At 40.9% G+C, this 72,089-nt stretch overlaps 1 long non-coding RNA gene across 1 annotated transcript; it reads right to left on the bottom strand.

Annotated features, from left to right (window-relative positions):
- Positions 1 to 22,242: 22,242 nt before the first annotated feature.
- On the bottom strand, positions 22,243 to 63,052 carry LOC133240677 (uncharacterized). Its single transcript, XR_009734294.1, has 3 exons — positions 62,979 to 63,052; positions 55,552 to 55,603; positions 22,243 to 22,462 (listed from the first exon to the last, which is right to left on the bottom strand). It is a non-coding gene; the product is annotated as an uncharacterized LOC133240677 (long non-coding RNA).
- Positions 63,053 to 72,089: the final 9,037 nt, after the last annotated feature.

The raw sequence follows: 72,089 nt of genomic DNA, 5'->3' as shown, positions 1-72,089 counted from the left end.
TTACTGTTTCACATATTCAGAATTAATGCAGATACTGCCTCTTATACATACTGTTTTGGTCTATTGGTAAAATACCATAAACTTTTACAAAAAGAAAAGATGTCACATTCTCCACTGGTCTACTGCTTTTGCATTTTTATATGAGTACAGTGTAGAATTCAACAACCAGTAAACTGTCTGGAAAACATAAAGATTATGCAAGAGGCCAAGAAGAAACATGATCAAAATGATGAGTTTCCTTCCTGCCCTCAGGCCGGCTGAATTCTGTGGAAGCGGCTGCAGTTACTCATTTTTGTTTTGCTTTTCACTGGTCAGGTTTTCATGCTTTTTTTTGCTTTCTGAAATAAATTCATCAGATAAGAGAAATAGTTAGAAGGCATAACTTTAAAGAATGTATGGAGTTTAGAATAACATTTTCATTTGGATCAAATTCTTTGAGAAAAGGTTAAAGATCCACAAGCTCATAAATGAAAAAAGATATAAGTAAAATCTATTTATCTCAGAATTGTCACTAATGTTTTTGAGGGAAAAAAGGGTTTAAAAATTTAGCTTCTAATCGATGTGAAGAAGTATCAGCTCACCTTTCTCATTTTCAGTCTTATGTACAAACACATAAATATGAAAATTCAACCTTCATCTCATTGTTAATGTGATTTAATTCTCTTCTATGACTCAGATGGTAAAGAATCTGTCCACAATGTAGGAGACCCGGGTTCAATCCCTGGGTCGGGAAGATCTCCTGGAGAATGGAATGGTGACCCATTCCAGTATTCTTGCCTTGGGAATTCCATGGGCAGAGGAGCTTGGCAGCCTGTAGTCCATGGGGTTGCAAAGAGCCAAACACAACTGAGGGACTAACACACTTTCATCTCATTCTTAATGTGATTTAATTCTCTGCTATCCTTATAACAGCATAACTGTGGTTAGTAAATAACTATTCCTTCTCATTCTATACATGTACTGGAAGATTTACTTTCATCAAAAAGACAAAACATAAACCAAACCGTAATATAATACTTGTTGTTCAATAAGATTTTGATACAGAGAAACAGAAGGGAAAATATCTTTTAAATGCAGATATAATTTCTAACTTTTTCTAAATAAAGCTATTTACTTGTGGCCCAATTTTGGTTATTTGAGTATCTTCCATTTACACTATATTAGACTAATTCAAAATGCTATTTTAAAGTCTAACCCAACTTTTCATTTAAAATAGCATTTACTTGCTCTGTAGTGCCAAGTGATAATCCCTCAAACATTCAACAAAACATAAGACAGCATCACGTGGACTCATCATGTCCACCAAACCCTTCCCTTCCTGGTGCACAACCTGGTGTTTTATTTTGAAGGGAGAAACGAGCAAAGAGGGAAGAGCTTGGCTTGTTACGCTTGGCTGTGGGCTGACAGCTGCTGGTAGCCCCTGTGCAGCCTGAGCCCCTGGTCTGAGCAAAGAACAACGCTGCACCTGCACTCCCTGTGCTAGGCCCCAAGGGTGCTCATGGGATTACAACAGCTGTGCTGTGACCCATGTATGATGAGGAGAGTGAAAGATGGCCCCCAACTCCACCAGCAGCCCCCCACATATATGCACCCCCTCAGTGGACCCATCTTGATGGTTAGGCTTTGAATGCTGAACACCGAGATTCTTTTAGCCTCTGGTACCTGATTACAGGCAGAAGGAAAAGGAGATTCTCTAAGTTGGAAGCTCACTATTTGTTCAAACTTAAGAGGAAGATGATTAAAATGTTATTAGGTGGATTTGTATATTCTGAGAAAAGAGTGTTTAAAAGCCAGAGAAAACCACAAATCAAAAAACAGAATAAATACTTACAATTCCAGAGTCATGTCTTGGTTTTATTTTATAGAGTGACTTTCCCTTTTTCTGCCTACACACCTCTTCAGCTTCTTTTACTCTGGATGGGGAGAAAACACATGATGTAAACAAAGACTTACAAAGATCACTACAGTCCATCTATAGTAGGTGAGCAAGTATCATGAAGGATTTGATTTATTAGAGAAAAATAATACCACATACACAGGAATGTTACCTGATACTTGATTTAAAAACATAATAGAGCCAGAGGTGAATTCATCCAGTGGCTCTTAACTTGGAATCAAAGAAGGTCGAATGGAATAGGACACAAGCACGTTTATATTTTTAGGCATACTAAAGGAGTCTTACACACAGGAAAATAAAGAAATATCCCTCATATTCAGGTGAGGTGCTGAGATTGGCTCCATTACATAAAAGGGGATGGCACTACCGTATAAATCAGAAGCATTAGTGAAATAAGCAGCATCATATAAGAACTCACATGTTTATTTAAAATGATCTCAGATTCAGTTTCCACATTATGTTTCCCCAGGCATGGAAATCTATACAATGAATACTTGGGACCGTTTTTTCTTTTTTAATTGAGCGTCATCAAGCATGGGGACCAGTCATTTGAAAACAGAAAATAGAGACTGAGCAGTAATGTTTGAACTCATCTAGGATTTCCTTTTAAACACATGCTCCAAGGAAAACAGTATTGAATTTACCAGAGGAACAGTTAAAAGAGGACATCACTGGAAGGGAGGTTGCACAGCAGGTCGCCCTGCTGTCTGATGCTGGGGTAGCATCTGCTCGCTTGGCCTCGTCCCTCGGGGAGGACAAGGGCTCAAGAACGCAGAAGAGTATCACTACTAGGACTGCCCAGAGCTGCTGCAAACATCCAGAAAGCTTCACTTTAAGAGTCCTTTAGAGGGCTTCCCTGGTGACCCAGGGGCCGCTCCCAGTGCAGGGGCCCGGGTTCCATCTCTGGGCAGTGAGCTAGATCCCGTACACTGCAAGGAAGAGTCTGCATGCCATAGGTAAGATCCCATGTGCAGCAACTAAGACCTAGTCCAGCTAAAAAAAAAAAGGCACTAAAAGTTCTTATAAAATGCTATACAGTGTTATAAATGACTGCTTCTACTAAGCAAATAGTAAGGAATATGTGTGTTAGTTGCTCAGTTGTGTCCGACTCTTTGTGACTCCATGGACTACAGTCTTCCAAGTTCCTCTCTCCATGGAATTCTCTAGGCAAGAATACTGGATTAGGTTGCCATTCCCTTCTCCAGGGGATCTTCTCAACCCAGGGATTGAACCCAGGTCTCCTGCATTGCAGACAGATTCTTTACCGCCTGAGCCACCAGGGAAGCCCAAGAAATATGTAGACTGGAATTCTATTAATAAAAACAGGTGCCATTAGAAAGAAAATAACCTACTAGGTTAATTTATTTTCATTATTGTGATTCTCCTTGGGAATTAAAAAGAGTGCTTCTGAGAAACTGACAAAGCTGTGATTTATCTTAATAAAAGACTTCTTATGGAGATCTTGAAACCTGTTTCCTGAAAGAAATGAGTTATAAATGTATTTCTTAAGCCTGATGGCAAAGTTTCTAATGACAGATTTCATCTCCTATGCAGCTGAATGAATCCCTGTTTTTAAACAACAGAATGAAACAATTCGTTGAGTGCAGCAGCTATGAGGTTACTGTTACAGCTCAGAGTAAGGCACGATGGATCAAACTAATTCTTTTTGCTTTTTTTCCCTACAGTTAGTGAAAATCCAGTAAATCCTCTCTTAAATTTACTTAGAACTCTTTAAGGCATTTTGTAATATTAAAAAAAAATGTACTTCACAAGTATTTAGACCACCAAAGCATCTTAATTTTCTTACTATCTTATTTTCTAAGTATCACAGAAAGCCCAGTCTAATACAAACATTTTAAGTTTTACACAGAAAACAAGTGTGGCCATTCCTACAGCAGGAGAACTAGAGAGTGTGGTCAGGATGCCTGAGTCGGTGCAGGGCTGAAGGCCCTGAAACCCAGGCAAGAGTCACAGGTGTGCACAGATGCCAAGGATGTTGCCCCAGCTCAGGATTCAGGGCAGTTGTGCCCCGAGGGCTTTCAAAGAGAAATCTTAGTTTTCCATACTTCCCTTAGAAGGGGAAATGGGGCTGAGAACAAGGACTCTGTACGGAATAACCTGGGAGTGCTGCAGGGGACCCTGTTGCCCTAGGACTCCCCACCGAGGCCAGAGCTTCCTCCACCCTACTGGTTCAGGCTCTGGATATGAATGTGACTGATGGGGCAAGTGGTTCCTGTGTCCCTAGACTCTTGGCTGCACACACGGCTGAGCTAGGAGCTGGGCCCTGGGCACCAGACAGCAGAGAGGATTCTCAAAGTCAGGTGCAGAGGAATTTCGGAAAAGCAGCTCCCGGGCCAGGTGGCTCTGTTCCAGGTTAGTCTCCCTGGGATGTACTTGCTTGGAAGCAGGAGATGTGGGCACTTGTGGGCAGCTCTGCGAGAAGGCCTATCTATCCTAAGCCTCCTAGCAAATGCTGCTCCCAAATGCCAGTTCTCTTTCAACAAAACTCTGACAATGACAAGACTTTCCCCCCACACTTTAGGCAGGAAAAAAGAACGTGTCCCTGGAGGTGAGCTGGCAGAAGTAAGAGGAAAAATACTGAGGGAAGCGGGGATGGAGAGGCCCCAGTCCCCTCCTGCTCAGGCCTTCCTCCAGGCACTGGAGATAGACCACGAGCTCCAAGTGCGAGCCTGCTGATAACCCCCATCCCTTCTGCCTCACCCCTCAGTCAATGATTCCTAAAATTTCTTAAACTGAGTAGGAAAGAGAAGTTCATTACATAACTAGGTACTAAGTGAAAAGGCACAGTGGTGATAACATTTCAAATAACAAACAAAAATGACCTACAGGTCCAATTTGGAAAGGAGAAGGGGATAGGACCTCCTTCACAAAGGGATTCCCTGATAGCTCAGTTGGTAAATAATCCGCCTGCAATGCAGGAGAACATGGTTTGATTCCTGGGTCGAGAAGATCCCCTGGAGAAGGGAAAGGCTACCCACTCCACTATTCTGGCCTGGAAAATTCCATGGACTAGTTCCTGGGTCTCAAGGAGTCTGACAGGACTGAGTGACTTTCACTTCACTTCACAAATGGAGAAAGCAGCCTGCTGAGCAGGGAAGAAGCTGGGGTTTGGCACTTGAGTTTAACTTCCAGTGAGGATGGGGATGGGGGTCTGTGGATGGTGCGCAGAGGTATAAGTCTTGGAACATTTATGAAGATGATTTCTTTCTAATATGGCTGTTGTGCCCTTGATTAAGTGAAAAGTGAAAGTGAAGTCACTCAGTCGTACTGGACTCTTTGTGACCCCACGGACTGTAGCCTATCAGGATTCTCTGTCCATGGGATTTTCCAGGGAAGAGTGCCTGGAGTGGATTGCTATTTACCTTCTCCAGGGGATCGTCCCAACCCAGGAATCGAACCCGGGTCTCTCGCATTGCGGGCAGATGCTTTACTGTCTGAGCTACCAGAAAAGTCACAATTAAGAATATTCCTTAATCAAGACTTTACCTTGTTAGTCTCCCAACAGAAACAAAGGCCATAGATACACTGCTGTTGTTGTTCAATTGAAAGGGAAGGGAGCCACTCCTCTAACACCGAGCAGTAATAATCCAGTCTAAGTGAGTGTCCCAGGAGCCCGGTTCGAGCATCAGGTCGGGAGCAGAAAAGAGTCTTCCACCCACGGGCTGAGAGCAGTGCTCTCCTTCCCCACCAGCTTAGCAGAGTCACCTGGACTGTTCGGTCTAAAAAATAATGCTAGCTTTCCTTCTTTCTAGTCTCTCCACTTTTTGTGATGCTGTTTTTTCAAAACCACTGGAAGTGATGAGAGAAGAGTTTTCAGTATCACATGGCTTGTTTTTGTTCATATTATCTTTGTTTAGATTGCTGACTAGAAGTTGCAGTTCTTAGAATTAGCCTACCAAAGATGTCATCTGAAAAAATTTTACTTCCTTTTATAGTTCTCTATTGGCAGCCTATTAATTTCAGTGAAAATATTTTAATCCGAAAGAGCGGGGAGGGGCTCTGGACGGAGGCTGGGTTGGGGCGGGGGTGGGACTCCAGGAGTCAAGCAGGTATAGACGCCTAGTGGACTGAGTCCTGGCTCGGCCTGTCCTTCTTTATAACTGCAATGATCACACACCCATACACCCACAAACATCCTGAAAATACAGTGAAAACAATCAACCACAATATTTCTTATGACTACAGGTGAAAAGAACTTAAGTGTTGTCAGGGACATATTTCTGAATTTGAGTTGGATTTCTGAACTTTAACGCTGACAGTCTGACTCAGCGAGAAAAGCAACCATATCTGCGTGTCCAGGGGTGATGACGCAGTTAGAACAGCTCACAGCGACTTCGACTCTTCTGACCAGACTTCACAGGAGCCCCAGAACTCTGCGGGACAGGTCTGTGGGACCTGCCTTAGGAGGCCGGGCTGGCAGAAGGCACCTCTGTGCAGCCCGCACCACACGCGCCACTCAGTGTGCAGAGCACAAGAGGAGTCTGCCACTTAGTCAACAAGACCCGCTCAACTTAAGATTCCATGACAGTTAGATATATATGTTTTGTGCTTATGCTCTGAAAGCTGCAAATATATTCTTCTCACGAGTATAAGGCCAATAAGCAGAGATGATGTACATGAGCATTTCCTGAAACTGTTATTGTGGAGAAGAGGTGAGTCCAAAGAGATGGATCATTTCTTCATAAGAAAACACATTCAAGTTGTCAAGTTAATCCCCTAGATTCAGGATCTCTTTGATAACTGTCCAATGTCCTATAAATGTAGGACATTATATGGATGAGCTACCGCAGGAAGAAATAGCTGTTTCTTAAGGTTTGGAAAGGCTGTAGATAAGGAAAGATGGGTCCAGAGGACAAGGCTGTGCATTTACTTCAAGGCAAAGGAAACAAAAATATCACACACACACACTCACACACACACTCACATACATCTCAGAATAACCTCCTGAGGTACATATTGTTGTCACCCAACTTTAACCATGAAGAAACTGAAACTTAAAATGGTCAAATTACTCACTCATGGTCAGAGTGAGTGGCAGATCCAGCCAGACACAGACAACACCTCCTTAGTCCAAGCTGTAAGCCTCTCTCTGAATGGCCTCCTCACAAGGCAAATGCACAGGACGATGAAAAACACCGCCACCAAAGTCTTCCTCTAGTTATTAACATGAACATAGTTATTTACACTTATGCATTTATATTTACCATATATTTACATTCATTATAGTAATTTATATTTATTATTTGCTTTTATTTCTGTTTATTTAGAAGTATTTGATTCTGAAAGGCTGAATCTCCTAGAACTCTGAATATATAAAATGTGGCAGGTTAAAATAGTTTTTGATAAAAGAAAGTACCTAGAAAAATGGTTGCGTGTGTTTTACCAGATTCTGGAGATTCCAGGTTCAATCTCTGGGTCTCCCACATTGCAGGCAGATTCTTTACTGTCTGAGCCACTAGGGAAGCCTGATCCTGGAGAGGAGTAGTCTAACCAGACAAATTCTGAACCCTATTCAAGGAAACATATTAATGGAAACACAATGAGCTACAGTGTTCATTTTTGAAAAAGGAAAGCATATAAGATCATCCAGAGAAAACAAAACTACAACCACATTTTCTTGATTCTAATATATGGGAAGAATTCTTGATGTGGCTGTCTATAAAAGGGATGTGAACTGTAGTTAGTAAAAAGGCAAAAATACAGAAGACAGAAACTTTTCTATTAGGCTTTTTGTTTGTTTACACAAATCTTCACTATAAATAGACTAATTTTTAAGCTTTAACTCAGTGAAGGCATTTGTGAGGAGAGGCAAGTCAGCACACACTTGGAGTGTGTGGTGTCCTTGCTTTTCGGTGATGTAACCTGACAGAGGGCTACAACTCTGAAAAACCTACAAGGACAGTGAGCACATATTTCCCCTGTTATCTCAGATCATAGTGGTCTTACACAAATGGCAGCCAGTAGGTGCTCAGAGTCTCTGACAAGTGTTGAAAATGCTGACATTCTGTGCTGCTGAACATGGGAGGTGCATCTATTTTAGAGACTAGATGATTAAACAGTAAGGTTCACACTCCATTGTGTAAATAACACCCTGAATTATATTCTGTCAAACCAGATCATCTTCTCCTGTTCTTCCATAAGAAATTTACTGTGGTCTCAGAAAGTTCAGAAATCTGGAAGATGCCATTTAGAACTTTTAAAAATGCTTGGATGATACATTTTAAACATTCACTGAAAATAGGAATATTTGTATTCATAAACATGTTGGGACTTTAAAGCCCGATAACATAGTTTTCATGGTTAATTTAAAATCTCCTGGGACTTCCCTGGTGATCCAGTGGTTAAGAATCTGCCTGTCAACACAGGGGACATGGGTTGGATCCTTGGTTTGGGAAGATACCACATGCCAATGAGCAACTAAGCCCATGCACCACAACTACTGAGCCCACAGGCTCTAGAGCCTGCGAGCTACAGCTGCTGAAGCCTGCACACCCTGGAGCCTGTGCTCTGCAACGAGAAGCCACTGCAATGAGAAGCCCGGGTACCACGGAAGAGTTGCCCCCGCTCACTACAACTAGAGAAAGACTGAGCACAGTAACCAAGACCCAGGCCGAGGTGGATGAAACTGGAGCCTATTATACAGAGTGAAGTAAGCCAGAAGGAAAAACACCAATACAGTATACTAACGCATATATATGGAATTTAGAAAGATGGTAACAATAACCCTGTGTAAGAGACAGCAAAAGAGACACTGATGTATAGAACAGTCTTATGGACTCTGTTGCAGAGGGAGAGGGTGGGAAGATTTGGGAGAATGGCATTGAAACATGTATAATATCATGTATGAAACGAGTTGCCAGTCCAGGTTCGATGCACGATACTGGATGCTTGGGCCTGGTGCACTGGGACAACCCAGAGGAATAGTATGGGGAGGGAGGAGGGAGGAGGGTTCAGGATGGGGAACACATGTATACCTGTGGCGGATTCATTTTGATGTTTGGCAAAACTAATACAATTTGTAAAGTTTAAAAAAAAAAAAAAGAAAAGAAAATTAAAAAAAAATAAACAAAAACAAACCTCTCATTAAAAAAAAAAAAAAGAGCTTGCTTTTCTCATGGCTTTTGTAATGTCGTTGTTCAGTCGCTCAGTCATGCCCAACTCTTTATGACCCCATGGACTACAGCATGCCAGGCTTCCCTGTTCTTTACCATCTCCCAGAGTTTGCTCAAATTCATGTCCATTGAGTCAGGGATGCCATCCAGCCATCTCATCCTCTGTCATCTGCTTCTCCTGTCTTCAATCTTCCCCACCATCAGGGTCTTTTCCAATGAGTTGGCTCTTCTCATCAGGTGGCCAAAGTATTGGAGCTTCAGCTTCAACATCAGTCCTTCCAATGAATATTCTGGGTTGATTTCCTTTAGGATTGACTGCTTTGATCTCCTTGTGTTCAAGGAACTCTCAAGAGTCTTCCCTAGCACCATAGTTTGAAAGCATTAATTCTTTCATGCTCAGCCTTCTTTATGGTCCAACTCTCACATCCATACATGACTACTGAAAAAACCATAGCTTTGACTATACGGACTTTTGTCGGCAAAGTGATATCTCTGCCTAGGTTTGTCATAGCTTTTCTTCCAATGAGCAAGCATCTTTTAATTTCATGGCTGCAGTCACCATCTGCATTGATTTTGGAGCCCAAGAAAATTGGAATTCTCCAGGCAAGAATACTGGAGTGAGTAGCTACTCCCTTCTCCAGGTGATCTTCCCAACCCAGGGATGGAACCCAGGTCTCCTGCATTGCATGAAGATTATTTACTGTTTGAGCCACCAGGGAAGCCCCCAAGGACTATTAGAAATAGGCACAGACTATAAACATAGAGAGTTTATCACGTTTCCTCCCGTGACACTCAAAAGAGAGTACAGCAGAGCTATTTATACCACAGTGGTTTGGAATTATGTGCGAGAAAGATGTAGGCAATACAAGGCAGGAGCACATCTAGGAAATATACATATTAAGGGAGGACAAAACCACAGTTTTTTCCTCTACTGGATTATTCCTTTCAGGCTAAAAATATGCTGTTGATTCCTCCATAAAAAAAAAAAAAAATCCTTCACTCCTTCCCCCTCCAGCAAGACCTTCTTTCTCTGCTGACCTCCGAGTGTACTGGCTCCTCCAGAAAGCCACCCATCATCCTCTTCTCCTGCACCCATCTAACCAGGCGTCTGTCACTGACTACCTAATGGTGCCTGCCTTTGTGAAGACACCGATTCCTCCTGCTCCAGCAAGCACCACAGCATGCCACATGGCTCTGGTTTACCCGCTTCTTCTGGAGCCTCTTCCACATGGTCCACCAGGCTCCATGATCTGGCCCAGTACCCCTCTGTGCAGTCGTCTTCCACCTCTTTCCTCCTGCTCACTCTGTTCAGGATGCTCACTGTATCTGCCTCCCTCAGGCTTTGCACTTGCCACTCTCCCTGGCTGGAATGTTCTATCTCCATAGCCCCTGCTTTATTCCTTCACTTCCTTCAAGTCCCTGCTCACCCATCACTTCTCACAGAACACTGTCTGACAGGCCCACATACACTGCCGTAACTCCTTCAACTCTCTCTTCGCTTTGCCCTGAGCCCCCAAAGGATAGGGCAGGCTTCTTTCCTCACCGAGCACTAACACAGGACACCTTCATTCCCCTCTGAGCCTTAGTTTTCATGTTGTCAAGTGTAACCTCTGGACAACACGATGGCTCATGCTGGGAGAGTGCCACCTGCCCTTTGAGTAAATGCAGAGTGGCCAGGGCTTGGTGGGGGAGGAGGGGAGAAAGCTGGTGGATTATCCAGAGAATGTCAACATTGCTGAGTAAGATAAAATGGCAGATGAAACTGATTAAAGTTTTCAAACTTAGAAAGATACTCAAAGTATCGGGGATCCTGGATGTTTTATTACTGATTTTAATAAACAAACAAACAAAAAAAAACTCCCAGAAGCAAAATAAATCAAAATAGAATGAAATAAAATAAAATGCTCATGGGCTTCACATAAGACAACATTCAGAAAGAGCAAGCATGAGTTGGTGCAGTCACCATGGAGAACAGTATGGAGATTCCTCAGAAAAACAGAGGTACCAGAAGATCCAGCAATCCCACTCCTGGGCACAGATTCAGAGAAAACTGTAATTCAAAAATACATGCACCCCAATGTGCACCCCAACAGCAGCACTACTTACAATAGTCGAGACATGGAAACAACCTAAATGCCCACAGACAGATGAATGGGGAAAGAAGATGTGCTACATATATATTCAATACAATGGAGTTTTGCCATTCTCTAGGTCCATCTCGGAGAAGGAAATGGCACCCCACTCCAGTACTCTTGCCTGGAAAATCCCATGGACGGAGGAACCTGGTAGGCTGCAGTCCATGGGGTCGCTGAGAGCCAGACATGACTGAGTGACTTCACTTTCACTTTTCACTTTCGTGCATTGGAGAAGGAAATGGCAACCCACTTCAGTGTTCTTGCCTGGAGAATCCCAGGGATGGGGGAGCCTGGTAGGCTGCCATCCATGGGGTCACACAGAGTCAGACACGACTGAAGTGACTTAGCAGCAGCAGCAGCAGGTCCATCTAGGAACAGGGATGGGTGAATCCAGGGATGGGTGAATCCCTACCAAGTGAAGTAAGTCAGATGGAGAAAGACAAATATCATATGATATCAGTTATATGTGGAATCTAAAATAAGACTCAAATGAACTTATATATGAAACAGAAATAGATTTACATAGAGAACAGACTTGTGGTTGCCAAGAAGGAGGGGGCTGGAGGAGGGATGGAGTGGGAGGTTGGGACTAGCAGATGCAAACTATTATATATAGAATGGAAAAACAAGGTCTTACCATATAGCACAGAGAACTGTATAACACTGAGAATATATATCTCAGGATATATATTCAATATCCTGAGATAAATCATAATGGATATATGTATGACTGAATTACTTTGCTGTACAGCAGAAATTAGTACATTATAAATCAGCTATACTTCAATTAAAAATTAAAAAATTAAAAAAGAGGAAGCAGAAAAAAAAATCCAAATTTGAGTTTGATATGGAATTATAATATGCAGATAAGAAATATTACGCATGTATAATAACTTTGATGATGGTGATGACAACCATGATGCTAATGATCTAAAGGTCCTTTTAAGGAGGAAAAAATTATAAACAAGAGCTTTCCACAGAAACTAAGGGGAGCCTAGACTGGAGGGCACTTATTTGCCACGATGGCTGTTCATTGGACAGCTGAATAGACTAGCAGTGCCCTTGTCCAAGGCCGTGCTGTGCTCCCACGGCCAGTCCCACAGCACCAGGATGGCCAGTCCTCACTGCGGGCCCCCTGATAGGAAGCACCATGAAAAGGTCTGTCCTTGCCCCAGGAAACGTCTGCTTTCTTCTCAAGGGCTCAGGCTTCCTCTCCTGACCTAGCAGTTGCCCGTGGTTCACGTTTCTAAGCCTGTTTGAGATAAGTAGAAGCAAAGATCTTGAGCAGCGACCTGGTCGGGGCCCATGGGGAGGGGTCCTAAGTGGAGATTCAGAGGCCAGGCAAAGGCCCAGTGGGCGGGAGATGGGGACATTCTGGTGAGAGGGTGGAGGCCCAACGAAACAGAAGTGAGAGATGGGGCTTTACCCCAGGGCCAAGGCGAACATATTTCTTCCCCCTTTTATTTATTGTAACCATTATCATTGCCACTCTTTGTTCCTAAGGATTTTTTTCTATTTGAACAGAGGTAATTTATTTTTTTTCAATTAAAATAATTTTTTCTTTTATTATTATTATTTTTTTACAGTCATGTCACAATTTTTTTTTTACTTTACAATATTGTATTGGTTTTACCATACATCAACATGAATCCGCCACGAGTGTACACGTGTTCCCCATTCTGAACCCCCCTCCCACCTCCCTCCCCATACCATCCCTCTGGGATTCCTTCTCCATTAGAACTACAGATTGAGAAAACTTAGACAATCTGACTCCTCTCATGGAGATTATGTCTGAAAAAAGTTTATTTGGAATAGATGGTTCATTTCAGATCACATACACACATATTACCTATTTTGTGAATGTGTGTGTTTTAAGATTTCCTGAATCTAAAGTTTATACAGAGAAATACTGCTCATTTCATCCCTACAGAGTCATTATTTAAATAGGTGGAGATCTTTTAAATTTTGGAATAAACTCTGCTACTTGTTTTCCTACAAATTTGTGCCAGCAGATGTATCTCTTAAATTTTGATTTAGCTCATTTAGTCATATTAGTAGTTGAAAGACTTGGTTTCCTTGAGTATATCTCCTGAGCACAGGGGGAAATGGCCAGGAGTGGACCAGGCAGGAAGGAAAGTAACCAACATACAATTTCAAAACTGTGACCAGCCTGAACAGATTGCTGAGGACAGGTGGGATGTTCAGTTGTGGCCCACGATTAGGCCTAGTGGCTAATGTGAGAAATTCTATTTACTTGCTTTTTTAAAAAAATAGCTTTATTAAGATATCATTAACATATTATTAAATGTCCACTTAAAGTGGACAGCTCATGGGACTGAACAGGGAATTCCCTGGTAGTCTAAGGGTTAGGACTCAGTGGTGTCACTACTGAGGGATTGTCAAGGATGAGGGGACTAAGACCCCACAAGCCACATGATGTGGCCAAAAAGCAAACAAATAACAAAACAAACCAAACAACAGAAAAACCCATACCCCACACCCCACAAGGCTGTGCAGCTGTCTATTCTTAGAACATTCCACCCACCAAAGGAATCTTGTCAGAGGTTAATTCCCATTCCTTTCTGTCCCCAGCCCTCAACAAGGGCTAATCTACTTCCAGATCCTATATAAATACTTGCCAATTTTGGGTGTTTCATATAAATCAAATCACACCAGATAGTCTTCTGTGACCATCTTCTTTCGCTTAGCACAGCATTTTGAAGGCTTACCCATGTTACAGCACATATCAGTGCTTGATGTCTTTTCATCATTGAGTGCTATTCCATTGTAAGGATGTGCTGTGTTTTGTCTATCCATTCATCTGCTGAAGGACATTTGAGTTTGTTTCCAGCGTTCAGATGTTATGAGAAACACTGCTGTGTGTCCTCTTCCACGGATTCCAGGAGGGAGCTGTGGACCTCATGGCAACTCTAGGCTGACCTTTTAAAAAATATTTTGGCCATGTCCTTCCAGGATGTGAGTCACAGACATTCAAAATTGAGTTTGATGTCTTATAACAGTTGCTTCTTAAGTGTTAATCAGACTTCAGCAGGCAAAACCAGTGAGTTAACTGCTCTTTGTCAAATAGAATGACCCAGCATGGCTGCGTCTAATGCTGCCTTCAGCTTCAAATCTGTTGTAGAGACTTACACCTGCGTCTTGGAGACGATCCTGCCCACCCCCTTCTCTCACAACTAGCTTCTGAGTACCCATTACTGACCCCGTGATCCCAAACTTTTTAAAATTTATTTTTAATTGGAGGATAATTGCTTTACAATGTTGTGTTGGTTTCTGCCATAAACAATGTCAATCAGCTATAAGCATACACATGTCCCCTCCCTCTTGAACTTCTCTCCCACCCACTACTCCATCCCACCTCTCTAGGTTGTCACAGAGCACTGGACTGAGCTCCCTGTGTTATATAGCAACTTCCCACTAGCTAGCTATTTTACATATGATTTACATACATATGTTTCAATGCTACTCTCTCAACGCTTTCCATTTCTCTCAGCTCCCCACTGCTCTGCCATGTCTGACTGTGCAGTGCCAAGCAGACAGGAAGAAGGATGTTTGGCCAGTGGGCTCCTCTGCTTGGAGGGCTCAGAGCCAGTCAGGAAGATGTCACAAGGGGTGACTGGCAGGGCCCCTGAATTCTTAACATTTTTCACTATCTAAAAAATCCAGGCTCCAGTGAAGTCCACACAAACCTAAGAATTTAGTTTTAGACAAATCTGGCCCTCCTCTTCCCACAGGTTATAACCATCACATTGAGAGGCTCCTAAAGAAATTGAAAATGACTCCCCAAATAATATCTTGCTGGTAAAGGAATAGCTTACTTTAGGAATTATTTTCAGTTCACTGTTGTTTAGTCACTAAGTCGTGTCCAATTCTTTTGCGATCCCATGGACTGTAGACTGCCAGGCTCCTCTACCCATGGAATTTCCCAGACACTGATACTGGATTGGGTTGCCATGTCCTCCTCCAGGGTATCTTCCCAACCCAGGGATTGAAACTGTGTCTCCTGCCTTGACAGGGCGGCTCTTTACCACTGAGCCGCCAAGGAGGCCCATTTTCAGCTCTTATAAACTCCATAATGTTATTTCTAATGAGTAATTTTTAAATATCTTTACTCTATGTACCATATTTTGATCCAAATATGTTTTACTACAAACTTTGCTAATACATCAAAAAAACTTTTAAGCAAATGCTGAAGAGAAATTAATAATTGCTCAGATACCTTCATAAGTCTCTACAAACTCACCAGAAATGTTTAAATCCTTTTTCAAAGCAAAAAATGTTTGTGGACAAGCTCGAACCAAAACCTTTCAGGGTGAGATTTTTTCATTTTTGAACATGAGGCTTTGAGAAAGGATTTTCCCAAAATTTAAAAACATCTCTTGAAACATGATAAGATAAAGAAGCAAGTGCAGTGACTTTTTCCCATCTAACCTTTGCCTTAGAGTTTTACATCATTTTTGGAGAATTAAGTTTTAGAAAATAAATTTTCTGATATCCACAGTCTCAGATTTTTTCTTAGCCATGGCTTTTTGTAAATCATTTTAGAAGAAAGAAAGGGGGAAGTTTGCTTTCCTGATCTCTAAAATCTGGTTAACATAAGCTTGTCACGATGCAGCTGAGACAGACTTTTCTGACCTCCAAAGTTACTCCAGTCAGGAACTCAAGATAACGTGTGTGCAGAGGGTCCACTTCCTGTCACCTCTTGCTGCCTCTCCTGGTCCAGAGCATCACACCTTTCACCTGGGCCACCTTAGTTACTCCCAACTCGTTTCTCAATACCATGGTCCCCCATCTCCTACACACTTGGCCCAACCGTCTCTTCTGTGCAAGAATCGCATCAGGTCATTCCCTTTCAAAAGCCCTGCGAGAACTTCTACTGTACCCACGATAGAAGTCAGTCTGTTTGCAAGACTGCAAGGGCCTGAATGGTCAGGCCCCTGCCTGTTCCCTCAGATTCATCTCATGACCTGGAGAGCAGTCAGTCTTTTCTGTCAGGCTCCGTGACCTTCCCACACCTCTGCCAGCCAGGCTCACCATCCTGGCCCTCACCAGCCTCAAATTCTTTAGGTATTAGCATAAGTGTTGCCTCTTCAGAAAGGCCTCCTCTGACCACATTTTCTAAATGAAACTCTTCTGTTTTTCATTCTGCAAAATTGGTTCACTCTTTACTTTCCTCATAGTGATAATTTCAACCTATAATTTAAAAATGTGTGTGTTCACTTTTTTATTGTCTGCCTCTCTCACTAGAGGGTAAGATATACCTGGGCAGGAAATTTGCCAAGCACACAGTAGGATGTAAATATTTGCTGAATTAATAAATTCATGAATTTAATTGCCTATTATATCTTAATGCATATGAATTACTCCTTTAATGCGTGTACGTCATATTCCTTACACATTCCCAGGCTCCACTGGCCACTGTTCTGTCTTGTCATTTTCCAGCCAAGGCATCTGCTACAGGGATCAGAACTAGGAGGAAGGTTTCATTATGGGTCGTTTCTCTAGGAACTGACACCTGAATTAAAGGGGTAAGTGGTTGACCAACTTCACGTACTGCTCCATATGACAGTGCTGAGTGGAGGTCCAAGAGGCAGCTCCACTTAGGTGTCCAACGAACACATGATTACAGAACAGTAAGTCTGTCTCTTTAGCTCAAGTTTATTTTTCATTGCTTTGAAAATGCTTGCTTCCTTCTACTCTGATGACATCCCATTTCAATCTGAACACACAGCTCATACGCATACAAATGATGGAAAAAGGACTGTCAGCACTGCACGAGGCACCTTCAGTTTAATGTGCGATACCCTAAGGCGGGGAACACAGACATTTTCCTCCAACCACAGACCCGTGGGGCTGAGACCAGATCCAACTGCCCCTCGCCTGCGCAGAGGGAGGAGTAGCTGCCCTTTCTCCTGGTTCCTCAGAGTAAATTAAACAAGCAAATTAAGTTAGACAGCACTTTAAGCACAACCCTTACTAATGCCATCACTGATTAATTAAAATGTCTCAAGCTGACTACAAATGAAATGGTGACAGGCCTCCCTGCATGATGGGGCTTGAGGCCTGGCTCCTGGAGATTGGTCTCCTCGTCTAGGACACTCTCACCCCCAGGACCACCTGGTACACTCCTAATCAGATCTGCGTCAACAGAATTCTGGAGGAACTGATCCCCCTTGTTGCTTCCCCCGCCCGTCACACTGTACCAGGGCTAGGCGGTCAGCTCCGGAGAGACAGGGTCGCCATCAAATGACCGAGGGTCTCCTAGGCCTGGAAACTCAACATGGAAGGAGACGATGACCACACGTCACATAACTGGACTCTGCCTAAAAACCAAGTCCAGCTATAACAGAGCATTTGCCGGCAATGAAGCTGTCTTGGGCACAACTGTCTCCCCCAGGACTATGGTGGTCATCCATCATGGTGGTTTTCCATCACTGTGGAAAGGCATGTGTTGACAGAGGGGATATATTATACACACACACACACACACGCTTATAGCTGATTCACTTTGCTGTGTAGCAGAAACTAACACAACACTGCACAGTAACTATACTCCAATACACATTTTTTTAAATACAAAAAAAAAAAAAAAGGAAGGAAAAGCACCAGTGCCTCCAGCACCCTGTCTAAGTCACCTAGCTCCTATCCCCCGAGCCCCCTTAGCCTCCCGAGTGGTCGGTGCTGCTGACGGCCCCCTGGGGATGAGATGGGTCCCCTGGGTCCTTACATATGGACAATGTGCTTGGGCAGCATTCATGTCAGTTTGTCCCCATCTTCTGGATAGAGTCAAGCTGATATTTAAAAAAAATTATTTTTCATATTTTGTGTTGCTCAATAATAATGAGTCCAGATTTCTTTGGAGATGGACCTCTAATTAATAAGTGTACAAGCCTAGTTCCACATACATGAAAAAAAATTTTTTCTGACTCAAGACAATACCAACTCGTCAGCTGTCTAAAGCATCAAGAGGAGCAGAGCATGATTTAAAACCAAGAAAGGACAGGTCACTTCAGCATCTTCAAACAAAAGTTCATCCTTGGACTCAGAATCAAGACATTTTACCAACCAAGAAGGCAACTGCATCACTTTAATGCCTTGCATTTACAGATATGTTCTTAACATGCCTTGTCAGAATGTCACATGACCTTGTGGGTCATCATAATCAGGAGGTCATTTGTATTAAATAATGCACAACAGCCACTGAATATTAAGCATGGAGACACTGCCCTACATACTCTAATAACCTTGTTCAGTTATCGTCTCTCTGCAGGACAGCTATTACTGTCTCCACTTTGCTAACTCTGAAGCCATGCCTGTCTAGAGCTCAAGCCAGCAAGCGTGTGTGCATGCTAAGTCACTTTAGTCATGTCCGACTCTTTAAGACCCCTTGGACTGTAGCCCACCAGGCTCCTGTCCAAGGGATTCTTCAGGCAAGAATACTGGAGTGGGTTCCCATGCCCTTTTCCATGGGACCTAGCCAACCCAGGGATCAAACCTAAGTCTCTTACATCTCCTGCCTTGGAGGTAGATTCTTTACCACTAGCACTTACCTGGGAAGCCAATAAAAACTCTGGTCTGGAAAAGCTTGTGTTTCCCACACCCCATTGATTAGAAAGACAGCAGACCTTTTCCCCATAGACTAGAAACTCACCATTTCAAGAAATATATCTATTAAATCATATAAGTCATCAGAAAAAGCCAAAAATACATTACTACCACTCCATATTCAAACAACAATTAGTAATGATTTTTATAGAGTATTTACAACCTTAAACTATTATTCAATGTAAACATTACAAATTAGAGCAAGGAAAACTTGATCAGAAAGGAAAATTTCAACCATGACATTACAACATCTTTAGAGTTCAAGACATGCTAAGACATTCTGGTAATCACATAGGTTATTTTTAAAGGCTTAATAAATTCGGGCTGGTAGAGCATCATTTACTTGCCCCTCCCCAACTCCAGTGACATTGCCAAGAAGGGGGTTGTCACTCACGGCAATCCTCCGCTCTGGCTGCAGGACTGCTGAACCAATCACAGTCCCTGCAGAACCAACCTCTGGCCACTGGCTGATCCAAAGATGAACACGACTCCTCTGGAATTCCTCTCTGGGATTTCTCTAGAAGCTCGAGAATATCCCCTCCTCCTAGGTTGGGAGAATGTGAGCCAGGGCCAGACTGATGGCCAGGGGTCCACTCTTAAAGAAACAGCCTGGCCTGGAAATTGTGCTAAAGCACAGAGCGATTGGAGGGAGGGAGTTGAAAGGCAAGAGAAGGTGAGAGTGCAGATGAGAGAGAAAGAGAGGAGAAGAGGGAGCACAGGAGGAGGAGAGGACACTGAAAAGACAGGTGGAGGGTGGCAGGTACAGACACATGTGATCAACGCCCCCACCCAACCCCAGGCTGCGGTTGGCATTTCTGCAGTGAGGCACCCACAGACACCTTCCACCCTGTCCTGCAGAGGGCTAAGGCGCTCTCTCACCTGCCATGGCTCCTCCTCAGTCCTGTGTTCAGAGCAAACGAGCCGTGTGCACTGGACAGCTCCTGTCACCTGCCCGTTAACATCACTACGAGATGAAATGAAGTCACCTCCAGCGAGCCAAAAAGCCCACTGGATTTTTTTAAGCACAGGAGAAGTATTAAAAGAGGATCGGGTTGATTGTATGAGATATTCAGCGAGCATGTCCAATGCCTAAAATCTCATAAATGGTGGACTGTTGTCCACAGAGTTTCCTGGAAACCCAGCTCCATCTCAGGGACAAGGCCTTCGCCATTCCTGAAGGTGAATGACTTGCTCCAGGCCAACATCATCTCCATGGGAGCCGCTCAGCACTTCTGGGCAGGCCACGTGGTGAAGAGAGCTTGGATGAGAGACCCCCTGTGATCTCCTGCCAGGACCTTAGCTGAGAATCCCTTGCTCACTTACGTGCCCTCAGGCCCTCTCCACTCCTGCTGTCTGTGCCTACCTCTCGCCACTTCCACTCTGTCAGTATTGAGGTAGGAGATAGCCGGCCTCTGGGCCAGACACCTGGTATTTGTCAAGTGGAGTAAAATTCAAGCTTTGTTCTCACCCAGACACTCCAAGGACAAAGCCAGTGGTAAAAGCTGAGTTCTGCTAAAGCAAAGAGAAAAGGCGCCCACTCCTGAGGTCAAGGAAGACTTCCCTGTCTGCACATGTTCAGGAAGTCTTCTTTGGGGTTGAAAAGGGAAGGGACCCCACCCCATAATAAGTGTGGACTCGCACCCACAGGCCTCTATGGAGGGACACATCTTAGAAGAAACTTGCACACACATCTTTGGGAAGGTGTGTGGACCAGTCAGGTGTGAAGAAAGATACAAGGTAATTGGCCAAAGGTAAACAAAGGCCTAGAAGGGCTGTCCTATATACGTGATTTAAACACGTCCAGACGGTGTTCCTCCTCACTCACTCCGCACTCCTCTGCAGGTGTGTATCTCTGCCCTCCTTCTGAGCTGGATGAACAAACTGGTTTCCTGTGTGCTCTCCCATATGCTGTGCTATGTATCTAATCATAAACGTTGGACCTGTTTTTACAGTTTTTGCCTCCTTGAAACAGTCTTGCTTACAAACAGGGGCAAGAGCCCGGGCCACTTTTGCTTCTCGCCTCTAGTCCCTGGTGGTCTAGCGGCTAGGACTCTTGGTTTTCATCCAGGTTGCCCAGGTTTAATTCCGGGCAGGGAACTAGGATCTCTCCCTCTGAGATCAGTATCATCCCAGCTCCTGTGCAAAGTGAAACACTGATCTTTCTATATTGTTTCCCAGTGTGACTAAGCCCCAGGCCCTTCCCAGGCTCAGGTCAGAGCTGAAAGGAGGCATGCGTGGGAGCAGTGAGCACCAGGGAGGGAGGCTGTCTGCGACATGCCAAAGTCATTCCTCACCATTTTCCAAACTGAGCAAGCCTTGCTCGGTGAAAAGCTGGAAACATCCATGTCTGAACGGTGGTCCAGATAGGCCCATGTTCACTCAGTTCTCTCTCCTGCCTCACCAACCTGGACTCCTGGCAAATGTCCTTTACAGTAACCTGGGTGATGCATCTTGAGGTAGAACAAGTTCACTATCTCCAAATAGATGTTTACAGTGTTTCCCTTCCATTCAGACCGCTCTCTTTTCCATCCACTCGTCATCGAGGCAGACTTCCTGCTCTGATGGAGTCGCGGGCTCTAGGTACGTAATTCTATTAGTGAGAACGGTCCACTTGCTCAGCAAGTGTCAGCAATTAATCTCACCTGATTTTAAGACCGATTGAAATCTACTTACAAGTGAAAACTAGGTGAGCCAGCATGGTTTTGTATATAAGCAAAATGAAGATGAGAAGAAAAAAAATTGTGGAACTTTGTACTATGATCAATAAAGTTCCTTAAGAGGTACGTTTTCTAAAGCAAAGTCCTTGTTACGGTCAGGATGTGGGAAGTGCACTAATAGGCTCAGGATTAGGGTTTGGTTTCCCTTTCATTCTCCCTTCAGACCCCACAATTTGGGGACACGCTTCCCAACTTGGTAACAATGCACTTGTGTAAGCTTCATAATCAAGGGACAGGACTCTATTCCATGTACTTAAGAAGTGAAATTTCCCTTCATTTCTGAAGATATACTTAAGGAAATGTGATACAATATGATAAGAGTCTTGAAAATATCTCTTACAAATATTGATCATCTTTTTCTTGGTGACACCTGGGAGAAATTTTGATATGAATGGTGAAATGTGCGACAATATCCCATGAATTGAGCAAAAGTTAAACCAAACTGATTCATCTTACCTTATTAAGGTTTTTTTGGAAATGAGTGGGCCTGTCATCTCAGCAGGGCTCTTTCACTCCTCTTCTTGCCTGCCTGCTTCTGTGTGGTTTCCTCACCACATAATCTGGTCTACCAGACAGTGGTCCTGGCAAACCATCACCCCAGCTGCCCTTTGCAGCATCACAGCCACTGTGCTGACTCTTCTTACTTGAACTCCAAGTACTGCCCAACCTCAGCACCCTCTTAGACTGGAAACCCCAGGGTGAGGACCTAATTTTTCATTCAGGCTGTGAAAGTTGGCAACCCCTAACAGGTCACACCTGAGAAAACACCAGCTTTAAAATGCCATTGTGTAAATGAAAAACACCTACCTTTCTCATAGAATGAGTTTGTTCTCGTTCTTCCAAAAGTCTTTAAAGTGAGAGCTGAATTCATGCCAGATACCGAAGAAAACGTTTGGGGACACTTCCTTCTCTCCAATTTTTGGTCTCATGGAGAAATAGGCTGTAGTCTCCAAAAAGCTGTGAAAGCACACACACACACACACACACACACACACACACACAAGTGTAAAAGCTATAATTACTTTCCAATATGGGGTATTCTTTCTCCGTCCAAAGGCTGATTTCATTCAGGCAGTTACTATTACCAAGAGGACTCAAATCCTCAGGCACCAACAGGAGTTCTCTTAAGGTTTCGTGTTTGAGTTTTTGAACACAGATGTTAGCAGCAGATAAGAGTCCTCCATATACTGCTAACTATTTAATCACTATGCATCTGACCTATGTCAGAAATGAACCTGTAATCAAGTTGGGACATACGGGAAGTTTATGTATACCTTTTTCTAGACTCTAAACAAATGAAACATCAGCCCTCTGCCCCTAAACTAACTACGCATACTGTATATGTTAGTCTAATACGTGTACATGTTATACAATATGTGTATTGTTCTGCTTCTATACTATCTGACTTCCTATATTGCTGATGGGGAAAAATCAACAGCCCTGGGAGATACTGACAGAGGCTCCCCTGAAGATCACGGTAACACAGCTGAGTGGGTATGAGCAGGGCGGCCAGCATCCTGACAGTGGCAGCAGTGCCCATCTCCAGGGCCATCAAGGCCGCTTCATATTACACATACACGATGCTCAGAAGAGTTTCAAGGGGTTGACAGCACACAACTAGTAAATGGTAGATTTATGCTGCATCTTGACGTGGACCTCCCCGACTCCAGAAGTGTGCACTGTGTAAGCCATCCAGTCTATGGTATTTTGTGATAACACTCAGAACTAAGGCAAATGATCTAGATTTTTAAATACATACATTTCAGGGGGCAAAGTCTATTATAAACACTTAAAAGACACTGTCTAAGTATAATGGCTTGAATTTCTTTATATCTTGCTCCAAACTGTAAGAAAATAAAATCATTTATTACATATATGAACTAATTGGAGTTTTGAAAAGAACCTGGGTATTTGATGAGATTAGAGATTATTATTATTGTTGGGGATGAAACTGCCGGTGGTTATTTTTTAAAGGGGATCTTTTAGAGACACATAGTAAAATATACATGAATGACATTATACCTGTTGAAGACTTGCTTCAAAAACAGTGGGGGAGGGGGCAAGTGGGCAGGGGTATAGATGAAACCAACTCAGGTACTGCTGAAACTGGGTGATGAATGCATGATGATCACTGTACATTCTGTTTACTGCCTCTGAATCACAGTTAAGTTCTTCACCTGCATGGTGTTTAATTTACCTACCCCTGCTTCCTTTAGCAAAGTATCAAATCATTGTCTTCTATTTCTGGCATCCCAGATGTCTTATTATTGGATTTTCCTCCAGATTCTAAGAGCATATGCAGATTTCTGCATCTATAAATAATATTCTTTCAGCCATGCAGACTCATTGTAAGACACCATTATTTATATACAAATGTTATTTGTATTCAATGATCCCATGTCCTCACTCATTTTAAAATCTGGCTTCATAGACCACCATTCCACTACTTTTCTCTCAAGAGTCTCTGATCTAAACATATAATTTTTAGCAATTTTCCCTCTCATGACCTAACGTAATGGAACCATTACTGTCTTGTTTACGTGAACTTGAAAGTGAGAAATTATTAACAGCTTTCTTTTGCTCCTTTAGGTTAAACTGGTAAAAACTGAATTAAATATATTCCATTTTCCCCTTACAAAAGTCTCAGGAGTTTACAGGAGACAGTTGACATAATGGTCACCTATTTCATGGCCTAACTTTGTATTAATTTTAGATTAAAAAAAAAGTTGAAAAGATAATATAGAGAATTCCAATATAGCCTCCATTCAGCTTCTCCTAATATTAATATCTCACACAACCACTAAGAGATAACACTGAAAATGAAAGGATTCTCTTGTTAGGAGCCATTGCAAACTATCTGCTGAGTAAAGTGAGTGAAACTGTATAGATGAGTAGGGAGGACAGGTAAGGGTGGTCACCCCACTGGGCTGCTGGCCTGCTGACCCTAAGAGACACATACAAAAAGACACACAAAGGTATATATATTTAATTGAAGTATATTATTGTGCTAATTTTAGGTATATATCATAGTGACCCAGTTATTTTTTCAGATTCTTTTCCATTATTCAGTTCTGTTCAGTTCAGTCACTCAGTCGTGTCTAACTCTTTGCGACCCCATGAATCGCAGCACGCCAGGTATACATCATAGTGATCCAGTTATTTTTTCAGACTCTTTTCCATTATAGGTTATTACAAAATACTCACTATAATTTCTAAAATACTGACTATAACGTAGGTCCTTGTTGCTAATCTATTTTATGCACAGTGGTTATGTCTGCTAATCCAAAACTTCTAATTACTTATATTACATGAAAGTAAGATCATAAGAGTATTTGCGTTACTCTGCCTGACTGATTTCAATAGGTGTAATGTTCTCTAGTCATGTCTAGCTCTTTGAAACATGGACTGCAGCACGCCAGGCTCCTGTTATTTACCATCTCCTGGAGTTTCCTCAAATTCATGCCCATTGAATCGATGATGCCATCCAACCATCTCATCCTCTGTCACCCCCTTCTCCTCCTGCCTTCAAACTTTCCCAGCATCAGTGTCTTTTCCAATGAGTTGGCTCTTAAAATCAAGTAGACAAAGCATTGGAGTTTCAGCTTCAGCGTCAGTCCTTCCAATGAATATTCAAGATTGGTTTCCTTTAGGATTGACTCGTTTGATGTCCCTGCTGTCCAAGGCACTCTTAAGAGTCTTCTCCAGCACCACAGTTCAAAAGCATCAATTCTTTGGCACTCAGTCTTCTTTATGGCCCAACTCTCACATCCATACTTCCGATGATTACTGGAAAAATCATAACTTTGGCTACACAGGCCTTTGTCAGCAAAGTGATGTCTCTGCTTTTTAATATGGTATCTAGGTTTGTCACATCTTTTCTCCCAAGGAGCAAGCATCCTTTAATTTCGTGGCTGCAGTCACCATCCACAGAGATTCTGGAGCCCAAGAAGATAAAGTCTGTCACTGTTTCCACTTTCCACTATTTTCCCATCTATTTGCTACTGTTTCCACTTTTCCCCCATCTATCAGGTGAAATAATGAGCTGGATAAAGCACAAGCTGGAATCAAGACTGCTAGGAGAAATATCAATAACCTCAGATATGCAGATGACACCACCATTATAGCAGAAAGCAAAGAGGAACTACAGAGCCTCTTAATGAAGGTGAAAGAGGAGAATGAAAAAGCTGGCTTAAAACTCAGCATTCAAAAAACTAAATCATGGCCTCCAGTCCCATCACTTCATTGCAAATAGATGTGGAAACAATGGAACAGTGAAAGACTTTATTTTCTTGGGCTCCAAAATCACTGCAAGATGGTGACTGCAGCCATGAAATTAAAAAATGCTTGCTCCTTGGAAGGAAAGCTTTGACAAACCTATTGTGATAATCGCTCGGTGGTGTCCAACTCTTGGCGACTCCATGGACTGTAGCCCACCAGGCTTCTCTGTCCATGGAATTCTCCAGGCAAGAATACTGGAGTGAGTTGTCATGCCCTTCTCCAGGGGATCTTCCTGACCTAGGGAATTGAACCGGGGTCTCCAGCATTGCAAGCAGATTCTTTATCAGTGACAAACATAGACAGAGTATTAAAAAGCTGAGACGTTATTTTGCTGACAAAGGTCTGTACAGTCAAGCTACGGTTTTTCCAGTAATCATGTGTGGATGTGAGAGTTGGACCATAAAGAAGACTGAGTGTCAAAAAACTGATGGTTTTGAACTGTGCTGTTTGAGGAGACTCTTGAGAGTCCCTTGTACTGTAAGGAGATCAAACCAGTCAATCCTAAAGGAAACCAATCCTGTATATTCATTGGAAGAACTGATGTTGAAACTGAAGCTCCAATATTTTGGCCACCTGAGGTGAAGAGATGACTCATTAGAAAAGACCCTGATGCTGGGAAAGATTGAAGGCAGGAGAGGAAGGGGATGACAAATGATGGGATAGTAAGATGGCATCACTGACTCAATGGACATGAGTTTGAGCAAGCTCCAGGAGATGGTGAAGGGCAGGGAAGCCTAGAGTGCTGCAGTCCATGGGGTCACAAAGAGTCGGACAGGACTGAACAACATTTGCCATGAGGTGATGGGACCGGATGCCATGATCCTAGTTTTTTGAATGTTGAGTTTTAAGTCAACTTTTTCATTCTCATCTTTTACCCTCATCAAGAGGCTCTTGAGTTCCTCTTCACTTTCTGCCATGGGTGGTGTCATCCGCACATCTGTGGTTATTGACATTTCTCCCGGCAATCTTAGTTTCAGCTTGATCTTCATCTAGCCTGGGATTTTGCATGATTGTTCTGCATAAAAGTTAAATAAGCAGAGTGACAAATATAGCTTTGATGTACTCCTTTCCCAATGTTTAATCAGTTTGTTGTTCCATGTCTAGTTCTAGCTATTGCTTCTTGACTTGCATACAGGTTACTCAGGTAAGTTGTTCTGGTAACCCCACCCCTTTAAGAATATCCCAGTTTGTTGTGATCCACACAAAGACTTTAGCACAGTGAATGAACCAGAAGTAGATGTTTTTCTGGAATTCTCTTGCTTTTTCTATGATCCAGTGGATGTTGGCAATGTGATCTCTGGTTCCTCTGCCTTTTAAAAATCCAGCTTGAACATCTGGAAGTTTTCAGTTCACATACTGTTGAAGCTTAGCTTGAAGGATTTTGAGCATAACCTTGCTAGCATGTGAAATGAGTGCAGTAGTTTGAACCTTCTTTGGCAGTGCCCTTCGTTGGGATTGGAATGAAAACTGACTATTTCCAGTCCTGTGGCCACTGCTGAGTTTTTTCTTTCATATTGAGTGCAGTACAGCATTATCTTTTAGGATTTGAAGTCATACAGTAACCCTATTTTTAGTTTTCCAAGGAACTACTGTAATGTTTCCCATAGAAGCTGCACTAGTTTACATTCCCACCAACAGTGTAGGAGGGTTCTCTTTTCTCTATAATTTCTCCAGCATTTAGTATTTGTTGACTTTTTAAAAATGGCCATTTTGACAGGTGTGAGGAGATACTTCACTGTAGTTTTGATTTATGTCTCTCTAATAATTAGCCACACTGAGCATTTTTCATGTGCTGTTGACCACCTGTAAGTCTTCTTTGGAGAAATGTCTGTTTGTGTTTTCTGCCTACTTCTTGGCTAGGTTGTTTGTTTCTTTAATACTGAGTTATATGAGCTATTTTTATATTTTCCATGATAGCATCCTGTTGGTTACATTATTTGAAGATACTTTCTCTCCTTCTGTAGGTAGCCTTTCCATTTAAAAAAATTTTTTTATGTTTTTCTTTGCTGTGTGAAAGCTTTTAAATTTGATTAGGCCTCATTTATTTTATTTTTAAAAATATTTATTTATTCCTGGCTATGCTGCCTTTTTTAAAAATTTTATTTTATTTTTAAACTTTACAATATTGTATTAGTTTTGCCAAATATCAAAATGAATCTTGCACAGGTATACCTGTGTTCCCCATCCTGAACCCTCCTCCCTCCTCCGTCCCCATACCCTTCCTCTGGGTCGTCCCAGTGCTCCAGCCCCAAGCATCCAGTATCGTGCATCGAACCTGGACTGGCGACTCATTTCATACATGATAGTATACATGTTTCAATGCCATTCTCCCAAATCTCCCCACCCTCTCCCTCTCCCACAGAGTCCATAAGACTGTTCCATACATCAGTGTCTCTTTTGCTGTCTCGTACACAGGGTTATTGTTAGCATATTTCTAAATTCCATATATATGCGTTAGTATACTGTATTGGTATTTTTCCTTCTGGCTTACTTCACTCTGTATAATAGGTTCCAGTTTCATCCATCTCATTAGAACTGATTCAAATGTATTCTTTTTAATGGCTGAGTAATACTCCATTGTGTATATGTACCACAGCTTTCTTATCCATTCATCTGCTGATGGGCATCTAGGTTGCTTCCGTGTCCTGGCTATTGTAAACAGTGCTGCGATGAACACTGGGGTACACGTGTCTCTTTCCCCTCTGGTTTCCTCGGTGTGTATGCCCAGCAGTGTGCTGCCTCTTTGTTGCTGTACTCAGGCTTTCTCTAGTGGTGGCAAATGGGGACCACTCTCCCGATGGGGTGCATGGGTTTTTCATTGTGGCGGCTTCTCTTTGTGGAGAATGGACTCTAGAGCATGGGCTCAGTAGTTGTGGTGCAGGAGCCTACTCGTTCCATGGCAGGTGGGATCTCCCCAGACCAGGGATCAAACCCATGTCCCCTGCATCGGCAGGTGAATTCTTAACTACTGGACCACCAGGAAAGCCCGGGTCTCATTTATTTTTTATTTGTCATTTTTATTTAGTTAATTAATTTTATTTTTATTTTAAAACTTTTAATTATTTTATTTATTTTGAATTTTTTATTTTAAAATTTAATTATTATTTTCATTTTATTTAATAAACTATTAAAAAAATTTTATTTGGCTGTGCTGGGTCTCAGCTGTAGCACACAGGATCTAGTTGCAGCATGTGGGATCTAGTTCCCTGACCACAGATCAAACCTGGGACCTCTGCATTGGGAAGTCAGAGTCTTAACTACTGGACCACTAGGAAGTCCTGGTCTCATTTATTTTTGCTTTTATATCCTTTGCCTTAGAAGACTGATCTAAGAAAATGTTGCCGTGATTTATGTCTGAGAATGTTTTGCCTATGTTCTCTTCTAGGAGTTTTATGATGTCATGTCTTATATTTCAGTCTTTGAACAATTTTATTTTTGTATGTGGTGTGAGGAAGTGTTCTAAAAAACACAAATTAGTAATGTAAATAATGAAAGAAGGATTGTGACTACTAATTCCATGGACATTTAAAGAAATGCTATGAATAATTCTTTAACAAAAATTTTGATAACTTAGATAAAATAAGTCAAATCTTGGAAAGACACTAACTACCAGAAATCTCACAATAGAAATAATCTGAAAATATGTACATTTATTAAAGAAATTAATTCAATAATTTATAACCTTCCAGAAAACAAACACATGGCCTAGGTGATTTCCCTAGAGAATTCTATCACATCCTTATAGGGGAAAAGAAAAATGAATCTCTCTCAGAAGGTAGCAGCAGAAGAAAGAGTTCCTAACTCATTCTTTGAGGCCAGAAATTGTCTCATACCCAAACAAGATAATGGCATTACAAGAAAAAAAAAAGTGCAGGCCAATATGCCTCTTGAGAATCAATTAAAAAATTCAAAACAAAATTAGCCAATAGAATTCAACATGAATAAAAAGAACTATACACCATGACCAAGTGATGTTTATTCTAGTTATGCAAATTAGTTCAATATTCAAATGAAAAAATTTAATCTACTGCCTCAATAAACTAAAGAAAAAATCATAAGATGATATTAACTTATGCAGGAAAGATATTTGATAAAATACTCACAGCACACCAGGGATAGAGAATTTCCTTGACTTAAGAAGGAACATCTACAAAAGAACGCCTATAGCCAACACCATACTAAATGTTAAGATACTGAAATTTTTCCTCCTAAGAATGGTTATAAGGCTAGACTGTCCTCTCTTTTACTTCTGTTTCACATCACATTGGAAGTTGTAGCTAATGCAATAAGACAAGAAAAGTAAATAAGGTTCACAGATTGGGAGGGAAGAAGTAAAACTGTATTTGCAGATGAATATGCCTATGTAGGGGCTTCCCTGGTAGCTCAGCTGGTAAAGAATCCACCTGCTATGCAGGAATCGAATTTACCTAGTTTAATTCCTGGGTCAGGAAGATCCCGTGGAGAAGGAGTAGGCTACCCACTCCAGTATTCTTCAGCTTCCCTGGTGGTTCAGACAGCAAAAATCTGCCTGCAACGCAGAAGACCTAGGTTCAATCCCTGGGTCTGGAAGATTCTCTGGAGGAGGGCATGGCAACCACTCCAGTATTCTTGCCTGAGAATCCCAATGGATAGAGGAGCCTGGAGGGTTACAGTCCTTGGGGTCACAAAAAGTCAGACATGAGTGAACAATGACACACACAGCACAGCATGTCTATGTAGAAGTGCCAAAGAATCTACAAAATAATTCCTGGAACTAATAAACAAATATAGGAACATTGAAGGATACAGGTCAATAAACAAAACTTGAATGTTTTCTGATATACCACCATTGAATAATTAAATTTTGAAATTAAAAACATAAATAATTTCCTATAGCACAAAAAAATGGAATAATAAGGTATAAATCTAGTTACAGATATAAAGTCTGTGAGGAAAATTACAAAACTATGATGAAAATATCAAATAAGATCTAAATAAGTGGAGAGATATACTATGAACATGGGTTGTTGTTCAGTCACTAAGTTGCCTCTGACTCTTTGTGACCCCGTGAACTGCAACATGCCAGGCTTCTCTGTCCATCACTATCTCCCTAAGTTTGCTCAAACTCATGTCCATTGAGTCAGTGGTGCATCTAACCATCTCATCCTCTGTCACCCCCTTCTCCTCTTTCCTTCAATTTTTTCCAGTATCAGAGTCTTTTCCGATGAGTTAGCTCTTCACATCAGGTGGCCAAAGTATTGGAGCTTCAGCATTGGTTCTTCCAATGAATATTCAGAATTGATTTCCTTTAGGATTGACTGGTTTGATCTCTTTGTTGTTCAAGGGACCCTCAAGACTATTCTCCAGCACCACAGTTCAGAAGTGTCAATTCATTGGTGCTTAGCCTTCTTTATGGTCCAACTCTCAGATCCATACATGACTACTGGAAAAAACACAGGTTTGACTACACAGACCGTTGTCAGCAAAGTGATGTCTCTGCTTTTTAATACACTGTCTAGGTTTGACATAGCTATTCTTCCAAGGAGCGAGTGTCTTTTAATTTTGTGGCTACACTTACTGTCTGAATTGATTCTGGACCCCAAGAAAATGAAATCTGACACTGTTTCCACATTTCCCCCATCTATTTGCCATGAAGTGGTAGGACTGGATGCCATGATCTTAGCTTTTTGAATCTTGAGTTTTAAGCCAGCTTTTTCACTCTCCTCTTTCACTTTCACCAAGAGGCTCTTTAGTTCCTCTTCGCTTTCTGCCATAGGTGGTGTCATCTGCATATCTGAGGCTGTTGATATTTCTCCTGCCAGTCTTGAGCAAAGCCTGTGATGCATCTAGCCCAGCATTTCACATGATGTGCTCTGCATATAAGTTAAGTAAGCAGGGTGACAATATACAGCTTTGATGTCCCCCTTTCCCAATTTTGAACCAGTCCTTTGTTCCAATGAACATGGGTAGGAATAGTCAATATTGTTAAAGATGCCAGTTCTTCCAAACTTAATTTTATTCGTGTAATTCCAATAAAAATCCTAACAAGTTATTTTGTGGATGTTGACAAACTGATTCACTACCCACTATAAAGTGGGACAGTGTGATATATTAGCGAAAGAGTAGACATATACATTAACGAAACAGAATAGAGTGTCCAAACGTAGGCTCAGAAATGTAGCTGACTGATCTTTGAAAAGAGAACAAAGGTAACTCAATGGAGAAATGATAGTCTTTTCAACAAATGTGCTGGAACAGCTGAATATTTATATGCAAAAAATCAACAAAATGAGTCTATAAACAGACATCACATCTTGCACACACACACACATAAACACACAAACCTAAAATACTGATCAACAACCTGTGGTGAGAAAAGTTAAACAATTTGAAGGTGTTATATTATTTTGGGAAGGGGCAAAGATATTAAATAAACATTGGTTAATTTAAAGGTATTAAAAATAGGAGAAATAAAAATATCATGTTTGTGGCAACCAGACATATGCATCTTTCAGATCTCCCAGGTTCCAACTGTGGAAAATGGAAATGACCAAGGGCCTTAGATGCTGTTTTGAAGCCCATCACTCCATCTGTACGGAGGCCCAGGGTTGCTCCTGGCCAGCAAGTGCACTCAGCAGGGATGCTGGTGTAGGTGTCATCTAGGACACACAGGCTCCTCTAAATGGTGACTTTGGCTCGAGGACTTTCAATTGGCTTTACCAAAACTTTCTGGTAACTGCACTGCAGTCTAAGTAAAAGCCTTGCAGTCTAAGGCTTTTGCTATTTAGGCTTTCTTCCTTTGCTCTCCACCATGAGAGCTCGACCTGCATCTGGGTCTAATAGCTGTCCCAGCTTCCTCTGCCTCTGTTACTGTTTTTCTCAGTAAATCCAGTCTTGGCACCAGGTTTGTGGAGAACTTGAAATAGTATAAGTGGAGCCACGAGGAGCCTGAGAAAACAAGCAGTAAGATGAGGTCTGAGATACAGTCAGCCAGCACCCCACTGTTCTGGGTGGTACACAGGGCAGACCCTGGCACAGTGGAGGAGGCCATGAACTTGTAAAGATATCAGCAAAGTGGCCTAGAAAATGTCCTCACAGGTGTGATGATTCAGGTTGTTGAAGATATGGTGAGAAAAAGCCACAGAGACACTGGAATTGGCTGACTACAGTTGAGTGGGTCTGACACCCCACAGAGAGATAATGAGGGATTCTGAGCAGTAACAGACAGCTAAAGACTAGGGGGCAACTCGATAATTGGAAAGAAGCTGTTATCACCTGTAGTGAGAGAACAGAAACAGCGACAAAGCAAAAAGCAGATCTAACAGAACTGAAGATCTCCAGAGACATTTAGAAGCACAGCCAAGCAGGTCTGCTACGCTAAAATCAGATCCTGGGCTAGGAAAATCTGGGATCCTGAAACAAGTGAGAGAGATATGAGTCACCCTTACTGCTACTGCTACTGCTGCTAAGTCACTTTAGTCGTGTCCGACTATGTGCAACCCCATAGACTGCAGCCCACCAGGCTCCCCCGTCCCTGGGATTCTCCAGGCAAGAACACTGGAGTGGGTTGCCATTTCCTTCTCCAATGCATGAAAGTGAAAATTGAAAGTGAAGTCGCTCAGTCGTGTCCGACACTCAGCGACCCCATGGACTGCAGCCTTCCAGGCTCCTCCATCCATGGGATTTTCCAGGCAAGAGTCCTGGAGTGGGGTGCCATTGCCTTCTCCGCACCCTTACAGGTCCCTGAAACTATCCTTAGTTTGCAGAGGGAGTCTACTCTTCTCTAGTAAAGGTGAGCTCCCCATCTAGGAAAGTGCCAGAACTGATGAAGGAAAAGAGATTATACACACAGGTTGCTGCAAGAATTAACTTTCCTGAGGTAGCAGGACCCAGGGGTAGCTCTTACAGGTCTAGAGTAAATGGTGGCCATGCAGAGAAAAGCAGATATGACTCAGCTGCTCTGGAAAACAGAAGAGGGAGTGAGGAGGTTGAGATCTGTGGGCATGTCCATATATAGTAAAAGAATCCAGAGCACTAAGCAATGGAACACTCCATGGGAGGTCCCAGAGGGCCCACTGTGCACCAAGGCAGTCAAGACTGCTGGTTACAGGGATACTGTTTTCAGTCCATGCTGTGGGCCAGGAAAGGAGAGGAGGTCACAGCTGAGCCCATTAACATCCATGGAGATGATGATGAATTAACAGGGGCCAATGGTGAAGCCCAGGGATCACAGTTACCATCATGTCTGCCCCACAGGGAGTGTGGAGATAGTTAATAGATCATGGTATCCTTAGAGGTACATGGGCACATGTACGCACGTGCACACGCACACACACACACACACACACAACACTGTTTAACATCTACAACCAAAGGAAAGGGTGAGAACAGAGAAGCAGGAGGATAACAGTTGCTCTAATAAAAAATCAAGATGCCTTGCTCAGTTCCTGGAGTTGAGCTGATTTCAGATCCAGAACTCACTGACCAGAGGGATGACCCTGAAACACTGTGGGGAGCGTGTACTGTACTAATCCCCCTGGTCCTTCTCCACTGCTCAGGGACAAAGGGAAATATTCAGGCATTTCAAGAGGTGTGGGACCCAGGGTCTGAGCAGACACTACAGCCTCATCGTGGTCACCTGCACTGGAGGGGGTCCCACACACCAGTATGCAGACACCAGTCTCAGAAGTCCCTGGGCCTCACCCCACCCATCAGCAAGAAGGCAGGACTTGGCAATCAAAGGGCCCAGGGCCCAGCAATGCCTAGGAGACCATCCACAATAGCCAGCCTGCCTCAAGAGAAGGACCAAGGCAACCCAACAGGGGTAGTCTTAGATCATGAAGCTATGGTATCCAGAGAGTGTGCTGCTGGAACCTACAGGATGCCACTGCTCCCAGGTCGGGAAATGTAACCAAGCCACCAGATACATAGAAGTAAGAACAGCAAATTAGGAAAAATGAGATGACAGAGGAACACATTCCAAGAAGAAAAAAATAAAACCCCAGAAGAACTAAGTGATGTAGAGATAGGCAATATATCTGATAGAGTTCAAGGTAATGATCATAATAATCAAACAATTTGGGAGAAGACTGGATAAACAGAGGGAGAAGGTAGTTTTTAACAACGAATTAGAAAAAATAAAGAAGAATCAAACAGAGATGAAGAATACAATAACTGAGTTCCAAAGAGGAGACTCAAGCAGTTAATGATGAGAGAAGTGAGAAAACGCAGAAACAGAGGAAGACTGGTTAAAGCCTGAAGATTGATGATGGAGATTCTCAAAACATCACCCTGTTACCTCATCACCAATCAGTCAGAAGAATAACTAGACATGATCATGTACCCTGTGACTCTTACCCCTAATGTGGTCTTTAAACCCATGTGTGAAAGCCATCAGGGAATTCTAGTCCTTTGAGCGTGACTGGCCTGTTCTCCTTGCTTGACACCTGCAATAAATGCTGTATTTTCCTCCATCACAACCCAGTGTTAGCAGATTGACTTTTCTGCACATTGGTGAGCTGACCCAAGCTTGATTTGGCAACAAAGTGAGTTAAAACTTCACCTACCTGTATTGCAAATTAAAATGAACTAGTAGTACAAGGTTATTATTGAGAAATATGGCAGAAATATGAGAGGAAACTGCTAAGAGAAATGTAATCGGGTGTAGGGAAGGGTGGAGCAGGGGAGGCTGCCTTTTGTTACAAGCCTGGTGGTACTAATTGACTTTTTCAATTCTATCTACAATTAAAACCTTAAGAAAAATAAAAATTAATCAAAAGCAAAATGAACTGGAGAAACAGTGTATGCCAGGAAAATATGAGGATAACAAGCTGAAAAAACTTTCCTGAATGAACCTGACTATGTATCTTCTGCAATTTGCTACGTGGACCTTTGAAAGAAAGTGCTGTTTGAAAAGCAACAAAAAAGCATACTGTCTAGGGAAAAAGCAGTGTGTATGGTGGATCTACTGCATGTTTGGCTTCTGTGTTAAAAACTGTCTGCTTGACCATGTTGACCTCCCATGCACATGAAGGAAACAGATCAGAAAGATGGATTGGCCTGCAGTCAGCCTAGGTGTATTTCTGTCTTCCTCCGCGACACTTTCTGCAGATGCACAACTTCAGTGGGGCAAGAGTCTATGAGGTGATTTCCCTCCAGCTCTGATGCAAAGTTTGCAAAGTAAATGCAGCTGAAATTTCCACTGCTCTAAGTCTGAAACTCTCAGGACAAATGGTGAGCAAACCAGGCAAAACAGTTCTTCATGCTACTTTTCATGTAAGTTTAGTCACATCTGATGTATGCAGCTATAGTCCCAAAAAGTGAAATGATGCGCTTTGTGATGTAAAATTCCCACAAAGAAACAAGTTCAACCTATAAAAGGTCATTGGCTATTCACCGAATTATCTCTTTTTAGCCCTTACTGTTACACTACCTATGCCCCCTAAGTCAATGGGCCATTACTTCTTAGCTTGGCAAGACTTGCCCCACCAGCCACCCACAGCCTCAGCTGAACTTCAGGAGCTCATGCCACCTGTCTGGAAGTTAATCAAACTCACCCTTTTCAGAATCTGCAATAATAGCCACAGGGAAAATTCAGACTTGGGTCATTAGTGGCAGGTCCCCATAGTAAACATCATGAAGTGAGAAGAATACCAAGAATACTAAGAATACTAAGAATACCAATATACGGTGCTGATACTGTGCCTGGCACTGTTCTATTATTCTCCTCATTTTAGAGATGAGGAAATGGAGGTACAGTTCAATAAATATCTCCAAATCAGACAACTTGAAAAAAAGTGAAACCACGATCTGCCAGTGACTCTAATCTGGCCAGGGCCTGGGCCCTGTGCTCATCCCTGCCGGGTCCCCACACCTGGAGGCTGTTTCCCTTTACTGCACAGCCTGGAGGCCTCCAAGAAACCCCATGAGTTACTTAATCCCATGGAATTTAACTGAGTTACTTAATTCCATGTGTTACTTAATTGAAGGTGGTTCTCTGTAGCTTGTAACCAAATATGCCCCTCTAACAACAACCTTCTAAAGAAGATTTCTAATTTGCCTTATGAAACGTGTGTATAGGTAGACTCACCGATAACTTTCATTTTTCTCTTAGTTTCATTCTAGCCTGAAAAATATTTTCTTTCAATATGAAAGTGACTACTTTTATTCAGTTGTTTTTTCTAGAGCATCTACTGGGCTAGCAGCATAGTTTCTCAAAACATACAACTCTAATGGATTTGAATCATGATATGATTGAATACAACAGTTATCTTAAATTACTAAGAGTAGAGATCTCTTCAAGAAAATTAGAGATACCAAGGGAACATTTCATGCAAAGGTAGGCACAATAAAGGACAGAAATGGTATGGACCTACAGAAGCTGAAGATACTAAGAGGAGGTGGCAAGAATACACAGATGAACTTGTACAATAAAGATCTTAATGGTCTGGATAACCATGATGATGTGGTCACTCACCTAGAGCCAGACATCCTGGAGTGTGAAGTCAAGTGGGCCTTAGGAATCATTCAGTTCAGTTCAGTCGCTCAGTCGTGTCCGACTCTTTGCGACCCCATGAATCGCAGCACGCCAGGCCTCCCTGTCCATCGCCAACTCCTGGAGTTCACTCAGACTCACGTCCATTGAGTCAGTGATGCCATCCAGCCATCTCATCCTCTGTCGTCCCCTTCTCCTTCTTCCCCCAATCCCTCCCAGCATCAGAGTCTTTTCCAATGAGTCAACTCTTCCAATGAGGTGGCCAAAGTACTGGAGTTTCAGCTTTAGCATCATTCCTTCCAAAGAAATCCCAGGGCTGATCTCCTTCAGAATGGACTGGTTGGATCTCCTTGCAGTCCAAGGGACTCTCAAGAGTCTTCTCCAATACCATAGTTCAAAAGCATCAATTCTCTTGTGCTCAGCTTTCTTCACAGTTCCACTCTCACATCCATACATGACTACTGGAAAAACCATAGCCTTGACTAGACGGACTTTTGTTGGCAAAGTAATGTCTCTGCTTTTGAATATGCTATCTAGGTTGGTCATAACTTTCCTTCCAAGGAGTAAGCGTCTTTTAATTTCATAGCTGCAATCACCATCTGCAGTGATTTTGGAGCCCAGAAAAATAAAGTCTGACACTGTTTCCACTGTTTCCCCATCTATTTGCTAGGAAGTGATGGGACCAGATGCCATGATCTTAGTGTTCTGAATGTTGAGCTTTAACCCAACTTTTTCACTCTCCTCTTTCACTTTCATCAAGAGGCTTTTTAGTTCTCTTCACTTTCTGGCATAACTACGAACAAAGCTACTGGAGCTGATGGAATTCCAACTGAGCTATTTCAAATCCTAAAAGATGATACTGTTAAAAGTGTTGTACTCAATATGCCAGCAAACTTGGAAAACTCAGCTGTGGCCACAGGACTGGAAAAGGTCAGTTTTCATCCCAATCACAAAGAAGGGCAATGCTAAAGAATGTTCAAATTACTGCACAGTTGCATTCATTTCACATGCTAGCAAGATAATGCTCAAAATCCTTCAAGATCAGTTTTAACAGTATGTGAATTGAGAACTTCCATATGTTCAAGCTGGATTTAGAAAAGGCAGAGGAACCAGAGATCACATTGCCAACACCCACTGGATCAGATAAACATCTACTTCTGCTTCACTGACTATGCTAAAGCCTTTCATTGTGTGGATCACAACAAACTGTGGAAAATTCTTAAAGAGATGGGAATACCAGAACACCTTACTTGTCTCCTGAAAAACCTGTATGCAGGTCAAGAAGCAACAGTTAGAACTGGACGTGGAACTGGTTCAAAATTGGGAAAGGAGTACGTCAAGGCTATATACAGTCACCCTGTTTTTTTAACTTATATACAGAGCACATCATGTGAAATGGCAGGCTGGGTGAATATTAAGCTGGAATCAAGATTGCCAGGAGAAATATCAATAACATCAGATATGCAGATGACACCACCTTAATCACAGAAAGCAAAAAGGAACTAAAGAGCTTCTTGAAGGTGAGAGAGGAGAGTGAAAAACCTGGCTTAAAACTCAACGTTCAAACAACGAAGATCATGGCATCTGGTCCCATCATTTCCTGGCAAATAGATGGGGAAACAATGGAAACAGGGACATACCTTATTTTCTTGGACTTCAAAAATCACTGTGAACAGTGACTGCAGCCATGAAATTGAAAGATACTCCTTGCAAGGAAAGCTAAGACAAACCTAGACATGGTATTAAAAAGCAGAGACATCACTTTGCCAAGAAAGGTCCACATAGTCAAAGTTATGGTTTTCCTAGTAGTCATGTATGGATGTGAGAAAGTCGGACCACAAGGGAGGCTGAGTGCTGAAGAATTGATGTTTTCAAATTGTGGTGCTGGAGAAGACTTTTGAGAATCCCTTGGACAGCAAGGAGATCAAACCAGTCCATCCTATAGGAAATCAACCCTGAATACTCACTGGACAGACTGATGCTGAAGCTCCAATACTTTGGTCACCTGATGCAAAGAGCCAATTCATGGGAAAGGACTCTGGTGCTGGGAAAGATCGAGGATAGGAGAAGGAGGTGACAGAGGATGAGATGGTTGAATGACATCACCAATTCAATGGACATGAATTTGAACAAATTCCAGAAGATGGTGAAGGACAGGGAAGCCTGGTGTGCTGCAGTCCATAGGGATGAAAAGAATCGGATATGACTGAGTGACTGAACAATAACATCAAAGCTTGTCTATAATTTTCTATTGTCTAAAACATAAAACAGTGGGCAAGATAGTGTATACTTTCTTAGGTGTCTCTTTTCCCCACATATTGCAAGAACACAGGGATCAGAATCTCTAATAAAAATGTGGGCATTTCTTTTCTTCTTTGTTATAGAGGACAAAAATTTTGGAGTTCTAAACTCTTTTAAGTTTAAGAACTTAGCTTCTGGAAACAGTTTAGGCCCAAATATATTTTAAAATATTGGAGTGGGGAAGATTTTATTAACCCAATACAATAGGAAAGCTTCCATTTTTAAAACAAAACTCTGTAGAAGAGCAGAAATTATTTGATGCATATTTCCCCTTTATAATTACAAACCAAAACTGGAAGGAAACATAAAACTCTATAAAGCAGAAGGTGCTGAAGCTGTTCTACTCAGAATACATACAAGCTAAAACAAAAAAAATTCCAGGAGAGATAACCACCTCAGAATGTTTTTTATAACTGACAGAGGCCAGCAAATCTGCAGTGGGTTTCACAGGCCCCACACTGTTGAAAGTCAGTGGGTTTTGTAAAAATTCCAATAACGTAGCGACTGAAGAAAATGCCTTTGTACACAGAAAAATGCTGCACCCCAGACGTGCCAAAGCCTGAGCCTGGAAGGTGTGAAGCAGTTTTCTTCCTCTGCCCTGGAAGCGTCCCTCCTGCAGGCCCCCACATGGAGACTCTTCGGCAGAATTTGAGGTAGTTAACTAAGAAATCCAAGTTGGAAAATACAAACTCCAACTTTGTTTTTACTTGATCAATATTGTTACAAGAATGATATTAACTGTTTGGGGGATTTTCACAGATATTCCATATCACTTCAGTTTTAATACCAGGTTGCAACCTGCCTGGTCTGTCAGCCTAAGCCAGATAAACACAGACTATTCATCTCTAGATAGTTACTCAGAAAGATCTGGAAAACAGGCGTATCATGAACTGAACATTTCACTTCTCATTTTATCCATATCCAGAAGTTCATTCCCGGGACAACACTTTAAAAGCTGACCCCTTAAAAGTTACCGCACATGATAGAGTATGCATATGTCATTTCAGGACTGATTCAGTATTTTCTCCATTATGATGGTGAAAGTTACATATTACATATAATGATTAAAACTAATGTTCTTTTTCTTCCTTAACTTTGTCTATTTTTGGGAAAGATTTTCCATTTAAATTCATGTTATACAATCTTGACTTTGGTAAAATACCACTCAGTGAAACTTACATGCAGAAAAATAATATTCATTTTTTTAAGATGTGTGATTTAAAATTCTTTCACACATGTGTTTTCTCCCACTACTATTTTTTTCCTTTGATTAGCAGTTATTTCCAATTGCCTTTGTTATTAATCAAATAAATGAGGGGAGAGAAATAGTCTATTCAAAATTTTTAAAAAATTGGTACTATGAGGTACACTAACTATATTTTTAAACTATACAGTCAACCCTTCATCTCATAATAATGCTCAAATAAGGCACATTGATTTTTTAATCTGTAAGTATGGCTGCAAAAATTGCTTCTCCATTCAACAAATTTACTAGTCTTACTTATAAAAGATTAATTATATTCAATTCTTTTCATTGCCCTTAATTTCTGGTGGACAGGGAACTTAAAAAAATGGACTTCCATTCTGAAATATATTTTAAAAACAGTTTTATGTAAAAATTTCAGTAGCATATATGTCCCATTGGAAAAATACAAACATCTTTAAACCAAATGTTTTAATCTGTAGGAAAAGTCACAAGCTTCCTAGAAAAATGAGACAGCCTGATTTCCTTTATCTAGTGCAACATGTAAATTAACTGAATAAGGTAAATTATTTAATGTGATTTTTGTAATATAGTTCAAATTTTACCTTTAGTCATTTCTATCTGCTTTATTGATGCCAGAGCTAATTTAGTGAAACTGAAGGAACTCATAGCTAAAACAAACTGTTTCTAAAATCTGCTCTTTCTCAGCTACTGACTGGCTGTCCACTTAGGCATCAGGGTTCCCGTAAAAGGCCTCTCAAATTACTGGAGACATTGGATCTACTCTGTTCTACTAAACCCAATGCTGGTTCTTGACACCACATCTGGCAACAAGCCTTATCATTTGATGCCATTCAAAGTGCCATTGAGTGAGACAGTCAAGTTGGCCTTAGGAAGCATCACTACGAACAAAGCTAGTGGAGGTGATGGAATTCCGGTTGAGCTATTTCAAACCCTAAAGCTGATGCTGTGAAAGTGCCACACTCAATATGCCAGCAAATTTGTAAAACTCAGCAGTGACCACAGGACTGGAAAAGGTCCGTTTTCATTCCAATCCCAAAGAAAGGCAATGCCAAAGAATGTTCAAACTACTGCACAGTTGCACTCATCTCACACGCTAGTAAAGTAATGCTCAAAATTCTCCAAGCCAGGCTTCAACAGTATGTGAACCATGAACTTCCAGATGTTCAAGCTGGATTGAGAAAAGGCAGAGGAACCAGAGATCAAATTGCCAACATTCACTGGATAATAGAAAAAGCAAGAGTTCCAGAAAAACATCTATTTCTGCTTTATTGACTGTGCTCAAGCCTTTGACTGTGTGGACCACAAAAAACTGTGGAAAATTCTTCAAGAGATGGGAATACCAGACCACTTGACCTGCCTCCTGAGAAATCTGTATGCAGGCCAAGAAGCAACAGTTAGAAACAGACATGGAACAATGGACTGGTTCAAAATTGGGAAAGGAATACATCAAGGCTGTATGCTGTCACCTTGCTTATTTAGCTTATATGCAGAGTATCATGGGAAATGCCAGGCTGGATGAAGCACAAGCTGGAATCAAGATTGCTGGGAGAAATACAAATAACCTCAGATACACAGATGACACCACCCTTATGGAAGAAAGAGAAGAACTAAAGAGCCTCCTGAAAAAAAGTGAAAGAGGAGAGTGAAAAAGCTGGCTTAAAACTCATTCAGAAACTAAAATCATGGCATCTGGTCCCGTCACTTCATGGCAAATAGATGGGGAAACAGCGACAGACTTTCTTTTTTGGCCTCCAAAATCACTGCAGGTGGTGACTGCAGCCATGAAATTAAAAGACACTTGCTCCTTGGAAGGAAAGCTATGACCAACCTAGACAGCATATTCAAAAGCAGAGACATTATTTTGCCAACAAAGGTTCATCTAGTCAAAGCTATGGTTTTTCCAATAGTCATGTATGGATGTGAGAGTTGGACTATAAAGAAAGCTGAGTGCCGTAGAACTGATTCATTTGAACTGTGGTGTTGGTGGAGAGTCTTGAGAGTCCCTTGGACTGCAAGGAGATCCAACCAGTCAGTCGTAAAGGAAATCAGTTTTGCATATTCATTGGAAGGACTGATGCTGAAGCTGAAACTCCAATACTTTGGCCACCTGATGCTAAGAACTGACTCTTTGGAAAAGATCCTGATGCTGGGAAAGACTGAAGGCGGGAAGAGAAGGGGAGGACAGAGGATGAGAGATGGTTGGATGGCATCACCAACTTGATGGACATGAGTTTGAGCAAGCTCTGGGAGTTGGTGATGGACAGGGAAGCCTGGCATGCTGCAGTCCATGGGGTCGCAAAGAGTCAGACATGACTGCGCAACTGAATTGAACTGAAATGATTCAAAGTGCCCTGGAAAGTTTTCCTATTGCATTTATAGCAGCAATAAACTTACTACACATGAGAGGGCAAGATTATGGAGTAGAAGGACTTGAGCTCACTTCCTCTTATGAGGACACCAGAATCACTGAATAACTATTATTAAAAAAAGACTGCAATGGCAACCCACTCCAGTACTCTTGCCTGGAAAATCCCATGGATGGAGGAGCCTGGTAGGCTGCAGTCCATGGGGTCGCTAGGAGTCAGACACGACTGAGCGACTTCACTTTCACTTTTCACTTTCATGCATTGGAGAAGGAAATGGCAACCCACTCCAGTGTTCTTGCCTGGAGAATCCTGGGGATGGGGGAGCCTGGTGGGCTGCCGTCTCTGGGGTCACACAGAGTCAGACACAACTGAAGCGACTTAGCAGCAGCAGCAGCAGTCTATCAACAAAAATATTCTGCATCCAAAGACATAAAGAAGAAACTCAATTAGATAGTTGGAGGGGTGCATCTGTGATATAATCAAGTCCCGCACTACTCGGGTGGCTGGCCCACAGACTGGAGAATAATTAAATGGCAGATATTCTCCCTCAGGAGTGAGAATTCTGAGCCCGTTGTCAGGGTCCTCAGCCTGAGGAACTGGCATTCAATGGAGGAGTGCCCAGACCATTTGGTTTGATGGCCAAACAGGGCTGGAGTGCGGGAACTGCACAGGAGTGTGGTAAGACAGAAACTCTACTTTTGTGGAGGGTTCACACAAGGACTCAAATGCACCAGGACCCATGACAAAAGGACTGACTTTATAGGAGCCTGGGTCAGACCTACTTGCTGGTCTTGGAGGGTCTCCTGGGGGTTAGGGGTGGCTCTGGCTCACTGTGGGGACAAGGACACTGGTAGTGGAAATATTCACCAGCATGAGCTCCCCTGGAGGCTGTCAGTTTGGTACCAAGACCTGGCCCCACTCAACAGTCTTCAGTGTCCAGTGCTGGAATGCCTCAGGCTAAACAACCAACAAGGTGGGGACATAGACCCATCCATCAGTAAGTAGGCTATCTAAAGTCACCCTGAGCCCACAGCCACTTATAAACACACCCCTTCACATGGCTCTACCCACCAGAGGGACAAGACCTTGCTCTCTTCACCAGTGGGCAGACACTAGTCTTTCCTACCAGAAAGCCTGCAGAAGCTTTTTAACTAGCTTCAACCACCAGGGGGCAGACAGAAGCAAGAAAACTATGATCTGGCAGCCTGCACATGAGTTCAAGTAGGCTCTGGGAGTTGGTGATGGATAGGGAAGCCTGGCATGCTGTGGTCCATGGGGTCGCAAAGAGTTGGAAATGACTGAGTGACTGAACTGAACTGAACTGAGAAGCCTACAGACTAAGTCACCAAAGGTAGATCAGAACCTACCCTGGGACCAGCTGATCCCTGGCCCTTGCGACAAGAGAGGAGTGCATTGCTGGGACACATAGGACATTCCCTACAGAGGGCCACGTCTCCCAGGTTGAGAAATATAACTAACTTTCCACATACATAAAAATAAAAATAGAAATTTAGATAAAATGTGACGGCAGAAGAATATGTTCCAGAAGAAGGAACAAGATAAAACTCAAGAACAGTAACTATGTGAAGTGGAGTTAGGCAATTTACATGAGAAAGACTTCAGAGTAATGATTATAAAGATGATCTAAGAACTTGGGAAAAGAATGGATGCACAGAGTGAGAAGTTACAAGAATTTTTAAAAACAAAGAGTCATAAAATATAAAGAACAACCAAATGGAGTTGAAGAGTAAAATAATTGAAATGAAAAATACACTAGAAGGATTCAATAGCAGAATAAATGAGGCAGAAGAACTTACAGTGAATTGGAAGAGAGTAGCGGAAATCACTGCCATGGAACAAAATAAAGGAAAAAGAATGAAACCAGTTTAATAGACCTCTGGAACAACATCAGATACACCAACATTTGCATTATGGGGTCCCAGAAGGAGGAGAGAGAGAAAGAGAGAGAGAGACAGAGAAGGCCTGAGAAGATTTATGGAGAGATAATAGCAGAAAACTTCCCTAAAATGAAAACAAGAGTCACCCAAGTCCAGGAGGCACAGAGTCCCACACAGGATAAACTGAAGGAGCAACACAATGAGACACAGAATAATCAAAGTGACAAAAATTAAAGATAGAGAAAATTAAAAACAATAAGAGAAATGCAACAAATAAAATACAGGTGAATCCTCATAGACTGTCAGCTGATTTCTCAGCAGAAACTGCAGGCCAGAAAGGAGTGGCAGGATATATTTAAAATGATTAAAGGGAAAAACCTACAAACAAGAAAACCCTACCCAGCAACATTCTCATTCAGATTTGATGAAGAAATCAATTGGTTTCCAGACAAGCAGAAGATAAGAGAAGTCAGTCCCATGAGACAAGCTTTGCAACAAATGCTAAAGAAACTTCTCTAAGTGGAAAAGAAAAAGCCACAAGAAGAAGCAAGAAAATAAAAAAATGGGGAAGTTTACTGGTAAAGGCAAACATATAGCAAAGATGGGAAATCATCTATACACATATGATATCTAACCCAGTAATTGTGAGAGGAGGAGAGTACAAATGCAGGATATTTGAAACACATTTCAATACACACAAAAAGAAAAGGGAATCCAAACATAATACTGAAGATAGTCATCAAGAGAACTAGAGAAGAGAACAAAAGAGAAAGGGAAGAAAAAAGACCTACAAAAACAAATCCAAAACAATTAAGAAAATAACAATAGAAATATACATATTGATAATCACCTTAAATGTAATAGATTAAGTGCCCCAACCAAAAGACACAGATTGGTTGAATGGATACAAAAACAAGACTTGTATGCATGCTGTCCACAAGAGACCCACTTCAGATCTAGGGACACATAGAGAGTGAAAGTGAGAGGATGGAAAATTATTCCATGTAAATCAAAATCAAAAGAAAGCTAGAGTAGCAATACTCAAAGCAGACAAAGGACTTTAAAATAAAGACTGTTACAAGAGACAAAGAAGGCACTATGTAATCATCAAGGGATCAGTCCAAGAAGAAGATATAACAATTGTAACAATATGTGCACCCAATTGGAGAAGGCAATGGCAACCCACTCCAGTATTCTTGCCTGGAGAGTCTCATGCACAGAAGAGCCTGGTGGGCTGCCGTCTATGGGGTCACACAGATTTGGACATAACTGAAGCGACTTAGCAGGAGCAGCAGCATGCACCCAACAGAGAAGCATTTCAATAAGACAATTGTTAACAAGACAGAAAAAGAGAAATCAACAGTAACACAACAGTGGGGGATTTTAACAGCTCGCTTATATCAATCGACAGATCATCCAGACAGCAAATCAATAAGGAAACACAGGCCTTAAATGACACATTAGACCAGATGGACTTAACTGATACATATATATGTGTGTATATATATAATCATTTCATCTGAAAGTAGCAGAATACACATTCTTCTCAAGTGTATATGAAACATTCTTACATGCTGGGATTGATCACATGCCAGGATTGATCACATTCTGGACCATGAGGTGAATCTCAGTAAACTGAAGACAATTAGAATCATATCAAGCATCTTTTTCAGTCACAACCCTGTGAGATCAGAAATAAGCTACATGAGCTTCCCTGTAGCTCAGGAGTAAAGAATCCACCTGCCAATACAAGAGACACGGGTTTGATCCCTGGTCTAGGGAAATCCCACGTGCCCTGTAGTAAATAAGACTGAGGGCCACAACTATCTGAGCTTGCACTGCAGAGCCCACAGGCAGCCACTGCTGAGCCCGCGTGCCACAACTACTGCAGCCCACATGCCCTAGAGCCTGTGCCCTGCAACAGAGAACCACCACGGTGAGGAGCCCACATATCACGACTAGAGAGCAGCCTCCACTCACCCAACTAGAGAAAAGCCCACGCAGCAATGAAGACCCAGAACAGCCACAAATAAATAAATAGTAAAAAAGAAATAAACTAAAGAACTGCAAAAACTTCAAACATGTGGAGGCTAAACAATATGATAATAAACAACCAATGGATCACTCAAGAAATCAAAGGGGAATAAAGAAATACCTAGACACAAATGAAAATTAAAACACAAGATCAAAACCCCATGGGACACAGCAAAAGCCGTTCTAGAAGGGAAGTTTATTAACAATACAACCATACCCCAGGAAACAAGAAAAATCTCAAACATACATCCTAACCTTACACCTAAAGCAATCAGAGAAAGAAGAATAAACAAAGCACGAAGTTAGTAGAAGGAAAGAAACCATAAATACCAGAGCAGAAATAAATGAAATAGAAACTAAGAAAACAATAGAAAGGAGCAATGAAAGCAAAAACTGGTTCTTTGTAAAGGTAAACCAAGTTAGAACCTTTAGCCAGACTCATCAAGAAAAGAAGTGAGAGGGCCTAAATCAATAACATTAGAAATGCAAAAGGAAAAGTTACAACTGACACCACATAAAGGAGCATGAATACTACTACAAGCAACTGTATGCCAATACAACGGACAATCTGGAAGAAATGAGCAAATTCTTAGAAAGACAGAGTCTCCCAAGATGGAACCAGGAAGAAATAGAAAATATGAGCAGACCAATTACAAATACTGAAACTGAATCAGTAATTTAAAAACTCCATCAAATGAAAGCCCAGGACCAGATGACTTCACAAGTGAATTCTGCAAAGTATTTAGAGAGGTGTTAACACTTTTGCTTCTGAATACAGTCCCCAAAATTGCAGAGGAAGGAACACTTTCAAACTCCTTTTATGAGGTCACCATCACCCTGATATTAATACCAGAAAAAGATACCACAGAAAAATAAAATTACAAGCCCATATAACTGATTAATGGGGGCTTCCCTGGTGGCCCAGTGGAAAAGAACCTGCCTGCCAATGCAGGAGAAGTGGATTTGATCCCTGGGTCAGGAAGATCCCCTGGAGAAGGAAACGGCAGCCCACTCTAGTATTCTTGCCTGAGAAATCCCCTGGACAGAGGATCCTGGTGGGCTACAGTCCACGGGGTCACAGAAGTCATGGGGACATGACTTAGAGACTAAAAAGCAACCACATAACTGATGAACATAGATGCAAAAATCCTCAACAAAATACTAGCACATCAAATCCAGCAATACATTAAAAGGACCATGCACCATGATCAAGTGAGATTTATCCCAAGGATGCAAGGATTTTTCAATATTTACAAATCAAACAATGACTGGTCACCACATCAACAAACTGAAGAAGGAAAACCATAGGATCATCTCAACAGACACAGAAAAAGCTTTTGACAAAATCAACAACCATTTATGATGGAAACTATCTGGAAAGTGGACACAGAGGAAACCTACGTGAACATAGTAAAGGCCATATACAACCAACCCACTGCAAACATTACTCTCAGTGGTGAAAAACTGAAAGCATTTTCTCTCAGATCAGGAATAAGACAAGGATGTCCACTCTCATGACTATTATTCAACATAGTTTTGGAAGTCCTCACCACAGGAATTGGAAAAGAAAAAAAATCCAAATTGGAAAAGAAGTAAAATTGTTACTGTTTGCAGATGACATAATACTCTACATAGAAAATCCTAAAAATGCTGCCAGAAAACTACTAAAGCTCATCAGTAAATTTGAAAAAGTCTCAAGGCTTCCCTGGTAACTCAGATAGTAAAGAATCTATCTGCCTGCAATGCAGGAGACCTGGGTTTGATCCCTGGGTTGGGAAGATCCCCTAGAGAAGGGAATGCCAACCCACTCCAGTGTTCTTGCCTGGAAAATCCCATGGACAGAGGATCCTGGTGGGCTACAGTCCATGGGGTCACGAAGGTTGCACAGGACTGAGTGACTAGCACACTCACACACAGGGTACAAAAAAAAATCAGTACACAGAAATCTGTTGCATTTCTATACAGTAACAACCAAAGATCAGAAAGAGAAATTAAGGAAAGAATCTCATTTACCATCACATCAAAAAGAATAAAACACATCAGAATAAACCTACCTAAGGAGACAAAAGACCTATATTCTGAAAAGTGTAAGACACTGCTGAAAGAACAAAGATGACACACACAGATGAGAAGATATAACCTGTGCTTGGATTGAAAGAATCAATATTGTCAAAATGACTTTACTACCAAGGCAATCTACAGATTCAATGTAATCCCTATCAAATTACCAATGGCATTTTCCTCAAAACTATAACAAAAATGAAGGAAACACAAAAGACCCCAAATAGCCAAAGAATCTTGAGAAAAAAGAACAGAGGTGGAGAAATCAGGCTCCCTGGGTTCAGACTATATTACAAAGTTATAGTAACCAAGACAGTATGGGACTGGCACAAAACAGACACATAACTCCATGAAATAGAATAGGGAGCCTAGGAATAAACCCACATAATTATGGTCAATTTGTCTACAACAAAGGAGGCAACACTATGCAATGGAGAAAAGATGGTTTCTTTAATAAGTGATATTGGGAAAACTGGACAGCTATATGTAAAAGAATGAAATCACAACATTCTCCTACACCATATAAAAAATGAACTCAAAATCAATTAAAGGCCTAAATGTAATACCAGAAACCATAACACTTCTAGAGGGAAACATAGGCAGTACACTTTCACATAAATTGTAGCAATGCATTTTTGGATCAGTCTCCTAAAGCAAAGGAAAACAAAGCAAAAATAAAGAATGGGACCTAATTAAATTTAAACTTACAGCAAAGGAAACCATGAACAAAATGAAAAGATAACTTACAGAACTGAAGAAAATATTTGCAAAGGATGTGACTGACAAAGGATTAATCTCCAAAACATACAAAGAACTATGCAGCTGAATATCAAAAAACAAAACAAATCACCCAGTCAAACAAAGGGCAGATCCAAATAGATGTTTCTCCAAAGACACCATACAGATGGCCAAAAGGCACATGAAAAGATGCCCCACATCACTAATTATTAGAAAAATACAAATCAAAACTACAAAGAGGTCTCAGTTCACACCCATCAGAATGGTGTACAAACAACAAATGCTGGAGAGAATGTGGGGAAAAGGGAACCCTCCTACAATGTTGGTGGGAATGTAAATCGGTACAGCCACTGTGGAAACAATATGGGCATTCCCTAACAACTAAAAATAGAGCTACTCTATTATCCTGCAATTCACTCCTGGGCATATATCCAGAGAAAACCATTATTTGAAAATACATACGTACTCCAGTGTCCATTGCAGCACTGTTTACAATAGCCAAGACAAGGAAGCAGCCTAATTGTCTGAATGGATGAGGGAGATGTGGTGTGTGTATATAAATATTTAATGGAATAGTACTCAAACATGAAAAATAATGAAATAATGCCTTTTAGAGCAACATAGGTATACCTAGAGATTATCATACTAAGTTGCATAAGACAGAAAAATATAGGATATTGCTTATATATGAAGTCTAATAAAAGTGATACAAATGGACTTATATACAAAACAGAAACAGATTCACAGATAGAGAAAACAAGCTTATGGTTACCAAAGGAGAAAGCTGTGGGGAGTCAGAAATTAGGAGTTTGGGATTAACATATACACACTACTATGTAGAAAAAAATAACCAATCTACTGTATAGGACAGGGAACTATACTCAACATTTTATAATAACCCATAAGGGAAAAGAATCTGAAAAAAGATATACTTGTACGTATAAATGAATCACTTTACTGTACACCTGAAACTAATACAACTTTGTAAATCACTATATTTTAATTAAAAAACAGTAAAAAATTTTTTAAAAATCTTCTATTTTTGTATTTCAAAAGCATTGTCACCATAAAGTATGGTTTTTACCCATGGAGTAAAAAAAAGAAATTCTAAGATAATTTTTAAGCTAGCCATAATTTATAAATAAGAACCACTGAATGTGAACAGTTAGTTTTATAACTCTCATTCTCATTATTTTTAAATATAGATATAAAGGAATGGCAACTTCAGTTTTCATTCCAATCCCAAAGAAAGGCAATGCCAAAGAATGCTCAAGCTACCGTACAATTGCACTCATCTCACACGCTAGTAAAGTCATGCTCAAAATGCTCCAAGCCAGGCTTCAGCAATATGTGAACCGTGAACTTCCTGATGTTCAAGCTGGTTTTAGAAAAGGCAGAGGAACCAGAGATCAAATTGCCAACATCCGCTGGATCATGGAAAAAGCAAGAGAATTCCAGAAAAACATCTATTTCTGCTTTATTGACTATGCCAAAGCCTTTGACTGTGTGGATCACAATCAACTGTGGACAATTCTGAAAGAGATGGGAATACCAGACCACCTGATCTGCCTCTTGAAAAATTTGTATGCAGGTCAGGAAGCAACAGTTAGAACTGGGCATGGACCAACAGACTGGTTCCAAATAGGAAAAGGAGTACGTCAGGACTGTATATTGTCACCCTGCTTATTTAACTTATATGCAGAGTACATCATGAGAAACGCTGAACTGGAAGAAGCACAAGCTGGAATCAAGATTGCCGGGAGAAATATCAATAACCTCAGAATGCAGATGACACCACCCTTATGGCAGAAAGTGAAGACAAACTCAAAAGCCTCTTGATGAAAGTGAAAGTGGAGAGTGAAAAAGTTGGCTTAAAGCTCAACATTCAGAAAACGAAGATCACGGCATCCGGTCCCATCACTTCATGGGAAATAGATGGGGAAACAGTGGGAACAGTGTCAGACTTTATTTTTTGGGCTCCAAAATCACTGCAGATGGTGACTGCAGCCATGAAATTAAAAGACACTTACTCCTTGAAAAGAAAGTTATGACCAACCTAGATAGCATATTCAAAAGCAGAGACATTACTTTGCCAACAAAGGTCCGTCTAGTTAAGGCTATGGTTTTTCCAGTGGTCATGTATGGATGTGAGAGTTGGACTGTGAAGAAAGCTGAGCGCAAGAGAATTGATGCTTTTGAACTGTGGTGTTGGAGAAGACTCTTGAGAGTCCCTTGGACTGCAAGGAGATCCAACCAGTCCATTCTGAAGGAGATAAGCCCTGGGATTTCTTTGGAGGGAATGATGCTGAAGCTGAAACTCCAGTACTTTGGCCACCTCATGCGGAGAGTTGACTCATTGGAAAAGATTCTGATGCTGGGAGGGACTGGGGGCAGGAGGAGAAGGGGACGACAGAGGATGAGATGGCTGGATGGCATCACTGACTCGATGGACGTGAATCTGAGTGAACTCCAGGAGTTGGTGATGGACAGGTAGGCCTGGCGTGCTGTGATTCATGGGGTCGCAAAGAGTCGGACACGACTGAGCGACTGAACTGACTGAACTGAACTGAGAATTGCTACATTCTCTACCTGTGAGTTGATACAGACACTGAGTAATCATATTTGGTCTGGTGATATTTTGTCATAATTGAAGAAAGCTGTGGATGGGAATTAAGAAGAAATAAGACAGAGGCTGAAATAAACACATTCAGTTGGGTTGCATCTAATGGAACAGAATTCTGGTGAAGCCCTGTAAGACAAAGTGACCTCTTGGCCCGCCACTGAAATCATCTGAAGATGAGAACATGCTTATCCAACGTGTATTTGGACTTTGGGTGTGTGGTTCAAGACTCATCTGCTCAGTTGTCTTACTTTCTGGGACAACTGAAGAGTTCGGTCAAACAATTTATCTACAAGTTACATAATTTTGTACATACAAAATAGGAACTTGAAGTCCTACTTCTCAGAATAATAGCAAAATTCTATGAATAAAAAGACAAAATTAGCACATAATACTATTATGGTAAGAAATGGAATATAAAAATGATTTGATTTGCTTTAAAAGCTTACTAACCATTTCTTAGTTAGAAATACTAACTACTTTTATTTGATTACTTTTATTTTATTGACTACTTTTATTTAGTTAGGGAATCATAAAACGACCTGAAAAAAATAATATTCCACTGCAGAAAAGAATCCTAATTTCTTGAGGAGAGTTCACTATCCATTTTAAAATGAATAAGAGTCAAGGCTTTTTATTTTCTAAGTAGTCAAATATAAACACAAATGAATAAAATTCCCTTCAAAGCTAACTACAGAGAAGGCAATGGCACCCCACTCCAGTACTCTTGCCTGGAAAATCCCCTGGATGGAGGAGTCTGCAGTCCATGGGGTCGCTAAGAGTCAGACAGGACTGAGCGACTTCACTTTCACTTTTCACTTTCATGCACTGGAGAAGGAAATGGCAACCCACTCCAGTGTTCTTGCCTGGAGAATCCCAGGGTCAGTGGAGCCTGGTGGGCTGCCATCTAAGGGGTCGCATAGAGTCGGACATGACTGAAGCGACTTAGCAGCAGCAGCAAAGCTAGCTGAAAACAAGTTTGTGCAGTTTATAACACATTTTCATGTGAATACGCTTTTCTAGTAAGATCTCTTACTGTTCACACTTGAAAAAATTATGCATACTGCAAAGAGCAACGCATTCCATCCCTGCAGCCCCGGACGGTGGAGGGAGGCTAAGGAAGCTAGTCTAGGCATATGGTGTGGTTTTCCAGGTGCCATTAAAGATGGACCGGCAGGGCCCTGGCACCTCACTGGCCACCCTCATTCATAGCAACCTTGGTGGGAATACACAACAACACATGGCCTCAAGACCTTTGGGGACCTTCTCTTTTGGTGTAGAAAAGATGCCCAGGACATTTATAGCCCAACTCAGATATCACAGTCTGTAAATGACTCTCAACTTTTTCTAGAAATTACATCACATACATCTCCCACCAATTTGTCACTTGGTCTCTGGTGAGGTGCAAAGTAAAACTAAATGTTTTGTTATAAGAACGCCACTGTCCCAATACAGGGTCAACTGCAGAGAATAATGAGGAAGGCCAGCTCTGCTGTGATGATGGACTAAAATCATGATGGAGGGATAACTTTATAAAATGAAGTCAGGCAGCCACTGTTGTGAGCAAATTCCTTAAAATCAATCTCTCTCTCTCTCTCTCTGGAGAACTGTAGAAAATTCTTAAAGAGATGGGAATACCAGACCACCTTACCTGCCTCCTGAGAAATCTGTATGTGGGTCAAGAAGCAACAGTTAGAACTGGACATGGAACAACAGACTGGTTGCAAATTGGGAAAGGAGTATGTCAAGGCTGTATACTGTCACCCTGCTTACTTGACTTATATGCAGAGTACATCATGGGAAATACCAGGCTGGATGAAGCACAAGCCGGAATTAAGATTGCCAGGAGAAATACCAATAACCTCAGAAATGCAGATGACACCACCCTTATGGCAGAAAGCAAAGAAGAACTGAAGAGTCTCTTGATGAAAGTGAAAGAGGAGGATGAAAAAGCTGGCTTAAAACTCAACATTCAAAAAAATGAAGATTATGGCATCCAGTTCCATCACTTCATGGCAAATAGATGGGGAAACAGTGGAAACAGTGGTGGATTTTTATTTTGGGGGGCTCCAAAATCACTGCAGATGGTGACTGCAGCCATGAAATTAAGATGCTTGCTCCTTGGAAGAAAAGCTATGACAAACCTAGACAACATATTAAAAGACAGAGACATTACTTTGCCGACAAAGGTCCATCTAGTCAAAGCAATGGTTTTTCCAGTGGTCACGTATGGATGTGAGAGTTGGACAATAAAGAGAGCTGAGCACCAAAGAATTGATGCTTTTGAACTGTGGTGTTGGAGAAGATTCTTGAGAGTCCCTTGGACTGCAAGGAGATCCAACTCGTCCATACTAAAGGAAATCAGTTTTGAATATTCAATGGAAGGACTGATGCTGAAGCTGAAACTCCAATACTTTGGCCACCTGATGCTAAGAACTTACTCTTTGGAAAAGACCCTGATGCTGGGAAAGATTGAAGGCGGGATGAGAAGGGAAGGACAGAGGATGAGACGGTTGGATGAACATGAGTTTGAGTAAACTCTGGGAGTTGGTGATGGACAGGGAAGCCTGGCATGCTGCAGTCCATAGGGTTGCAAAGAGTCAGACACGACTGAGAGACTGAACTGAACTGATGATGGCAAACCTCTACTGTGAAAGTAAGGGTCCTGCAAGGGGGACTCAGGGGCCCACCTGAACTCTGCTTTTGCACATGGAAACTCATGTCCTATAACCAAACCCTTCACACTTTTTCTTGAACTAGTTTCCTGCTGTCTTCCTTTCTGGTGTATTTCCACAGCCCTAAAACCTATTCTAAAGAGAAGGTGCTAATAAGCTATCTAGTCACAATAATTTGATATAACAGGATTATATATCATCCAGAATTATAAAAATGAAAGTCAGAAATCCAATGTATAATTAAAGTACACAGTTAGTTTCTTTTATGCTTGAAAATAAAAACTGAGCTAATGATTGACTCCTTAAGATGAAGCACATTAAATGCTTTATACGCCTACTCTGAGAACAAATATTAAAGGAAAGTAATTTCTCACCACTTATGAGTCTCTGTCAGTGAGTTCTCCTCTGCTTCTTGGTCAATTTTAGCTGAAAATGCAAGAAAAGAAATAGATAAGATATGATAAATGGTTATAACCATTTAAAAATAGATAAAATAATATGAAATATATTTCAATACATTAATACTAATGCACTCCACCAAAAGTTTATTTTAAAAAAAATTATTGGAATATACTTATAGAATTTTATTTAAAATCTATGAATAGATATGATTGAATAGGTTATATTTAATTTTCATTAAGTTAATACTACTTTCTAAGTAATTTCTTTAAATTAGCCACATTAACCTGAGAAAATAAAATACCAGATAACTTGATATTCACATCAAATTTGTCTGTCGATGATTTTAATACCAATAATTAGTTGAAAACAATTCTCTCAAGCAAAGGTCCGAAAACCAAGTAAAAACCTAAATAGAAAAGATATGTAATGATCTTTACCAGTGCTCTCCACATCAGATCACAATTCAGTAGATCCAGAGCTGACTTCTATGCAGACATAGGATAAAATACTAATACTTTCTCCTAACTTCAAGCAATGACATGACAGTGCACCCACTGATTTGCTACTAGATTTGTCTCAAAATAAAGAATGGTAGCTGGACACAAACCCAAAGATCAAATTTGGGAAAGGAATTACATCACTATTTTAAAATTGTTTAAAATAACACAGAAACTCCCATCACAAAATGTATGTATGGCAATGACTTTCACTGGCCAGTAAGCATTCTGGGAATTTATGTATTACTTTATATACATACACACATATTTGGCACAGAAGTTTAAAATATACTCCCACTTCTTACAGTGCGTTTAATAATATTTTTAGTCAATTCCCCTAGATCTCAAAATGTAGTTGTGACCCACTAAATTAATTTCATTCTTCACTAATTATCTGTGACACACAGTTTGAAAATTACTGAGCTACTGGACAAAAAAATGAAAAAAATCAAAGGAAAAAACCACCCTGGAGCTAGTGAAAGAAGTTGTCTTTTCATAATCATTTCCTTTGGGGGCACACTTGCAGCCATTTGGAAAAATTAAAAGACAGAAAGAAGCAGGGCAAAATGATTATAAATATTGGAACTGGGCATGAAATCAAACCTGTAGCCACTTGGGAAATGTCAGTGACTGCATCACGACTTAAAACAGTTGCCAGCTTGGGCTGCTGTTGCACAATCTCAAGACTATTTATTTGAAGGTCTGGACATGTCTGCAAAGCCACCATGGAGTGTTATGCAGGCCCTCTACAGGACTGCCTGAATTTAACAGCAATACTGGGAGATGGTAGCAGAGGTATGTTTCCCCTTTCCCTTCTGGTTTTTTAGACTGCTTACATAAAGCTACAGGTCAATCATTAGCCATATTAAGAAACAGGATAGATGTTCCATGACTTCACTTTGAAAAGTCTGCAATGTTAACCTATTTACTTACAAAATCTGCTTTGGGCTGCTGTATGAAAGGTTCATTTCCAGAAGTAATTCTAGAACCACAGAAAAGTTTAAGAGAAAACAACAAAGCAACACAATGCATAACACTTTCAGGAAGGATGTTCTTCCAACTGCCCTTGCATCATTTTTTCCTTTTGTAAAATATAGAATTTAAGAATGAGGAAGGATGAAATTTTTTGGACTATTCTATATGCACCGAGTAAATTATTTATGAAATTTAAAACACCCTAGAATGAGATTCCAGTGATGTGTATTCTATTCTGATTCTGCCTCTGAAATTAGCTTTGTAATCTTAGTCTTCCCTGGTGGCTCAGACGGTAAAGAACCTCCTTGCAATGCAGGAGAAAGAAAGTGAAAGTCACTCAGTCATGTCTGACTCTGATTCTCCAGTCAGAATCCTGGAGTGAGTAGCCGTTTCCTTCTCTAGGGAATCTTCCCAACCCAGGGTTCGAACCCAGATCTCCCATATTGCAGGTGGATTTTTTGCCTGCTGAGCCCCCAAGGAAGCCCCGGGTTTAATCCCTGGGTCGGGAAGATCCCCTGGAGAAGGAGATGGCAACCCACTCCAGTATTCTTGCCTGGAAAATCCCAGGGACAGAGGAGCCTGGTGGGCTACAGTCCAAGGGGTCACAAAGAGTTGGACACGACTGAGTGACTAACACACACAGAATCTTAGGCATATAAATTAATGTTAACATATACAAAATATTTAGCATAGTTCCCCCAATAATTAGTAGGGGCTACATAAATATTCTTTGAAAATGTTGGATTTCAAGCTTTCGAAATCCTAAAGTGATACAGTACATAATAATGTTTAACTGAATACACCAACTGCTGTTGTATCATGCTTCAACATTATGTGCAGATAAAGAAAACAGACACTTAACAGCTTTTTACATAATATAAGCCCCTAACTAGTTGTGAGTGGAATAAAGTGAGTTTCAGTTATTCATAATGATTCCTTGTAATGTATACTAAAACAGCTTTGGCTTCATTGTATGAACAAGTTTTACTGAATAAACACTGCAGTTCAATGTGGCAGAAGAATGATTCTTACTAAAGGAATAAAACAAAAACAGGCTCTCCGTCCAAACCTAATAGCCATATTACAACCATAAAACCAAATTGGGATAGCAGGAAATACTTTAAATTACTGTTTTCCATTTTTTCTAAACATGATTTTGAAGCTAAAAGGAGTTGTTTTCTCAGCTGGAATCAGCTTTGATAAAGTCCTGTGAGAAATGATTCTCTTTTGTAGGGCAATCTTAGAAATAAAAAACTTGGGACTTCCTTGTTAGTCCAGTGGTTAAGAATCCACCCTGCAATGAAGGGACATGGGTTCAATCCTTGGTCAGGGAACTAAGATCCCACAGGCCACAACTAAGATCCAACACAGCCAAAAAAAAAAAAAAAGAAATAAAAAATTTTCTGGAAACTTGGGGTGCATTTCAGATTTCTGGAAACATTGAGCTACCATTTCCCAACACACTGCTTGCAGAAAAACACCATCCACATTTTGTTATCACAATCTTTTAGGCACACTTATGATGTTAACTTGGGCTTCCCAAGTGATGTGAGTGGTAAAGAACCTGCTTGCCAATGCAGGATACATAAGAGACATGGGTTCGGTCCCTAGAGGAGAGCATGGCAACTCAGTCCAGTATTCTTGCCTGGAGAATCCCACAGAGAGAGGATCCTGGTGGACTATAGTCCATAGGGTCACAAAGACTCTAACATGACTGAAGTGACTTAGCATGCACAGACAAGATGTTAATTTAGTGACAAATGCTGTATGTGTTTCTTTAGTTTGTGAGGATGAAACCAATCAAACTAAAATAAAATGTTACTAAGGTAGTAAAAACTAAGGTATTTTTTAGATAACTCTGCCATTCATTTAGGGAGCACTCAAATTAATTACATGCAGTGACCAAAATCTTAGACCAACTGTGTTTTTTATTAGGCTGCTGCTGCTGCTGCTAAGTTGCTTCAGTTGTGTTAGACTCTGTGCGACCCCATAGGTGGCAGCCCACTAGGCTTCTCTGTCCCTGGGATTCTCCAGGCAAGAATAATGGAATGGGTTGCCATTTCCTTCTCCAATGCATGCATGCATGCTAAGTTGCTCAGTTGTGTCCGACTCTGTGAGACCCTATGGACAGCAGCCCACCAGGCTCCTCTGTCCACAGGATTCTCTAGGCAAGAATACTGGAGTGGATAATTGCAGTTTCAGACCATGAATTTTAAATTATTATAACTAGGCTCAAATACATCTTTATTAATCAAAATAGGAACCATTACAATCAACACATTTTTGCCAACGAGAAATAAGTTTGTTTATTCCTAAGGCATAAAAATCTATGCTTTGGGATTTGATGAACTCTTGGAAAGCATTTTCTGAATCCTGCTGGTTGTGGAAGCATATTCCCTGCAAAAAGTTGTCAAGATGCTTGAAGAAGTGAAAGTTGGTTGGCGAGATGTCAGGTGAATACAGCAGGTGAGGCATAACTTCAGAGCTCAATTTATTCAACCTTTGAAGCATTGGTTGTACAACATGTGGTCAGGAATTGTCATGGAGAAGAATTAGGCCCTTGCTGTGGACCAATTCCAGCTGTGGGCATTGCAGTTTTCGGAGCGTCTTATTAAATTGCTGAGCATACTTCTCAGATGTAATGGTTTTGCCAGGATTCAAAAAGCTGTAGTGGATCAGACTGGTTCAGTTCAGTTCAGTCACTCAGTTGTGTCCGACTCTTTGTAACCCCATGGACTGCAGCATGCCAGGCCTCCCTGTCCATCACCAACTCCTGGAGTTTACTCAAACTCATGTCCATCGAGTTGGTGATGCCATCCAACCACCTCATCCTCTGTCCTCCCCTTCTCTTCTCGCCTTCAATCTTTCCCAGCATCAGCGTGTTTTCCAATGAGTCATGTCCATCTCTTTGTGAGTCTGTGGACTGCAGCATGCCAGGCTCTTCTGTCTTTCACTATCTCCTAGAGTTTGCTCACATTCGTGTCCATTGAGTTGGTGATGCTAGCTAATTTATCCTCTCCCACCCCCTTCTCTTCATGCCCTTAATCTCTCCCAGTATCAGGGTCTTCTCCAATGAGCTGGCTCTTCACATCAGGTGGCCAAAGCATTGGAACTTCAGTTGCAGTAACAGTCCTTCCAATGAATAGTCAGGACTGATTTCCTTTAGGATTGACTGGTTTGATCTCTTTGCAGTCCAAGGGACTCTCAAAAGTCTTCTCCAGCAGTGCAATTCAAAAGCATCAATTCTTTGACACTCAGCCTTCTTAATGGTCCAAATATCACATTGGTACATGACTACTGGAAAATCCATAGCTTGGACTATATGGACCTTTGTTGGCAAATGATGTCTTTCTTTTTTAATATACTGTCTAGGTTTGTCATAACTTTGCTTCCAAGAAGCAAGCATCTTTTACATTTCATGGCTGCAGTCACTGTCGGCAGTGATCTTTCCTTATTAGTATACAGGAATGCAAGAGATTTCTATGTATTAATTTTGTAACTTGCAACTTTACCAAATTCATTGATGAGCTCTGGTTTTCTGGAAGCATCATTAGGATTTCTATGTATAGAATCATATCTTGGAGCCCATGAAAATAAAATCTGTCACTGTTTCCATTTTTTCCTCTTCTATCTGCCATGAAGTGATGGGACCAGATGTCATGATCCTGGTTTTCTGAATGTTGAGTTTCAAGTCAGCTTTTTCACTCTCCTCTTTCACCTTCATCAAAAGGCTCTTTAGTTCCTCTTTACTTTCTGCCATTTGAGTGGTATCGTACTGCATATCCGAGGCTGTTGATATTTGTCCCAGCAATTTGACTCCAGCTTGTGATTCACCGAGTCCAGTATTTCACATGTATACACACTTGCCCTTATTTATGTTATACATACATAACCTTCCAAAGGTGATCCTCATTATTCATGGATTCTGTATTTGTGAAGTTGCCAATTCATTAAAATTGATTTTAATTCCAAAATAAACAACCGCAGTGCTTTTGTAGCTGCTCACAGATGTATGCAGAACATTGAAAAGTCTGAGTCACCAGGCACATGCTCCTGGTTAAGGCTGAATACAGTGTGGCTCTGCTTTATTCCAAGTCTCATCCTGTACAAGTGTCCTTTTCTCAGTCTACTGGGACGCAGTTTGGCATCTTTTTACCTCCTTCTTTCCTGGTAATCTCTCTTTTTAAACAGTCCACAAGCATGTAGGTGCAGAGCTATCTAGTGCCCTAGACCTGAGGAGGCTATGGTGTGCCTTATGGAGAAAATACATGTGTTGGGTAAGCTTCACTCAGGGGCTGTCAGACTTGGCTGTGAGTTTGATATTAATGAATTAGCAGTATAGTAAAGAAGGTGTATTCACACATGAACACACATAAAGCAAGATTGTATTTTGGTTGGTTGATGAAATGAGACCAAAATGTGACCAGAGGCTTGAAGAACTGTCTTTACTGCTAGGAACAGTGGTCCAGTACTCAATAATTCAGTGTTTGTGGCAACCCTGTAGAACATAATGATGGCAAATAATGAGAATATGTTTATCTTGTGTTATAAATGAAATGAATATAAAATATGCAAAATTATATGTATGTGTGCATACATATGTACATGAATATGCTGTTTCTATTATATATAAAATAAGTTATATGTAATATAATATAAAATATCTAAAAATACATATAGTAATATTTTTAAATTTCATAATAAAAATGAAAAAGGAAAAGAAGTAAAATGTCACTGTTTGCAGATGACATGATACTATTCATAGAAAATCCTAATGATGTTGCCAGAAAACCAGAGCTCATCAATGAATTTGGTAAAGTTGCAAACTATAAAATTAAAACACAGAAATCTCTAGCATTCCTATACATTAATAGTGAAAGATCAGAAAGAGAAATTAAGGAAACAATCTCATTTACCATCACATCAAAAAGAATAAAATATCTAGAAGCAAACCTACCCAAGGAGGCAAAAGACTTATACTTCAAAAACTGTAAGATACTGATGAAAGAAATCAAAGATGACACTAACAGATGGAGAGATATACCATGCTCCTAGATTGGAAGAATCAATGTTGTCAAAATGACCATACCACCCAAAGTCATCTACAGATTCAATACAATCCCTATGAAACTATAGCATTTTTCACAGAATTAGACGAAAAGAATTTACTATTTGTATGGAAACATGAGATAAATATGTTTAATCAAATTCCAGTATAACTCATTCACTGGGTTATCATCATTACAGACGCCTGAACAACCTGTAAAACGACAGAAGATGAAGCCAGTCTCCAGAGCACTGCTTGGCTTCAGTCTCAGGCTTCAGTCTTGACTATATAGTCTCCGGAGAATTCCTGAACTAGGAGAGCCTCCCCAGAGCACAGCTTCATACAGATCTGATCTTCAGAAGATATGTAACATTCCAAAGCAGCAATGTGTGGAGTAGTGAGTCCTTTGATATAATCATGTTTCAAGGAATTCAAACAGCAATAGATTAATAGATTTTTCCTATTAAAATTTTTTGTTCCTTTAATATTGTTTGAAATTTTCCACTGCTGCTTATTTCATAGGAATATAGGAAGAATCAAGAATATAATACTTATAAAGCTTTTATGGTCCTTGGGGAAAATGTGTTAAATATCCAGGAGTATTTATACATCCTATAAAAATAGAATATAATGTTTTAAAGATCAGAAAATCGTCAATGTACTTTGTTTTGTAGCACAATGTTTTGATAAAGCAAATACCAAGTTGAACAGCATGTTTAGCTAATTGCTCATCTGTCACAACTGTATGATTTATGATACAACATCATTTATTTTTCTGTGATGTTAAAATAATTCCTTTTAAACCAATGCTTATTTTTCAAAATGCCTTCTACCTTTCTGCTGAGCAGGGAGGGAAGTGCAGCATCTTTTCAGAATTTACCTTGAATAATAAATTGTTCCATGTTTTCTTTGAAAGGCTGGATGTGCTCTTTTGAGGGCACTTGGTAAACTTTCCCCACTTCAACTTCACAGGCTGAAATTAAAGAGAAACAGTGTTCAGAATGTCACACTGCTAACAGTGCACTGAAACAATTACAAATCATTTTAGGAAATCCTGTTAACCATGGCAACTGACAAATGTCAGTATCCAATGCTGTCAAAAGAAGCCCAGCATCAAGGCTTCACTTTAGGGGATTATAAAAAGAAACTAAAAATATTATAGTTGATGTACAACATTATGTTAGTTTCAGGTATACAACACTAATTCAACATTTAAATACATTATGGAATGAATACCATGGTGAGCCTAGTAACTATCTGTGACCATACAAAGCTCCATGAAACTTCATGAAAAGAAGATAAAGTAGGTGAGTGAAACAGGTGAAAGGGATTAAAGAGGTATAAACTGCCAGTTACAGAATAAATAAGTCACAGGGATGCAAGGTACAGCATGGGGAATTTAACACTGTAATATGCTGGTGTATAATATATGAAAATTTTCTTGTTGTTCAGTCACTAAGTTGTATCCAACTCTTTGTGACACCATGGACTGCAGTACGCCAGGCTTCCCCGACCCTCGCTATCTCCTAGAGTTTGCCCAAGTCCATTGAATCCATGATGGAATCCAACCATCTCATCTCTGTCACTCCCTTCTCCTCCTGCCCTCAATCTTTCCCACCCTCAGGGTCTCTTCCAATGAATTGGCTGTTCACACAGGTGGCCAAAGTATTGTATCTTCAGCTTCAGTATCAGTCCCTCCAATGAGTATTCAGGGTTGATTTCCTTTAGGATTGGCTGGTTTGGTCTCCTTGTTTTCCAAGGGACTCTTAAAAGTCTTCTCCACCACTGCAATTTGAAAACATCAATTCTTCGGTGCTCAGCCTTCTTTTGGAGAAGGCGAAGGCACCCCACTCCAGTACTCTTGCCTGGAAAATCCCATGGACAGAGGAGCCTGGTAGGCTTCAGTCCATGGGGTCGCTCAGAGTTGGACACGACTGAGCGACTTCACTTTCACTTTTCACTTTCATGCATTGGAGGAGGAAATGGCAAGCCACTCCAGCGTTCTTGCCTGGAGAATCCCAGGGACTGGGGAGCCTTGTGGGCTGCCGTCTATGGGGTCGCACAGAGTCGGACATGACTGAAGCGACTTAGCAGCAGCAGCCTTCTTTATGGTCCAACTCTCACGTCTGTATATGATCACTGGAAAGACCATAGTCTGACTATATGGACCTTTGTCATCATTAAGTTGTACACCTGAAACTAATAATAATATTATAAGCCAACTGTACCTCATTTATAAAGGTAGGACAGATGAAAGGATTTTTATTTACAAAAAATAAAAAATTGTAAACTATTTGCTTTTGTGCATTACTTTAAATTTACCATTTTGAAGAATTTCAAAGTCTTTTCAAAATGATCTAAGGCTTCTCAACTAACAGTTGAGAAGAATCCTAAGAGTATGTTGGACACCAAGGAGATTAAACTGGTCAGTTTAAAGGAAATCAATCCTGAATATTCACTGGAGGGACTGATGCTGAAGCTGAAGCTCCAATATTTTGGGCACTTGATGCGAAGAGCTGACTCATTGGAAAAGACCCTGATGCTGGAAAGACTGAGGGCAGTAAGAGAAGGGGTAACAGAGATGAGATGGTTGGATGGCATCACCAACTCAGTGGACATTTGAGCCTGTGTGCTAAGTTGCTTCAGTGGTGTCTGACTCTTTGCGACCCTATGGACTGTATCCAGCCAGTCTCCTCTGTCCATGGGGGTTCTCCAGGCAAGAATACTGGAGTGGACCGCCATGCTCTTCTCCAGGTGATCTTCCCAACCCAGGGACTGAACCTGCATCTGTTCTGTCTCCTGCATTGTCAGCTGGGTTCTGTACCACTAGCGCCACTTGGGAGCCCCAGTGGACGCGAGTGTGGGCAAACTCTTAGGGACAGTAAAGGGCAGGAAGCCTGGTGTGCTGCAGTCCACGGAGTCACAGAGTCAGACACGACTTAGCAACTGAACAGTAACAATAAAGCTTTACACATGCATCTTTTTTTTTTTTTAACCTAATACATGAAAAAATGTTTTTTTCCTGGGAAAGTTCACATGCCACAAAATCTTAGGCAAGTATTCCAAGGGTGGGTGGGGAGGAAATATGTGTCTTTTAACAAGATATGATAAATGTACAAATATTCTTGAGCATAAAGTGAAAGTAAGACAATAAAATTTGTGCCTGATGAAAGAGGCTCCTATTCAAATAACCAAGATGTGATTAAATAACTAGAATTCTAATACACATACTTTTTAAGCAATAAAAGAATAAGATTACTTGTAAAATTTTTCTTTTGCCACATATGAAAATGTTTATTTACACTGATTTTTACCTTCTTTAGAAACACCAAAAAATCTGTTTTCTCATTAAAGAAGCATAATTGTAAGTTACCTCTCAGGTCTTTCTTGAGTTTTCTGAGGTCTTTTTGAAAATCTTCAAACTTCATCTGTGAGGCCTGAAAGAGGTCCTGAGGTTTGGGCAGTGGAAACACACACTGTTCTTTCCCAGCATCCTGGTCAGCAGGAAGCACAGACTTTTAAATAAATGAGGACAGAGCAGCAGCAGCAATGACAAACAACACGAAACACGACCACATCGCTCAACAACAGGGAATAACAGAATGGGACTCTGTGAACATTATCTCACCTCATCAAAATTGCGAAGATAATATGACATGATATATGACAACAGGCTTCTGCTATTGTCCTAGGCAGAAAGACCAAAGTGAGTAGAAATACGTTTTTTAAAATGACTAAATATACAGCGTTAAATAAAACTCATCCCAGTAAACCCACACATGTAGATGAGAATATTTAGGATGAAGGGAGACGTTCTCTGTCTCATGTTACTTTAGTTTAATGGCCCAGACGGTCTTGTCCTCCCTCGCTCTGTTCCCACCTGAGCCCCAAGTGGAAGCACAGCTGTTTTGAGGGTTGTCTCAGTTGTACACACCTTTCTGCTTTCACCTTCCTCAACCAGAAAATTAATTAATTAATTTTATTTCTTATTATTAACAGGTGTAACTACTATCTAAACAGAAATGACTAAATAGCACCAGCACTTCTGTATGGCTGAACCAGTAGGGACCACTCCAACAGGAAGCTTGACTGAGGTTTATTACTAAGTAGATTAAGAAAATTTAAAAGTTAAGTATTATCTCAAGTAAGCTGGAGCTTTAAGAATGCAAATTCATGTTATAACTTATGTCAGCAACTGAGATTCAAGAATTAGTATCTGTGCAGCTATAAAAATGCAATGTATGTAGTTCTAAAGAAGAAAAACTGCTTCATATCTAACAATCTTCAAAGAAGAGCTTTCCACCTTCTTTTCTGGCACATTTAGAGGCATTAATATATGTTTTTTAAATTCTCAAAATAAATACTAGATAATCGGGATGTATGAAACCAAATACATGTTTTTTAAAACATATCCTATAATAAAAACTTCGTTTTCTGGACTATTCAATCTAACCCTGACTTTCCCCTCATTGATAAAAAGAACAACATTCCTTTATAAACAAGTCTGACAGGATATGATGATTTATCTATTAGACTCCCTGATGGGCTTCCCTGGTGGCTCAGATGGTAAAGAACCCACCTGCCAATGCAGGAGATGCGGGTTCAATCCCTGGGTCGGGAAGATTCCCTGGAGAAGGGAATGGCAACCCAATCCAGTGTCCTTGTCTAGAAAATCGCATGGATAGAGGAGCCTGGTGGGCTGCAGTCCATGGGGTCACAAAGAGTTGGACATGAGTGAGTGACTAACACAACACAGACTCCCTGAACACACTACGGGCTTCCCTGGTGGCTCCGCAATAGAGAATCCACCTGCCAATGCAGGAGACAGGGGTTCAATCCCAGGGTGGGGAAAATCCCCTGGAGAAGGAAATGGCAGCCCACTCCAGGATTCTTGCCTGGGAAATCCCATGGACAGAGGAGCCTGGTGGGCTAGTGTTCATGGGGTTGCAAAGGGTTGGACATGACTTAACAACTAAGCAACAACAACAACATATTTTACTATATACATCGATTACACGGAAATACAGAGCTGTAATAACAAAAGTAGTACATTTATTAGAAGTAGGATTACTTGTAAAATGATTTAAGCAACTTCCTTTGTCTTTCCTAACTTGTAAATCAGTGAAATGATCAGCAATACCTCAGTCAATTAACAAAACACTTATTAAGTGCCTAGGTAATTCTGAGTGATCTGAGTAACAGTTCCACGCATGCAAGTCTATGAAACTACAGACATAGTTATCTTTATTTTATAGAGAAAGAACCAAATAGAGTTTGCATAGCCCTTGTGAGAATGCAAGTTAAATTATTAAAAAATCTTACTTCTTGATTATTTTTATCCATATCACTTCTTAATTATTTAAATTAATGAAATTTAACTTATAGGAGAATTAAATAAGATATATTAAACAAAACAATAACAAATAATCCCTTATACGTATATAATTATAACCATAAGAATCTATTTCAGATTCATTTTTTAGAAGTAACATTTTATTGATTATATTTATATTCTAATGTTATTTGCAAAAATTACTTGTTTCAATCTAACAATCAGCTATTAAGAACTACTCAGTATTTCCCCGGTGGTCCAATGGTTAAGAATTCACCTTCCAATGCAGGGGACACAGTTGGATTCCCAATCCGGGAAGATTCCACACGGGAATGTGGAAAGTGGAATGTGGGGCTAAGCCCGTGTGCCACAACTACTGAGCTCATGTTCCAGAGCCTGAGAGCTGCAACCACTGAAGCCTGCACACCTGGAGCCCGTGCTACAGAACAGGAGAAACCACTGCAATGAGAAGCCCGTGCACTGCAACTGGAGAGTAGCCCCCGCTAACTGAAGTTAGAGAAAGACTGCATGTGCAGCAGCGAAGACCCAGCACAAAAATAAAAAAATAAATCTTTTCAAAAAAGAACTATTCAAAACCTACCATGTGTTTAGAAGAATAAATAAATTTTGAGTAAATGTGATTTATCAGGTTGACATATTGAAGGTTCCTGAGAAAATGTGTGTCATACAAATAAAAAGGCACTTGAACAAATAGAACCATAAAAATCACAAAAGTTAGATGTTGTTGGTGTTCCAAGAAAGGACTATGCTTCTCCCAATTTTGGAAAAGTACAGTGTCTGGCATTTCATGGAAGTTGGATAGAAGAATGTCAAATGAACATATGAGTGTATGACTAAATAAACCAGTAAGTTGTTGACCGCAGAAAAAACCAAACAAGCATCTCCCTTCTGTCAGGGAGATTATTTCCTTATTATTTCCTTATCTAGGAAGACAATTCTCTATATTTTCATTTTTACAGGCCAATTGTTCACTTAAACTTGTGAGTGTGCATGTTAAGTCACTTCAGTCATGTCTGACTCTTTGCGACCCAGTGGACTGTAGCCTGCCTGGTTTCTCTATCCATGGGATTCTTCAGCAAGAATATTGGAGTGGGTTGCCATGCCCTCCTCCAGGGGATCTTCCTGACCTGGGAATCAAACCTGACCCAGGATCTCTTATGTCTCCTTCACTGGCAGGCACATTCTTTATCCCTAGTGCCACCTGGAAATTCCCTCAGTTGAACTTAATATTTTAAAAATATTTCTACATCATATAGATCTTTGTGAAGCTTCCATAATCTCTATCCTTTAGAAATAAATGCTATTATTTTCAAAGTTTACAATGTCAGACATTAACCACTCTGGTGGTTTCCCTGATCTTATATTTCTACCGACACTCTCATAATCTCTTAGATGTTAATTTTAAGTAAACACAACTAGAGAAGTAGAATTAAAAAAATAATTATGCTTGCAAAAGGGCTTAGATGTTCCCATGCCTATCAATATCAAGAAGAAGATCATATGGAGAAAAAATATTTAAAAGATGATTTGCAAATCAAAACCACTATGAGCTACCATTTCACGCCAGTCAGAATGGCTGCGATCCAAAAGTCTACAAGCAATAAATGCTGGAGAGGGTGTGGAGAAAAGGGAACCCTCTTACACTGTTGGTGGGAATGCAAACTAGTACAGCCACTATGGAGAACAGTGTGGAGATTCCTTAAAAAACTGGAAATATAACTGCCTTATGATCCAGTAATCCCACTGCTGGGCATACACACTGAGGAAACCAGAAGGGAAAGAGACACGTGTACCCCTGATGTTCATCGCAGCACTGTTTATAATAGCCAGGACATGGAAGCAACCTAGATGTCCATCAGCAGATGAATGGATAAGAAAGCTGTGGTACATATATACAATGGCGTATTACTCAGCCATTAAAAAGAATACATTTGAATCAGGTCTAATGAGGTGGATGAAACTGGAGCCTATTATACAGAGTGAAGTAAGGCAGAAAGAAAAACACCAATACAGTATCAGATCAGATCAGATCAGATCAGTCGCTCAGTCGTGTCTGACTCTTTGCGACCCCATGAACCACAGCACACCAGGCCTTCCTGTCCATCACCAACTCCTGGAGTTCACTGAGACTTATGTCTATCGAGTCAGTGATGCCATCCAGCCATCTCATCCTCTGTCGTCCCCTTCTCCTGCCCCCAATCCCTCCCAGCATCAGAGTCTTTTCCAATGAGTCAACTCTTCGCATGAGGTGGCCAAAGTACTGGAGTTTCAGCTTTAGCATCATTACTTCCAAAGAAATCCCAGGGCTGATCTCCTTCAGAATGGACTGGTTGGATCTCCTTGCAGTCCAAGGGACTCTCAAGAGTCTTCTCCAACACCACAGTTCAAAAGCATCAATTCTTTGGCGCTCAGCCTTCTTCACAGTCCAACTCTTACATCCATACATGACCACAGGAAAAACCATAGCCTTGACTAGATGAACCTTTGTTGGCAAAGTAATGTCTCTGCTTTTGAATATGCTATCTAGGTTGGTCATAACTTTCCTTCCAAGGAGTAAGCGTCTTTTAATTTCATGGCTGCAGTCACCATCTGTAATGATTTTGGAGCCTAGAAAAATAAAGTCTGACACTGTTTCCACTGTTTCCCCATCTATTTCCCATGAAGTGGTGGGACCGGATGCCATGATCTTCGTTTTCTGAATGTTGAGCTTTAAGCCAAATTTTTCACTCTCCACTTTCACTTTCATCAAGAGGCTTTTGAGTTCCTCTTCACTTTCTGCCATAAGGGTGGTGTCATCTGCATATCTGAGGTTATTGAGATTTCTCCCGGCAATCTTGATTCCAGCTTGTGCTTCTTCCAGCCCAGCGTTTCTCATGATGTACTCTGCATATAAGTTAAATAAACAGGGTGACAATATACAGCCTTGACAGACTCCTTTTCCTATTTGGAACCAGTCTGTTGTTCCATGCCCAGTTCTAACTGTTGCTTCCTGACCTGCATACAAATTTCTCAAGAGGAAGATCAGGTGGTCTGGTATTCTCATCTCTTTCAGAATTTTCCATAGCTTATTGTGATCCACATGGTCAAAGGCTTTGGCATAGTCAATAAAGCAGAAATAGATGTTTTTCTGGAACTCTCTTGCTTTTTCTATGATCCAGCGGATGTTGGAAATTTGATCTCTGCCTTTTCTAAAACCACCTTGAACATCAGGAAGTTCACAGTTCACATATTGCTGAGGCCTGGCTTGGAGAATTTTGAGCATTACTTTACTAGCGTGTGAGATGAGTGCAATTGTGCGGTAGTTTGAGCATTCTTTGGCATTGCCTTTCTTTGGGATTGGAATGAAAACGGACCTTTTCCAGTCCTGTGGCCACCGCTGAGTTTTCCAAATTTGCTGGCATATTGAGTGCAGCACTTTCACAGCATCATCTTTCAGGATTTAGAATAGCTCAACTGGAATTCCATCACCTCCACTAGCTTTGTTTGTAGTGATGCTTTCTAAGGCCCATTTGACTTCACATTCCAGGATGTCTGACTCTAGGTCAGTGACCACACCATCGTGATTATCTGAGTCATGAAGATCTTTTTTGTACAGTTCTTCTGTGTATTCTTGCCATCTCTTCTTAATATCTTCTGCTTCTCTTAGGTCCATACCATTTCTGTCCTTTATTGAGCTCATCTTTGCATGAAATGTTCCTACTAACACATATATATGGAATTTAGAAAGATGGTAACAATAACTCTGTATACGAGACAGCAAAAGAAACACTGATGTATAGAACAGTCTTTTGGACTCTGTGGGAGAGGGAGAGGGTGGGATGATTTGGGAGAATGGCATTCAAACATGTATAATATCATATATGAAACAAGTCGCCAGTCCAGGTTTGATGCACGATACTGGATGCTTGCGGCTGGTGCACTGGGATGACTCAAAGGGATGGTACGGGGAGGGAGGGGGGAGCAAGGTTCAGGATGGGGAACACGTGTATACCTGTGGCAGATTCATTTTGATATATGGCAAAACCAATACAATATTGTAAAGTTAAATAAAAAAGATGATTCTTTTTTTCTCCATATAATCCTCTCCTTGATATTGGTAGGCATGGGAACATCCTTTAGGAAGCCTAATTATTTTTAAAAAATTCTACTTCTCTAGTTGTGTTTGCTTAAAATTAACATCTAAGAGATTATGAGAGTGTTGGTAGAAATATAAGATCAGGGAGACCACCAGAGTGGTTAAAGTCTGACATTGTAAACTTTGAAAATAATAGAATTTATTTATAGAGAGTAGAAATTAAAGAAGCTTCACAAAGAGGGATTAGATTTTCCCATATATACCAATATCAAAGAGAGGATTATATGGAGAAAAAGAGAATCATCTTTTATTTTTATTTGTGTGTGTGTGTGATATCCTTTTTTATTTTTATTATTTTACTTTTATTTATTTATTTTTAAATTTAAATTTATTTATTTTAATTGGAGGCTAATTACTTTACAATATTGTATTGGTTCTGAGAATCATCTTTTAAATTTTGGGCTTTTGTGATAGCTCAGTTGGTAAAGAATCTACCTACAATGCAGAAGATCCTGGTTCAATTCCTAGATTGAGAAGATTCACTGGAGAAGGGTGAGGTTACC

The sequence above is a fragment of the Bos javanicus genome, chromosome 28, assembly GCF_032452875.1.
Source record: "Bos javanicus breed banteng chromosome 28, ARS-OSU_banteng_1.0, whole genome shotgun sequence".
Taxonomy (NCBI): Eukaryota; Metazoa; Chordata; class Mammalia; order Artiodactyla; family Bovidae; genus Bos; species Bos javanicus.
Note: the sequence above shows the minus strand (reverse complement) of the source record. Positions and strands in the feature narration are given on the sequence as shown.